General features: G+C 36.1%; 2 protein-coding genes and 1 pseudogene across 4 annotated transcripts; 2 read left to right on the top strand and 1 right to left on the bottom strand.

Moving 5' to 3' along the window:
- The first annotated feature begins 26406 nt into the window (after positions 1 to 26406).
- Positions 26407 to 28681, top strand: LOC110704698. The gene is made up of 2 exons (XM_021882513.1): positions 26407 to 27135; positions 27885 to 28681. Exons 1-2 carry the CDS (start codon positions 26720 to 26722, stop codon positions 27886 to 27888), a joined length of 420 nt encoding a protein of 139 aa, XP_021738205.1. The 5' UTR covers positions 26407 to 26719; the 3' UTR covers positions 27889 to 28681.
- Positions 28682 to 39477: 10796 nt separating this feature from the next.
- On the top strand, positions 39478 to 43738 carry LOC110704753 (probable folate-biopterin transporter 7). 3 transcript variants are annotated; one of them, XR_002508001.1, is made up of 3 exons: positions 39478 to 40310; positions 41527 to 42655; positions 43646 to 43738. XR_002508001.1 is itself a non-coding variant. In XM_021882567.1 (2 exons), the coding sequence occupies exons 1-2, from the start codon at positions 40055 to 40057 to the stop codon at positions 42582 to 42584; spliced, it is 1314 nt and encodes a 437-aa protein (XP_021738259.1). In that variant the 5' UTR covers positions 39478 to 40054; the 3' UTR covers positions 42585 to 42858. The 3 variants fall into 3 exon arrangements, 1 of the variants encoding a protein (XP_021738259.1); XR_002508000.1 differs by having other exon boundaries at positions 43602 to 43693; XM_021882567.1 differs by lacking the exon at positions 43646 to 43738 and having other exon boundaries at positions 41527 to 42858.
- On the bottom strand, positions 43687 to 44496 carry LOC110704754 (annotated as a pseudogene).
- Between the last annotated feature and the right edge of the window lie 27593 nt (positions 44497 to 72089).

Raw genomic sequence — 72089 nt, 5'->3', positions numbered from 1 at the left:
CTTTCAAGTGATCGTCGAATTCGTGGCTCAAATACTCGCCACCTCAATCCGATTGAAGTACTTTGATTTTCTTGCCAAGCTGATTTTCAACTTCACTTTAAAACTCTATGAATTTCTCAAAAGATTCAGATTTGTTCGACATAAGGTAGACATAGCCATATCTACTATAGTTTCTGTGAAGGTAATGAAATATCGACAACCATTCCTTCTAGGTGAACTCATTGGTCCACATACATCCGTATGTATTAGACCTAATAAGTCATTAGCCCTTTCTCCCAACTTGGAGAATGACTGCTTTATCATCTTGCCTAACAGACAACCTTCGCAATTTTCAAACGACTCCAAGTCGAATGAGTTAAGAATACCCTCATGAAGAAGTTTCTTGATACGTTTGATGTTAATGTGGCCAAGACGACAATGCCACAAGTAGGTTTGATTCGACTCAATGGTCTTAGCTCTTTTGGCGGTATCATTAATGTTATAAACTTGTTTTTTCTAGAGAAAGCACATAAAGACTATTTTCTGAATATGCCTTACCATACAAAACATTATCGAAGTAAAACGAACAACTATTGTTCTTAATTCGAAATTCAAATCCCTTGGCGTCTAACGCCTAAATTGGAATAATATTTTTGGTAACTCTTGGAACATCATAACAATTGTCAAGTTCTAAAACAAGCCCAGAGGGCGAAGACAAACTGAGAGTTGCAATGGATACGACAGACATCCTGGCTCCATTGCTGACCCGAAGCTCGACCTTTTTGCCTTCTCTAGCCTTCTATTTATCCTTAGTCCCTGATCATTGGAGCAAAGGTGTGAGCCACATCCATTATCTAATACCCCTGATATAGAAGCAACGGTGTCGTTCTTCTTATCTTCCTTGAAATTGAGGCAATCCCGCTTCCAATGTCCTTTCTTCTTGCAGTAGAAACATTAAGAATCAGATTTAGAAGAGGCTACCTTCTTGTCCTTGCCGCTCTTAGCAGCACTTGACTTAGGTGGAAAATTCTTCTTCCTTTTCCCTTTAAAGCTTCTCTTCTGCCCGAACTCTTAAATGGCTTGCCCTTTCTCACCATGAGCATGTCATGCTTCCCCTCATCCTTGAGGGTTTGCTCGGCCTACTTCAACATACCATGAAGCTCGGTGAGAGTTTTCTCCATTCTGTGCATGTTATAGTTCATCTTGAACTGATCATAGACTTTGTTCAGCGAGTGTAGAATGATGTCAATTTCCATCTCGGTTAAATACTCAGCATCAAGCCTTTCCATGTTCTCAAATAATCCAATTATTTTAAGAACATGCGGGCTGACTAGCTCTCCTTTCTTGAGCTTGCTCTCAAGGATCTGCATGTGGGTTTCGAACCTCTCAGTTCGGGCCTGCTCTTGAAACATATTCTGAAGTTCTGAAATGATCTCAAAAGTCGTCTCCTTTTCAAAGAAAGTCTTTTGAACGTCTGGAGACATAGTGGCCAGCATGATGCACTTGACATCCCGATTGGCACTTTGCCATCGGTTAAGGGCAGCCTGAGTGACCTCCTCATTGGGAGCGTCAGACATCTCCTCATCAAGGACGTATTCCTTTTGCTCTTGCATGAGAACAATAAGCAAGTTCCTTTGTCAATCAAGATCATTTGGCCCACTCAACTTCTCTTTGTCGAGAATTGAGCGTAATGAAAACTGGTTGTTTGAGTTATTTGCAGACATATTTCTACAATTAAAAGAATTTGAAATATAAAACCATTCATAAACTAATAAGTTTGAAATTTAAAGCATACATGCAAATTTTCAATCTTATCGAGCATTTTATCCACACATTAACATTAGTCCCTTTTAGGCGAGAGTAAAATGATTCCAAGATCCCAAAAATCAAAAAGTGATTAAGCATGCTTTGGCTTGTCTTAACACTTAATATTTTAAGGTAAGCAATCCAATTGCTAATAGCTCCAAGCTACTGTTGGTTCGATAAAACGTCGCATCTAATGCTTCCTTGACATTTTATCTCCATTGCCATGAAATCTAAGGACTCCTTACTGATATCGTTGAGCTTAACCAAGACGACTTGTATACCTAGTAGACTTTATGTTCCTAGGGAAGCGGTGACGCCTCGCTTTGGTGTAGCCCATCACCACGCGCATTAGTTCGGTAAGTGTCGTTCTTGGAATGGCAAATTTGGCTCAATATTATAGGGACCTAGGGTTTCTATATTGGTTGATTTAAGTGAACTTAATTAATCATTGCAACATTTGAAATCCTAAACATGCATCTATCATACAATTCAAGCATATAAAAACATAATATATATAAATCATAAGTATAAGATGCATTTGGCAACTAGCATGACCCCTTGAGTCTTCAAATCTTCAAAAGTCTCCGATGCAACTTCTTTGGCTTGTCTTCTTAGAAACGCCATCTTCGAGGCATCTCCGCCAACTGTGCATCTACTAGCTACTACGACTAGGAATAATCTAAATATTAAGGTACAAAAATACACAACAGTACCCAGACCGTATTTAAATTTACAAAAATACATAATAGATCGCAGTCCGTATTTACTATCCTAGTCGGGCCCTACTAGTTGCCATTTTCACAAAACCTGTGAAGAAATATACATTCCATTCATCCATTCACTATTTGTGAATGGCCCATGCATTTTACAACGATAAACAAGTAACAATGTATAACACGCGCAAACTAGTAACTAACTTAGGTGGTTAATCAAATTAACGCGCCTAGTTAAAACTAGTCAAAGTTGTTAAACATTTTATGTGATTAAAACGCAATTAGTTCAAGTGATTAACGAAGCTCCCACTAAATTCCGCATCCAACTTAATTAATCCAATTAATTAAGTCGATTAACCCAAATTTTGTCAAAAATATTTTTGTAAGAGCCGGAAGAACCGAGGCCTAGCCTCGTTAAAATAATTAAAACGGCCCTAATTGCGCAAAACAATAGCCCACAACATGCCCCAAGTGCCTAGCACCAAAGCCACAGGGCTAGGCTAGCTAGGCACTAAGGTCGTGGCTGCTTGCCTTGGGTGTTGGGCTACGCACCATGGCTGCCTTGCAGCCTCTAGGTGTCGTGGCTGTGCTTGTTGGCATGCCTACCTAGTAGAGCACGCCACGCTTGTTGGCACTACACGCATCACAGTAAGCTACGCATGCTTACGTGCATGCTAGTGCTGGCAGCGTGTGCTAGGCTTGCTGTGGCTCGCATGCCATGCCGCCAAGCAGCACTTGCAGGCACTACCTCATAGCACACGTATCTTAGCACCATGCACCACACATCGTACCATCATGCACCACACTTGCACACACTAGCACATTTACGAGGCAAGGCAGCCCATCACGCACCTTGGCAGCCACATGTGGGCTACTTGAGCAGCCTGGCTAGCCTAAGGGCGTGGCTTGGGCTATTTTTCCTTTATTTGCGTGCACTTGCCTCGGGATTTTAATTCCCGATTTATGTGTGATAAAAATTAATTTTAAACTCATTTTAGAACCAATTTACAGCAAAATGAAAATAAAACAAGTCAAACTTAATTAAATTCAATTTTAATAGTGCACAAGCCTAAATTATTCAAGAACCATTCTTTAAATCAATTTAGGTCTATCTTGATGCTACAAAATTGAAGGGCTATACTCATAATTAATTTAAACAAATATAAATTAATAAGATTTGACAAAATTAAAGGGGTTGGAAAATTAAACCCTTTCATCCAATGAAAAAATTTCCAACACTAACTTGTGTATAATTGAAAAATTACATCTTCCAATATGAAGATTAATTAAATTTCAACAACATGTTTTGAACTTTTAGGACTTTAATCAATTCAAAAATGATTAAATCAAAAAATTAGTTCAATATGGAATTTAGCAATCAAATTTCCGACCAAATAATAAATTAAAGATTGGATCTTCAACATATTAGGGACTTCAAAATTACATGTTCACCATAAACATTCACACTTGAAGCAATTTATTTGCAAAAATGTGAAAATTTCAAGTTTATCTAAAAAATGAACTCACCAAATTAAGCACCAATTATAACTTCATAACAAACATGCTTAATAAGGTTTATAATTCTAGTAGATTAGTGATGCAACCATACATTTAATCTACCTTAAACATGCCATAATTAATCAAGGTTTAAAGATTTAAAAAATTTCGTCAAAAACAATAAAAAAAAACCCCTCGAAAAACATGTTTCTGGGTGGATTTTGGCTTCTGGACAGCCCTCAAAGATTTAAAACATCGATTCCACCCAAAAATCAATATTCGTTGGCCAAAATTAATAATATACGAGATTAAAACTAATTAAAATGAGCTTCTAATCTAATTAGAAAACAAAACCAGAATTTAAATCCATTTTAAATCACCTCAATTAATTATTAGTTACAATAATTAAAATGAGTGCGGCTCTGATACCATTGTTGGGCTTCGTAGCGTCCAAATCTAAGCGGAAGAAAAACCCGCCCAGACCCGCTCACTAATTAAAGCAATTAAACATGCAATCACATAATTAACAACATAAGATAGAGAAAGAGAAAAAAAATTCATACCCTTGACGCGTGCTTCGCTCGATTCACGAGCTCTTACTTTAAAGCTCAAGCCTCGCAAGTGCGACGCCCTCCTACTGCTCGCACCCTCGACCCGACCCGAACGGTCTTAATCCTGAAGGTTAGTCGGGACTTGACCAAACAAAATTAGAGTATTACGAACTTAAAGGTTTTCTCACATTTCAAAGAGATGCCTTTTTGAGTTCAACACAAGTGATTTTTCCCAAACTCAAAACTTGGTTATTTATAGGGAATGGAGACTTGATCTCCCCTCTCCCATCAATGTGGGAGATTTACATTTGCCTTTATTTTATTTTATTTAAAAAACAAAATAAAATGCAAGGCAATCGACAAGCTCCAATTGTCACATGGAGGGAGAGAGTAGGTGAGGACCACTAAAGGGGGGACCAACTTACCTTGCTCCCCAAGCCACACACCAACCCATGGTCCCCCCCTATTGACCGGCTGACCATGCCACATGGCTGGCTGGCAGCCTGCCTTGGCTTCCAAGGTTGCCAGCTGGCACCTAGCACTAAGGCTGGGCAGCCTAGCAAGCCAGCACTCATCATACGCACAGCCAGCTAGCACGCACCACATGCGCAGCCAGCCAGCACGCATGTGATGTGATGTGCTGCTACTAGGCACTGCTATGTGCGAGTGTTATGATGCTGTTATGCTATGCCTAGCACGCATAGCCATAGCACAAGCACGCATTGCGTGCTGCTATGTGTGTGTGCTACGCGCTGCATGCTTGCGACACCCAGCAAGCATTTGCGTGCTGCTGGCCTTACGATGCTAACGGGTTGTGCTTTGCCATGCCAAGCATGTTGCGATGGCTAGTGTTGCTATGCTAGCAAGCACGCCCAGCCATACATGCACAACCACAGCACACACATGTACGGCACACATCTTGCGATGCTTATGCCATGCAATGTGCATGTGCTAGGCAATGCTAGGCACGTATGACACGCATGGGTTGGTGACCTCGCCTAGCCTAAAACTCACATGGCTAGGCCAATGCAAGGCTACGGCTTGGCTTGAACTTGTCGCTTGTTGAATCTACGTCTCGTCGAATTCTAAATTCGACTCGACTTGCGACGCTCTGTCTCGACGTTCTAAGCTCAATATCCGACGTCTTTTTTCGTAATACTCTAATGATTCATCTAATCCTTCGAATTGATTCGTCGATTCGAATCGGTTATTCGATTGGGGTGCGACCCAAAGGGTTCAATCAAGGTTAAGCCGTAATATTAATTATACATTAATATTACTGATCGGAAGCGGCCTCCACCTAGGCATTCCAATCACTTGACCTCATTGAAGAATTAGCTTTCTAATAATTCCGAACCCTATATCGGAATAATACATTTGTTGGAAGGACACCATTACTTTCATGTGGTGGTGGGAAGGGGTTGGTAGATCTGGGCTTTGGGGGTGGCGAGGTGGAGATACAGGTTAGGTGGTGGATCTGGGTCGTCGTGGGTTAAGGTGGTGGGGTCTGGTTCGGTTAGGGTTAAGAGGTGGGTCTTTTTCGGTTAGGGTGGCTAGGGTTAAGAGGTGGGTCTGGGTTAGGTTGGTTAAGGGTAAAGGTGGGGATAGTTTAGATATGGGCTAGGTGGGTTTAGGATTTAGGTGGGTCTGGATTAGGGTGTGGTCAGGGTTAGGGTTAGGTGGGTCTGAGTTAGGGTGCGATGGTGGTGGTTGGTGATTCTAAGCTAGGTGGCTAATTGTGGTGGGTCTGGGTTAGGGTTCGGTGGTGGTGTTCTGAGGTGGTGATACGTCGTGCCGATGGTGGCACGACGTGGTTTTTTTTTCATTAAATCAGCTTCCGACGAAATTTTCGTCGAAATTTTCAGACGGATTTGTGTCCGTCGAAAATTTCCGACGAACTTTTCCGGTGCTGGAATTCCTATTCCAACGAAATTTCCATTCGAAAAGGTCGTTTTTCCTACAAAAGGTTTTCCGACAACCAGTTCCGACGGAAATTCCTTCGGAAACGGGTTTTCCGACCAAATTCAGGGTGATGCCGACAGAATTTTTCCGTCGAAAATGGCCTGGTTTTAGTAGTGTTCGAAAAAGTGTGAATGTGAGGCCTGTGTTTATGCTAAAGTTGATGAAGATGGCTTGTGGGTGTTGAAGACCGTGCACTAAGAGCATAATCACAAGATTGATCCGGCAAATTCTAAGCTTGTGAAGGAGTACCGCATGAAGCACATGACCTCAAAAGTGAAGAAGAAGTTGATGGGTTGCTATGAGAAAGGTGTACCAATTTCTCAAATACACGGTTGCATGGCGACCAAACAAAACAGAATGGATAACATCCCTCTCACCGTTAAAGATTTACAACATGAGATGTACAAGGCTAGGCAGTTGAAGTTGGTTGGAGCGGACTCGGTGGCAATGATGGAGTACTTTGAAAAAATGCAATCCGGCAACCAAAATTTTTTCCATGCTCAACGTTTGGATGAAGAAGGGAGGCTTAAGGATGTGTTGTGGGTGGATGCAAGAAGTAGGGTAGCTTATGAGGACTTTGGTGATGCGGTTTGCTTCGACGCAACATACCTAACAAATGAGTACGAGCTCCCATTTGCAAACTTTGTTAGTGTGAGCCACCTTGGGAAATCGTTGTTGTTGGGATGTGCTCTTGTTTCACATGACAACTGCGATACATTTGCGTGGATATTTCGACAGTGGCTAACTTGCATGAACAACCAGCCTCCTACTGCCATTTTGACCGACCAAGCGGCAGCTATGCGGAGGCCCCTAGCTGAATTCATTCCAAACACGATGCATCGTTGATGCATATGGTATATCATGAGCAAGATCCCTGAGAAACTTGGCAAGTGTGCACGATAAGTGTCTTATGCAATTATAACTTCAGTTGTGATATTCCTCCTGCCTTATAAATTTGCTATGTTCCCGCGATATTTGCTGTATATATGATTTTTTTTTTTTTATTAATCATGTAATATGCATCCCTGTCAATTTAAATTTCTAATTGTGTGTTGTTGGTAGTTAGATAATTTTGTAGCAGAATAGTTTCTATGTTGAATACAGATAATAATTGCAATGCTTGAGTGCATCTTATTCTGTTGGAGGTCTTGCCCTACTTGCTATGTTCCTGTCGTGCTTTAATGCTTTTACTTATTCTGTTATCAGACTAATGTGTGTTTTTCAGTGTTAGATAGTTCTTAATGCTACCTGAAGTTACTGATGCCTTATTGATCCAAGTAGAGTAATAATAATTGCTGATTTTGCTAACCTTTTCCTTAACTAGTTATATGTAATTTGTAGATTTTAAACACTAATCTAACCTATTGTTCTGCTGTCATAAACATGCTGCTCAATTTTGTCTAGTTACCAAGAGTTCATCAACCCCCTGAAAGAGGTGGTGTATGAGAGCTTTGATCCCGAGAAGTTCCATACCCGATGGGTAGAGTTTATAGCTAAGTATAAGTAAGAGGACAATGAATGGCTATAGAGCCTACACAAAGAGAGTCATATGTGGGTGCCTCCGTACATGAAGGAGTTTTTTTGCTGGTATGAAGACCACACAAAGGGTGGAGAGCATCAATTGGTTTTTTGATGGCTTTGTTAACCGCAAAACCAAACGACATGAGTTTCCTCAAAAGTATTGCATGGCCTTGGATCAACGCGTTCGAGATGAAGTCAGTGCAGATGAGTGTTTCTCGAAGTACCTTAGGAGGTTGGTTAGTGGCTTCAAAGTTGAAAATATATTCCAAAAGTTATACACGGACAACAAGTTTCAAGAAGTTCAAACGGAGTGTTCGAGAATGATGTATTGCAACGTCCGAGGAGAGAAGGTTTTGTCTGAAAACCTTATCCAGTATTCAATGATCGATCGTGTATGGATAGTACCTCCCGATGCTAGTAAGGATGTCATTACAGATAGGTGAAGAATCTACAATGTTACTTTCTTTCCAATGACAAAGGAGATGCAATGTGATTGTTGGAAGTTTGAGACAAGTGGCATACTTTGCAAGCACTATATTAGGATTCTCGATGAAAACTTGGTTGAAGAGCTGCCAGAAAAGTACATTGTAGCCCGTTGGCGGAAGGACATATCCCGGAAGCACACTAGGGTGAAGGTGGCCTACCATGATCCGGGCGACACGGACAATGTGAAGAGATTCAACAAAATTCGACCCCTTATGTGAAACCGCTGCCATGGTGAACGATCAAACGGTCCATATGGTAATTGAAGCACTATCGAAGCTTTAAATAGTTGTTAATGAGTGTAAGAACAAGAAGAGTCAGGAACATGTTCCTGTAGTTAGTACACCGTCATCAGCCGGTTAAGACAGAACGATTTCCTCAGTTAGGAACCTTGCTCCTACTGCTACTGCAGAGCCTAGAGACCCATGTCAACCTGCCATAAATCCTGTTATCAAAGACCCTATAATTAAGAAAAGGAAAAGGGGTAGGCCTAAGGGTTCAAGGCAAAAATCGTTAGTTAAAATTGGCTACAAAAAAACCAAGAAGAATAAGAAGCCTAGTCATGTTAAGATTTATGCTTTCGTTCAATATTAAAGGCTCTGACTGCTTATCTTTTTATTATTTTATTCACTCTCTTGCTTTTTGGATATCATATAGGATGCACGAAATGGTGTTGAGGAGGATGAACATGCACCTAAGGGGAAGGGACTGGGAAAGTCAGGAATGTTAGAACCAACAGGTAAGGGATAGGGAAACGCAGAACCAGCAGGTAAGGGAAAGGGAAAGGCAGAAATAGGTAAGGGAAAGGGAGAGGCAAGAACAGGTAAGGGAAAGGGAAATGCACAAACAAGTAAGGGAAAGGCCAATACTTCTTTGGGGAATACAAATTAATCTAAGGGGAAGGGCATTCTAATCAAGGGGAAGGCGAATACGTCTTCTCGGAAGCTACCTGTAAGTATGGATACTAAATTTATGTCATTCTACTTCACTGATTATTTATATAACATTTAACACATCGCACCTCACATGTGAATCAGAAACGTCTTGATGAACTAATGGCCGATGCGTGACCATTTAAGTTTGCTACAGCAAAGGTACTATCATTTTACTTGAATATTAGTGTGATTGTTGATTCCATATTGGTTGCGTTAAATTAATATACAGCTTGGTTATAGTTCGGATTTTTCCCAACTCATGTATGCAGACTCTGATTATGATTAAATATGAAGACTCAAAGTAAATGAAGAAACAGATACAGCTTATTCTTACGGGAGCATATGAACACCACGTATTGTTTGAGCCTCTTTTATGATTTTTATAAGAACTTATTTGTTTAGAAACAGATATAGCTTGTTGTTACTGGTGGATGAACATCGCGTATTGTTTGAGCCTCTTTTATGGTTTGTATCAGGACTTTTTTGTTTGGAAATTCAGTGGTTCACCCAGTTGGACTTATGTTTTATGTTATGGTATTTATGTGTTTGTTGCTCCTTTGGATGGATGACCACCACTTGTTTGTGTTTGTTTTTTTTTTTTATTTCCTTTTCTTTTTGTTGCTTTTAGAAGCAGGTGTGGTACCTTAAGTCTTTTTGAGATTGTTTCCTTCAATTGCATGTCTGTTTATAAGCTTTAATTGCAACAAGTTGTTTGGTTATTTTTAATTTTTTTATTATCAGAAATTGCAGTCTATATTGTGATGTTATTTTTGGGTTTTAATTTCCCCTTTTGAGAATCTTTTTGGGTATTTAATACTTGTAATTGCTATCTTATCAAGTCCATCATATCAACTTCTTCTTATACAGCTTTTAAATTCTTGAATTGAAATTCTACAAATTCCCAAACATATGATTTAGAATTGAATTGCAAAATTTCAAATTCTTGATTCTCAATTCCATAATTTGTAATGAAATTTCAAATACGTTCCCAAACACAACCTTAATTCATTTATAATTGGGTTACTTTTATCTACTTAAATTCATTTATGATTGGGTTACTAATATCAACTTTATCTCATTTATAATTGACCAAATTATAAATCTCAAGGTCTTGAGATCACTTTTAAAAAACGAGACTTTGAAATTCAATTCAAAGCTTATAGACAGGCTTTGACTTTTCAACAGATTGTAAAATTGCGAGTTAAATTGAATTAACTAAAAAAAGCTTTATACTAGCGGCTTCTCACAACAAAAACCAACAACCCACCTAGTTACTTATAATTCATTTATAATTGGGTTACTTTTATCTACTTTAATTCATTTATAATTGGGTTACTAATATCAACTTTATAATTGGGTTACTAATATCAACTTTAATTTTTTTATAATTAGTGAAGGATCAATAGGGTAATGGAATAAACAATAAATATACTTTAGAAGGGGGGGTTGAATAGAGTACGACAACTTTTCGCAAATACAAATCTCAAGGTCTTGAGATCAGTTTCAATGCGGAATAAACTGATTTACTTTTTAAAAACGAGACTTTGAAATTCAATTCAAAGCTTATAGACAGGCTTTGACTTTTCAACAGATTGTAAAATTGAGAGTTAAACTGAAAACAAACAATGTGTTATAAGCATAGCATTTGAAACATGTAAAAACAAAAGCATAATTAGAATAATTAACAATGAGATGTTCAAAATAAGTGGCTTTATTGATATATATATATGTATATGTATATATATATATATATATGTATATGTATATATATATATATGTATATGTATATATATATATATATATATATATATATATATATATATATGTATATGTATATATATATATATATATGTATATATATATATATGTATATATATATAGTTATAAAGTTGATCCATTACAAAATGGCTATACAAGCCAATGTCATGGTAGTGACAAAACCTAAAAGATGATCAGATCACTGATTTGTCATACACAAAAAACTAACCTTCCATGACATTGCGATCCTACCATCAACAACTTCAACCTAACATAAACAACTAAAATTCATAATAAACTTTTAAAAAAAAAAGGAAAAATTGCTTTAAATAATACGACCTTTAGCCCGTCCGCTAAAAACAAGTCCACCTTTTAATTATCCCGGAATAATACCACCTTTAGTGCTACTCCGCTTTAATCAAGTAAAAAAACCGGCAACCTAGAACTAATAAGTCAGCAGGTTAACAAAAATACGAAGACCTTTATTTCCCTCCCAAATTGCACAGCTGGAAATTATTTACTTCAACTGCCCAAACATTACTACTCTAACAGCCTTAACTCTTCCACCATTATTGAAGTTCACCTGAGCTTGTACCAATTACACAGTGAAGAAGTCAAGTCGGGAAAGAAATCATAAGACCCAGAATTGCGTCAAACGCCTTGAAGTTGGTTAATTGCGTCGGAATTCGCCTAAAGTTGCTTAATTTAAGGTGCGAACTCACCACTTTTGTTGTTCATTTTTCATTTTTTCGAATTATGCATGTTTGATATTTGGGGGAATTAAACGTGTGAAATTAATTTGTGTTTGATTATGGTTGTTGTATCATAATTTGGTTTTGTCAAAGGTGTTTGATTTCTTGTAATTGGATAGCTGAATTTAGGTTTTATTTGGGGTTTTTGTTGATGCGAATTATTACTGTTCTGGCGGTGATGATATTGTTGGTTAATGTGCTGAATCTTAGGTGATAATGAGAAACAAAACGTTATTTGAGAATGTGAGTTTGAGGTATTGGCATGGAGGCAGTTTCAAAATTGTTGGTAATGGAGAGTTAATGTACATGGGTGGTAAAGGAAGGACATTTCAGGTTTCTCCAGATGAATTATGTTATTGGGAGTTACTTGAATTGGGAACGAAATGTAGGGATTATATCAACATTACTGCGCTATATTATTTAGTTCCTAGGAAGTCTTTAGCAGATGGGTTAAGAAAGATAGCAGGGGATGTAGAAGTCTTAGAAATGGGGGAGATAGTGATGAAGCATAGGAGTATTGATGTGTATGTGTTGCATAGTGTTGAAGAGCCACAATTGACAGCAGAAAATCCAACTCCTTCTGTTAGTTCAGAAGATATCCCACCTCCCAAACCAACTAAGCCTAAAAAATTAACTCCAAAAAAGGGTCCACAGTCACTAAAGTTGGGCATGAAAGGAATGGTGTCCTTCCAACAAGTGTATTGTTCTGATAGATGGTTTAGAATTATTACAAAGCTAATTCTTCAGTAAGGTCAAGTGATCAGAATGCCTAGGTGGAGGCCGCTTCCGATCAGTAATATTAAGGTACAATTAATATTACAGCTTAATCTTAACTGAACCCTTCGGGTCGAACCCAATCGAACAACCGATCCGAGACGACGAATCAATCTGAAGGATTCGATGAGTCGTCGGAGTTTTACAAACACAGACGTCGGATATCGAGCCTAGGGCGTCGAAACCGAGCGTCGTAAAATAACAAGCAACAAGTACGTGCATAGTCGTAGCATCACATTGGCCTAGCCATGTGAGTGCTAGGTTGGGCTAGGCTAGTTCATCGCAAGCTTAGCATGCTAGGTGTGCTAGGTGCTTGCGCATATGCTAGCAAGCCATGCGCCCAAGCATCGCAAGGCTAGGCCTTGCTTGCATGCTAGGTGCTGGCGCTAGGCAAAGCCTAGCATCGCTCGTCGCACCATCACAGCCCTTCGCACAGCACAGCACCATCGCAAGTGCTTGGCACTAGCGTGTGTGCGTGCTTGTGTTCCTTCGCACGGCTCATCGCAGCACATAGCACAGCACTAGGCATGATCGCCATGTGCGTGTGCATCGCTAGCACAACACCAAGCAATAGCGTGCTTGTGCGTGTGGCTGGCGAGGCAATGCCCGGCATGCGTGGCTCGCTAACAGCATGCATGCTGGCTATGCGATGTGTGTGCGAGATGCTAGGCAGCAGCACTACGCACCAGCCAGCAAGGTTGTGCGTGTGTGTGTGCGTTGGCTAGGCAGTAGCACTACGCTAGCAGCGCCCAGCAACCCAGCAGCACGCGGCACACACATGATGGGCATGCTAGGGCCAGTGCGTGCTGGCACCTTGAGCTGGCTGGTGTGCTGGCGTGCTAGCTGGCTGTCAGCCCAGCTGCCTTTGTGAAGAGGCAGTTTAGGAGAGGTGGGGAGCATGGCAATGGTCCCCCCCCATGGGATATGGTCCTCACCTAACCCATTCTCCCCTCTTGCCACTTGTTGTTATGTGATTGCATTTTCTTAATAATTTATTTTAGAATTAAATAACTTAATGCATTTGCACATGATCCCACATTGATCATGAAATGGGATTCAAGTCCCCATTCTCTATAAATACCCCTTGGTTGGGATTTTGACAATGAACAACTTGAGTAGAACTCAAAGGTATCTCCATTGTTGAGAAAGCCTTAAGTTCGTAAAACTCCCTTTTTATTTGATTGGGTCCCGACTAACCTTCGGGACTTAGATCTCTCTGGTCGGGGTTCGTGGGTACGAGCCGTCGGAGACCTTGCGATTGCGGGGTTCAAGTAAGAGCTCTTTCGGTGAGCGAAGCACGCGTCTAGGGTGTAATTCTTTATCCCTTTTTCTCTTAATTATGTATTAATTATGTTTTGCATGCTTTAATTGCTTTAGTTATCGGGGCGGGTATTGGTGGGTTTCTTTCCGCGTAGAGTGGGTCTCTACGAAACCCTACAGGGCCCACCTAGGAGAAGCCCCAGAAAACACAAGGAATCCAAAGGCATAACATCAACTTCTTTGTCTGGCTCAAAAGCATCTACTTTAGCACATGCTGATAACAACACTTTGACTCAACCATCCACTACTACAAACCCTATTTCCAACTTAGAAACTGCACAACAAACCCTCAACCAAGAACCAGCAGCTCCTTCTCATGCATGTGGTGAGAACACATATTCATCCCCAGAGTATGAGTGGGAAGACAATAGGGAAGAAAGTCCACTGACCCTTAGGAAGGCTGTAGAAAAGTCATCTGTGTGGATGCAGGTTTCTTAAAGACCTTCCTTGGTGGGCAAATTCTAAGTGTTGTTGGCAGGGATCCTAATAAACAAATGTACCCAATAGCATGGGCAGCAGCTAAAGGTGAAAACAACTCATCTTGGACATGGTTTATTACCCATTTGCAAATTGATTTGGATCTAGGTGATGGCACTGGGATTGCTATTATATTAGATAAGTACCAGGTAAACACTAAACCATACTATGATTACATTTCTAAACAATACTTAGTTCATTGCTATTAAGAAGGGATTGGTATATGTTGGTGATATGTATGTTTGGTGATCTGTAGTTGAAAAGACTGTTGATTGGTATGTTTAAGCATGCTTTTTTTTCAAAGGCTATTATTCATGTTGTTGTTGATGTGCTACCAAAAGCTGAGCATCGCCACTGTGCTAAGCACATTTTTTCATTATGGCATAAATCATTCAGATGAGATGAAATGAAACTACAATTCTGGAAAATTGCTAAATCCTATAACCTTGCAGATTATAATGAGTATTTAGAGGAGTTGAGAGAGTTAAATCCAGATGCAGCCACAGCTTCACTTCATATAACCCAAAACTCTTTTGTAGAGCTTACTTGAATTCTGACATTAAGACAGATGCAATAACATCTAACATTGCTGAAACTTTCAACTCATACATTATTAATGCCAGAACCAAACATTTGATATATATGTTACAGGGCATCAGAGTGGCTTTGATGCAAAGGTTAGTGACTAAAAGACAAGAAATGCAGAAGTTAACCTCTGTGCTTTGTCCTAGGATCCAAGCAAACTTAGAAAAGGAAAAAAGTAAAGCTGCATTCTATGATGTTTTACCTTCTACAGAGACACTGTTCAATATGAGGCATTTCCTTAACCAACTCACAGTAAATTTGGAGGCAAAGAAGTGCACATGTGATGTGTGGCATTTATACCACCATTTTACCCTTTTTCACTAGAGATTTCCCCCGGATTTGTCACTTGTTTATGCCTCTTTTCACCCCTTTTATCTCGATTTTAGTCACTTTAGCTCCCTCTCGTGTTTTCCCTTCCCTTTTGTCTTTTCTTTTAGTTTTTACCTCCTTTTCGTGTGTTTTGATAGCTTATAGCACTCGTGGGCGAATCATGGGTTACTAGTTCGAGTAGAGATGCTAAGGGAGCTTGCCAGGGAAGTGGAGATGCCAAAATGGAGAGGGCGCGCTGATGAGCATAGCCGCGGGTGCGGGCTTGATAGCCGCGGGCGCGGACAGGAAAGCCCTGTTGCCAACAAAAGAAAGAGGAGATGGCAAGCCGCGGGCGCGGAGCAAAGGGACGCAGGCGCGGCATTGGACCCGCCGGCGCGGCATTTTCCCCCAGGGGCGCGGCAATCTGGGTTTGACGAACTTAATACCCAGCTTGGAGAGGGCGCGGAGCCTATTCGGAGAGCCCTCTCCCTTGCCCTTTTTCTTCTTTTTGGTAGAAGACTATAAATAGTCTTTAGCTTGAGTTTTTGAGGCATTCACTATTCCATTTGTAAAAAAAAAAAAAAAAACATTTGTAGAGAGAGAATATCCATGTCTTCTAGAGAGAGAAAACACTAGTCTTCAAGAATCAATCTTTGTAATCAAATATTCAAGCTTTCTTCTAGATTGTTGCTACTACTTTGATGATTTGGTAATGTTTCATCTTTATAATATCAATCTTTACTTTTGTTTCTCTAGTTTTTGATTTTCTTTGTTTTATTGTTCTTACTTGAGTTTTCTTTCATAAATATCCAAGCTTTATTAGTTTCTTTGATTTCCTTTCAAGTTAGAATCATGTTAGGTTATGTTGATATTGAATATATGCTTATGTTAGTTGTTATGGCTATTCCCTTCCTTCTAGCTTAGGTTTTTAGCTAGGGAAGGGGGTGAAAATCATGAGTATGTGATTATCTATTGATTATTGATTGGGATTTATTCTTGAGTTGATGATTTGAGCTAAAATATTCTTGGAGTTAGTGTGTGCACCTCTAATCCCAAGAGTCTAGCCCTTGATTGAATGCATGAGAATGATTTAATCTAGGTGTGAATGATTTCATCCACTTGCTTGAGTAGTTGCATGAGAATGAACTATCTTAGGTAGGGTTTAAACTCCTAGAATTGGTTCCTTATTGGTTTTCATTGGTATTCCTTGTTCATGATTGAATCCCCCTGTCCCTAGTGCTTTTGTCATTGTTATCTCTCTAATCTTGTCCATTTATTTGCATTTAAGAGTGTTTAATCTATTTCAAGTTTATTCTAGGCTCAAAAGTAGTTGGTTTGTCCCTAGGATTCTTCAAACACAAATCTCAATACCCTTTTTTTGTTACTAGCAATTTATCCTAGATTTCGTATTAATTGTGCTAAACCCCCGTTTCCTTGGGAATCGACCCTACCTTACCGCTATCTAAAGTAAAATTGATAGAGTTAGGATAGGAGATATAAATTGTAATTTTGATCTAGGATAGTAAACTAACGACCTATTGTCCACCAATCAACATGTAGGAAATGGGACATGTTAGGGGTCCCATGTTGTCATGCCATAGCATGTATCTTCTTTAAGAAGAAGGATGTTGAATCTTTTGTTGATGATTGTTATAAAAAGGATGTATACCTCAGGGTTTATGGTGGGTCTATCCCTCCATGTGAAGGAGAGAGGCATTGGCCTAAAGTATCCTGCAGCTTAGACCCCCCTGCCATCAAAATTGGTCCTGGCAGACCTAGAAAAAATAGGATCAAAGATCCTTATGAGAACCCAAAGAAGCCAAGCTCTTTGTCAAGAACAGGACTGGAAATGACATGTAGTCTCTGCAAGGTTAGAGGCCACAATAAGAGGAGATGTCCTGACAAAGACAACTATGTTCACTTAGAGCTAGCAGCAAAGAGAAGAAGAGGAAGACCTAGGAAAGATGGGTCTACAGCAACATCTTCTGAGCAGCAAGTAATTGACCCCACAGCACAGCCAACTCAATTAGGCAGGGGTGGAAGGGTAATTTATAGTGGTAGGGGTGCTAGAGGTAGTGTTAAAGGTGGTGTTGTCACTCAGCAAGTCCTTTAGTTAGGGGAACCAGAGGAGGAAGGGGGAGAGGCAGAGGAGGGGTTGGTGTGCTCTTCAGTGCTGATGGTACCCCAGTGCTACAAGTAAGCTCTTTTCATGTGTTTTGTGCTTAATTTGTTCTTTGATAACTGTTAACTTCATTTTTAAAATTTCTGTTTCAGGCCCCCTTCACAAGGAGTAGAGTAAGGCATCAAGAGCAACACATATCCACACAGTCAAGCCAAACCTCTACAGTGCATCAACAACATCCATAAAAATTTGGGTTCATATTCTGTAATTTTGAGACACTATGATTAGCACTAAGTATTTTGAACAATGATTTAGTATATTGCTTTGTCTTTTGAATAATTTATCATGTGTAAGCTAAGTCTTTTGAACAATCCTTCTGTATGTCAACCCATATGCAATTACTACTGTATCATTATCAGCTTTCACATTTATATAGACAAGGCTTATGTTATCAAATTAGTTCTATTGCATTTCATTATTCAAGTACTATTGCAACTGCATAAAAACTACAAATACAATACCAAAAGATGACAAAGACTACAAAACAAGACTACAACAAAGAAAATCCAAGACTACAACTCTTAAATTACACTACAAATCTTAAATTGCAACCCACCTACGATTTGAGATAACACAAGACTACAACAAAGAAAATCCAAGAAAAAACCAAAGTCATGGATAAATTCTACTCATTCCTCGAACACTTCATCATCTCTACCCGCATCGCATACACTTCGTTCTTTATTTCTTGAACATCCTCTTTTAGGTTATCTTTCTTCAACTGTAATCTCTTGATTTTATCATCCCTGCACTGTTGCTCATACTCTAACTCGCAAATTCTTGTTTCCTTCTCCAAAACATGATATTGAAGATCTTCCATGGGGTTGCTCTGATTAATCCACCTGAACATCTCACATTGAGTGTCCTACAACAATACAATATCCAATTACAAACCTATCACACTCAAATTAATCAACATTGATAAAATTCATAGCAATTTATAATTGATAACAAATCGGCCATAAGGGACAGCCGTAAAACTTCATCCCAATGTTAGGACCCTGTTTTACAGATCTCACCACCGCATAATTTCCACAACTGCAACAAATTTTCTGGTTTTCCTCCCTTGCAAAGCTTGACGAAGAACCACTAGATGATTGCCTCTTGCCAACCATTTAATAGAGGTTTTAGTGGACCTTTCAAAAAAAAAAGTGTATGGAGTGGAGAAAAATACGAAGAACAAGGAAGCCTGGAAGGTGTTAATGGCGAAATGCGAAGAACAGATTAAAAGGGATAAATAAAAGAAGCAAAAAGGGGAAGAGGAAGACACGTCACCAGTCCACAACCTGCTATAACCGGTTACAATTTTTTTTTACCTGATTAAAGCAGAGTAGCACTAAAGGTGGTATTATTCAGGGATAATCAAAAGGTGGACTTGTTTTTAGTGGAAGGGACAAAGGTCGTATTGTTTAAAGAAATTTTTCCAAAAAAAAAGCTTTACATTAGCAGCTTCTCACGACAAAAACCAACAAGCTGCACCTAGTTATCCCTTCCCCCCCCAGAGGACAACCTACTGCTCCTCCTTGAAGAGTAATGGAAACTCATCAAAGTAAGCAGTCATATCCTTGTTGAGCCAAGCATGAAGATCTCGGTCGTCATTGTACATGAGATCATTAAGAACCCACTCATTAACGGAGGCCCTAGGCCCATGAAAGGGTTGGAGGTTGGCCAAGTGATGAGTGCGCCACCACAGCCTTCACTTCTTGCAGACCTGCTTAACATTCGCCCGACTCAGCCAGTTGACCTTCGAGACAATGTGGATGCAAAGGAGGTTGAGGTTGCTGAAGATGGGGTGAGCATTTGATAAAGCGTCCATACCTAGGCCAAGTAATGGAGTTAGTCAAGGTTAATTTCATTTTCAAAAACCCCCCTATTTCACCAAAACCCCTAGACAATTCTCCCAATTTAATTTCACAACAAAAATTCAAACATAATATAGCACATGAAGAAAAAATAAGCAAAACCAAAAAAAAAAAAAAAAAAATCGCAAGAAAAAAAAACCCCATATTTCAGTACCCTCAAACCCATTAATGGCGAATTGAGGAAGAACAAGACAAAAAATAGGAATATACCTTCAGCAAAATTCAGTTTTTGTACTTTGTCGTGCTTAGATTCTCTACCACAATCCCACATTAATGGCGAAGGCGATTCTTGAAGAGGAAGGAAGAGGTTGTTTTCTTTTTGAAAGAACTCTGTTTTTTTCTGAAAAGTGAAATGGCGGGGAAGGGGGAAGGAAAATAAAAAGCCATTAACCTTTCCAATTCTCGCGCCAATGTCAGAAGGAAATGATGGCATTTTGATTTTCGATGCACGGCTCAGCTTTTCTTTTTTTTCTCTTTTTTTTAAAGAAAAGCTTGAAAATGAGGTAACCTTTCCAATTCTTGGATAATACTTGTATGAGATGAACTTAAGTTTAATGGATTTGTACCTATATTCCTTTCAGTTTGGAATGTGTAATAAGGGTTCTGGAATAATAGATTTTCTTATCTAAATTAACAGGATTTGGATATTTTTATTTTCAGTTTGTTGAATACTTAATTTTCAGTTTGTTGAATACTCAATTATAATTGTATACTTTATACGTTAAGTGTACTTGTAAGTTAAGTATACTTTATAGTAATTATAATTTTAGGTATGGGATAATTGCATAATGTGCTAATTCAAACAACTTAACTTAATTTCATTATAATACATCTTGTTCAAAAGCTTCAAGTTCAAAAGCCCCATACTAAGGGGACTTTCTATTACAAAGGTCATATCCTTGGGGCTTCCTACAAAAGGCGATTACATTCACTATCTACCCTAGACCCTTAATACTTGATTTTGTTCACACACATTAGCGTTCCTCATGGCCTATTTGTCAATGAAGCAAAAAATCATCCCAATTCCTCATGGCCACACCCCGAACTTTGTGAATTGGAGTAACCTTTTTGTTCTCATGAATCATGAGGATTTTGCTTATCCTGACATTAACCTCCTCACTCCAAGCTCGAAATAGCCCGTCCAGATAATCATCCAGCATGACTAACACCTTCAATTCTTCTTCACTTCACGTGTTCGCGGCTCTCGGAGATAGACTAGCTTCTTACGAACATCCATGTTGCACTCAAGTTCCTACAAATTTAATCAAAGTAGAAATACATTTTAACTACATTTAAACAAAATTAACAACTCCATTTTAACTAAATTTTAACAAAATTAACAACTATACTTTAAGGAATTTAACAACTTAATTTTAACAGAATATTACGAAATTAAGAACTAAAATTTAACGAAATTAAGAACTAAAATTTAGCGAAATTAACAACTAAAATTTGTCGAGATTAACAACTTAATTTTAACAAATTTAACAACTTAATTTTAACGAATTTAACAACTTAATTTTAACAGAATATTACGAAATTAAGAACTAAAATTTAGCATAATTAACAACTAAAATTTAACAAAATTATCGACTAAAAAATTTAACGAAATTAACATTAAATGACATAAAATTTTAACTTAATTTAACGAGATTAACAACTTAATTTTAACGAATTTAACAACTTAATTTTAACAGAATATTATGAAAATTAAGAACTAAAATTAACGAAATTAAGAACTAAAATTTAGCGTAATTAACAACTAAAATTTAACGAAATTAACAACTACATTTTAACTAAATTAATATAAAATGACGTGAAATTTTAACTTAATTTAACGGAAGCAAAAAAAAGTCGAACATGGCCACGAACAAACAAGATAGCCCTATTCACAATCCCAGCCAAATATGGGATTGTTAGTACAATCAACGATGCCGCGAGCATTCCTGATAGTAATATCATCCGGGTGACAGTCTACCCTCCTAGCATAGTCATAGTAAATTTTCAGGAATGTTTCATTAATCTTAAGCTCATACTCGAGCCCGGGATCGTCGTCGTTTAAGCTGCAAACCCTGAACGAGATCTTTGGAAAGAATCCTCCAGGTTTTAGACGAGTAAACCTTGCTTGCTTAGCAATAGGCCCTCGCTTAGTAACAGGCCCTGGCTTAGTAGTAGGAGGTGCCATGACAACCACAACATCAAGTTCATCATCTTCTATTTGAATGGGGTCGTCTCCTGGAATGTCAATCACTTGCTGAATAGAAACACCTTCAGAAGTAACGTCCTTATTTTCTTCAACAGCAACGACGTCCTTGTTTTCTTCAGCAGCAACAACGTTCTTGTTTTCTTCAGCTGCAACATCCTTTTCCTCAGGATCAACTTTCTGGGTCTCCTCACAAATAGCATCCTTCTCGGCCGAAGGTAAATTAACCTTGGGTACATGAGCAACAACTCCTCTTGGTTTCGTTAGGTCAAGTACAAGATCTTCAATGACCGAAGGAACATATCGATGAGACTACACTCCAGGGCGGCTTTTCTTCCGCCGACACTCAAGCCAACTGCATACTAATTGGCTGTGACGGCCAATAGCCTTCCTTTTCCTACGTGGTGTTGGAAGGGATCGGACCACCATCGGGGTTAAGATTTTAAGGGGTGGAGGAACTCATTTGGATTGAATATCTCTGTGTGGATGATATTGGTGAATAAGTTATTTGTCAAGTCTGTTTATAATATCAGACCTTTGCATAGGAATACAGTCTTTATGGGTGTGATATTAGTTATGATTTTAATTTCTCTTTTTTTCCCAAATAAAATAATATTTCCATATCATGCAAGGAAAACTATTTCCAAATAAAATAACATTTGTCATAGAAAAGGGAAAACTATTTCCACATAAAATAACATTTATCATAGAAAAGGGAAAACTTGTATGTTTCCTTTCCGTTTGCAATGATATTAGAACAATACCAACTGTATAAAAATAAAGGGTAACATTTTATAATTAATTTTTTATATACTTATTTGTTTTTTAGTAATTTTATATATTTATGTGTACAACTATGTAAAACATTTTAAATTATTCCAGTATTTTTAATATTTTTTTTTATTTTTTTGTAAAAGTACTCCAATATTTTCAATTTGTGTATATATAAGCAGTCAAATTTTATCTATACGCAATAATTATAATTGTAATTATACTTTTTTAAAAGATATTTTTTTTATTTGAAATAGTTTTATAGAAGATAATTACAAATTATCGGATTTTAGATTTAGATTTAACTAATAAAGGAAAATTATTGCAAAAATTAAAAATAAAAATAATATTATTTTTTTGTACTAAAGGACGTCAGCATAAAACTTCAGCAGCAAATTATATATTTAGTTGTTGGTGTTAGATCAATCAACTAGCTATTACCCATAAGCTATTACCCATAGGACAAAAGTAACTTCTAAGCAAACAAAAGTTTATTAGAAAAGGGAAACAAGATTCTAAAAAATGTTCACCCGTTACAACAAAAAAAAAGAAAAAAAAGGTAAGGGGGGTTCCAAGGGTGCGGTAAAAGGGGGAGCAACACTAGAAGATTCAATCCCATTGAATTGAATATAGTGTTGTAGTAAAAGACAAATTGAAAATCAAACCCTCGAAACCCTAAACCCTTCAAACCCTAATCTCTCCAAAACCCCAAACCCTTAAATATGATCACACTCATTTGGATTATTAAATTCTTATTCAACTCTAATAATGTAACAATTTTTTGCAATTATAATCCGCATTATATTCTAAATTTTACATTTTAATAATTGACATTATTTCTTATAAATCATAATTTGCTAGTTGATTGAATTCTTCTATGTAGTTGATTGAAGTAACGATGTTCATGTATTGTTCCTCTTTCTAGTTAATCATCGAAGTTCAATTATTCCATCTACTGTTCTTCTCTAGTTGATTGTATTGTTCATCTCCTACTTGATCGAAGCACGTTCCTTTGTTAGATTTATTGTTCTTCTACATAATTAATCGATGTAACATTGTTGCATTTATTGTTCTTCTACCTAGTTGATCGAAGTAACGTTGTTCCATTTCGTGTTCTTCTAGTTGATCATGTTGTTCATCCTACTTCATCGAAGTAACGTTGTTAGATTTATTGTTCTTCTATATCTCGCTTTGATCAAAGTAACCTCAAACCATTTATTGTTCTTATAGTTGATCGAAGTAACGATGTTCCACAAATTGCTCTTCTAGTTGATTCTATTGTCCAAGTTGATCGAAGTAACGATGTTAGACAATTGTTGAATCCCTCCGAGTTGATCGAAGCAACGTTGTTAGATTACTTTCCCTCGTAGTTGATCGAAGTAACGTTGTTAGATTTATCTAATCTAGTAGATCGAAATAAACTTTTAATTTTTTCAAAATAAACTTTGATATCTATTCTTAATTAATTTGTTAATTTTTTTTAAAGAAGTTAATTTCTTAATTAATGGAATGATATTCAGGATTCATATTTTTTTTCCTCAATTCTTGAAAAAAGGTTACGCAATATTTTATTTATTACTTTTTAATAAATATTTCTTGTCCAATTAATAAAATTATTAATAAAATATTATGTGGTAATTTTTCACAAAAAAGCCACCTCCTTACAACCAAAATACTCTATACGTTCATGCCGAAAACAATCACACAATGGCATCAAAAAGTTGCAAAAACAAATCAATTTATCTTCAGCTTCGTAACCGGCAGCTACAAACATCAAACCAGCGAATTTGTTACCACCCACGATACCTAATTATATACTTTTCTCAAGTGAAATCTGAAGTTGTCTCAGAGATGGAGTTCAACCACACTCAATACTTTTACAGCCACCAATATTTAAGAGAGTTCAACCAACTCCCTGTGGACGAGTTACACTCAGAACTGTGCTCCAATCCGGAAAATGGGTCTACCTACGGCAACCCTTTCCAAGTGATGTGTAATTTAACTACCCGAGAAGTAAAACCGACATACATGCCCTTGATTGATGATGCTGCTGCCTATTTTCCTAGGGGTGCCATAGTGTTCATGAAATGGTTTTACAGACGTGCTTGCCCTTCAACACATCACTACATTCCCAAGGAATTGATTCCTATATTTGATCTGAAAGCATTCGTCGATCTAGACCAAACACCGACATTCGCACTCCCCAATACTACTCGTGAAATTGTACTTGGAGAAAATAAGGTTAGGGTCCATGTGATGCCGTGATGGAGGCTCACACTCCATTCTCAGCACTTTCAATCACGGTGCACTCCGATGTAACTTGTATCAGTGGTACGAGGTACTTCACGGTGGGTATTAAGGCCAACACAAATGACATCTTTAATAATAATTTGAAATTTAACAAAGGGAGGTTAGTGGTTGTTTGGAACGCACGGAGTATCCACTGGTCGTCCTTTAACGAATACTTTAAGGAGCTCCACGATAGGTACTCACCGATGCTAGTGATAATCACAAAGGCCAGGGTCAGCAGGCCACTGTTGAATTTCGTACAAAGAAAAATGGTTGGTAATTATCGGATTGAAGCAATTGGGCCTAGCTCCGGTCTCGGATGGGTGCTACTAGTTTGGGGCTTGAAGGTCGAACCATACATCACAAGCCGGCAAGATACCATATACGGTTATCTTACTACAGTCACTTGTATTGTAAGTTATCCTTAATGACATTAGTAAATTTATATAATTAAACCTAATATTAGTATTATTTTTTTATCCTTTATTATTATTACTAAAGTTAATTTGCTTAATGTATTGGCAAACAAAATTCACATTGGATATGGTTCCTGAAATTGTTCCGGAAAGTAAGTACGTGTTCGAACCCTTAGAGAGTGAGGAAGACGAAGACGAAGCCGAAAACGAATCTTACAGACAAAACGCTTAATCAAATTAAATTATAGTGTTACGATTAATATCAATTACTATTGTGTCTAATTTATGTTAATGAATTTCTTTCATATCGTATTAGTAAAATTATATCAAGTTAGTAAATTTATATCATGTCAAAATTGTGTTAATAAATTGACTTAAGAAGTGACTACTTCATTATTGTACTATGCCATTGTTGCTTTCTTTCATTACCCTTGCCTTGTAGGTAGAGGTCTTTCATTAGTAGGGGTCTGATCAGTGTTGTACTATGTAGTACTACCTTTTATCTTTGTATCAAAACTATCTTCAACTATTAAGCATTGTAATTTTGTCCTATTCCATTCAATTGCTCCAATAATATTATTTTAAATCTTGAGTATTTTCTTTTTTAAATGTTCATGAATGAAGTTTGGAATAATTAAATAGATTAGATCATCGAATGTCTCAGATAGATTAAACTAAAAATTAAAACAAATTTTATAATCAATATTTCATCAAGTTCGTACATTTTCATTAAGTGATTCTATCAAATAATTCTAAAATCTTACCATTGAATAGAATTAAATCAAATTCGTACATTTTTCTTTAAGTAATTCTATCAAATAATTGGAAAAATCAAGTAATTCTATCAAATAATTCTATCAAGTACTTAGCTTGAGTTGGCTTCGATTTTGGTTCACTTTTGTTTTTTACAAAAAAATAATCAACCATTTTGTAGGGTATATGTTTAAGTTCCATTAATTATAGCCGTTGATTGATCAAAATTATAGCCATTGATTTACCAATGTGACAATTGCATTACCAACACTACAGATACGATTTTCAAATGGGCGGGTGAGATATTTGAAAGTATGAGTGTAGTAAAAGGACACCATGGTAATTCATGAGTGTGGTAAAAGTACAGATACGCCAATGCACTTTAATTCACTTTATACTTCATAAGCCACACTTCCTCAAATGCAAATATTTTTGACAATGACAATACATTGCCAAAGTTCATGGAAAATAATCATAATATTTGGACTGATGTAATATTTGGCAGTAGAATGGTAATAAAATATTGGAGGACATACTATTTGCCGTGTTGAACACAACTCAACTTATCAACTTGTGGTACTATTTGGACTGATGTAGTCAATTAGTAATTTGACAATGAGCAGTAAACCATCAGAAAGTTGGCTTACTAGCTTCTTTTGTCGTGATATGTTTCGCCCCTATGAACTTACCCTCTTTTCTCTTTTCTTCCCCAGAGTACTATCTTCATTCCCACCATAGAACCTAACCAAGAAGTGTCTTACCCTCCTGGGTTCTTCGCGGCTACGGCGACTGAGAACGCAAAACACTATATCAAGTACAACATGAACCCTGAACAAGAAATGAACTTCAACGACTTTGTCTATTTTCATAGCCAAAATGGAAAATTGGCCTTGCATGTCGTTGAATATAATATTCTGATGAAAATTGTCGCCAACCCTAAAGAAGAGCAACACCGCATGGACAAATTAATGATGGTCAATGAGGCTAGTGAGATTTATCCAGCTTACTTACCCAATATTGTTGATGTCGTTGGTAAGCCGGAGGTGCAAGCTGCCATTCGTGAGCTGGAAATGGATGATTATGTCGAGTACGAGGGTACAACCAAAATCATTCCGAAATTGATGGTGGAGAAGATAGACTTGAAGCCAATAATACCAACAAGTGGCCATATATACTCCCTTGGAGTGGCTGGCTTCAGCACGGAATTCGGCAGCTACACGGATCATATTCTGTTCTTGTAAGTAAAATACGTACCCTCGTATAATTATTATAGCGTAATTTTGCTGATAATTGTTGGCTTGTCATGTTAGCTGCAATTTGAGCTAATTTAATCTTTTCTTGTTGAGAGACCTAAATTTAAGTTATGTTAATTGATGAAAATTTTTGTTCTATTATCGATTATTGGAATTTTTGAACTAAATATAACAATTTGTCTTTGAATTAGAAGTAATTGAGTATCACATATAGTAATTATGTCTGATATTATGTTCGGATGGTAGTTTAACCTTGGAAGTTGACTAATTTAGCCAATTGTAGTGGGGTTGCTTGATTAATTCCATTGTTGGTTGAGTAATTTTTCAATGAAATAGAGTGCATACAAGTGATGATTAAATAAATTAATTTCTGAAAACAGGATTGCTTAATTATGAAAAATCAATCACGATGATTTTTAATTGTGATAACTCATGATAATTTATAAGTTAAGTTAAATGTTAAGTTAATGATGATAATTTTTAAGTGAAGTTAATCATGATAATTGTTAAGTTAATCATAATAATTTTAAAGTTTTAAAGTTAAGTTAATCATGGTAATTTTAAAGTTATCATGACTCGTGATTGTGATAAATCATGATAAGTGGCCCAATTATCCGATAATTTTTGATAAAATAACTTTAGACCTTGATCACATGATTTTCTATGTTTAACAAAATTGCCAGTTAAGGGACCACAACATAATTTGCTCATAGTTTGCTAAACATCTGTTTAGGTGAGGTCTCCTATCACGGAGATCAATTATTCCGTGTTTAGGGACCAGTTCATCGAAGACGACCTGACAAGCCATTACCAAGCTGTCAAACTTCATCCGGAGCTAGAGCTAACAAGAAAAAACTGGACATTGGAGCTACTGTTGTGCTTTGGAATGGCCGTAGGATCACCTGACCTTATTTTGTCGACCACTTAGAAGAAATTGTTGCAACCCATAACCTAATTCTGATGATAGTGACAGAGGTGGGGACAACATCCACGAATTGCGAAAGGATTCTAGCAAAACTAGGCACAACTATGTCCTGGCGATTTGACGCGGGTGGAGGTTTGCTTGGAGGGATCGTGGTTTTCTGGGATCCTCATAGGGTGGATTTGACGATGCTCACAGTTAATGCATTTGAGGTTGAACTCCCTCAATGATGTTTAAAAAATAAAATTATTAGGTTACTTAATTAACTCACTAATCCTTTAATTTGAATGTTCAAAAGAAGTTTCTAGTTACTGTGAAGACTGGTACCAAGTGCATAAAGTACTGCTTGTTAATGGTGAAGGATGTTGTGTCCAGTTAGAATATCTGTATTGCTACTCGTATTAATATATGTAAAATAACGTGTAATAGGAGACTCATGGGATTGTAGGACTATGGTTTGTGTTGTTTAAACTTGATCGGTTTGTGTTGTATAAACTTGATCGTATCTTGAATTTGAAGCGTACTATGTTATGTATTAATGTGTTATGTATTAGGACCTAATTGAAGACTCCACCTTGATGTAATGATATTTTTAATTTTATGATGGAAGTCAAACCAAATGTCTAACACAGGTACCATTTTTATTTGGGCTGCAAGAAGTTCAATATGACGCAATTTAAAGAAGCAGGTGCTTGTTGCTTTCAAATCCTGTGGATATCTTAACAACTTCGAGACCTTGGTTTGCACTTTACAGGCATACCTATTAGGTGTGCATCACTCTCGCACTAAAAATATTGATGTTCGACATCATTTTATTCGAGATCATGTAGAGAATGGTGACGTATCTATTTCTTTTATTTCTACTAATTATAAACTTGCTAATATTTTTACTAAGCCTTTAAGAGAAGATAGATTTAATTTTATTCGGCTTGAATTGGGAATCTTGAACAAGGAAGCATCTTTGTAGGGGGAGCTAAGGTAAGTGTTTTATAGCTTTAATATTTGCTATATGTGAAACTGCAACTTATTTCAAGACCTTAACCTGCATGTCAAAGCCTTGAAATAAAACTGTCGTATATTAAATATTTTGGAACTTAAATATTTTGTGGTTATCCTTGTGGATAAACATTAAATATTTGTTATCACTAGCGTTGGAGCGCGCGCGATGCGCGCTCCCCCTCGACGGCTTTTTCGGCTCCTGTTCGAATTCAACGTGGTCCTAGAGGGCCAGCGTGGAATGTGGAATTGCTCGGTGCTAATATTAGTGAGACTCATGGTCTATTCATGTATTCTGGTTGGGAGAACTTTGAAGCTGACAATCATGTTGAGCATGGTGATATTCTGAGTGTGCGTTATGTTGGTCAGGAAGTTTTCCATATTCAAGTGTTAACTGTTGTTGATGATGATGATGATGCTGATAACTAAGAAATCAATTGTTTCACATATGATGTGGTTAAAGTCAAGGTTACTTGTTTCTAAATATTATCAGAATCATTATAATAAAACATAAGTGCTTGATGCTTTCTCTTTGTTTACTGCCTAACTACTTTAATTTAAACTTCAAGTGATAATAATGGACTTCAATGATGTGCTTGAAGTCAAGGTTTCTTGTTTCTAGACATTATCAGAATCATTGTAATAAAACATAAGTGCTTGATGCTTTCTCTTTGTTTACTGCCTAACTGCTTTAATTTAAATTTCAAGTGATAATAATGGACTTGGTTTGGTCATAAGTTAGTGAGTTCGAGATGTGAATCACTCTCGTAATAAGCATATTAGTGTTCGACATCATTTTATTCGAGATCATGTAGAAAATGATGACGTATCTATTTCTTTTATTTCTACTATTTTCAACTTGCTGATATTTTTACTAAGCCTTTAAGTGAAGATAGATTTAATTTTATTCGGCTTGAGTTGGGAATGTTGAACAAGGAAGCATCTTCGTAGGGGGAGCTAAGGTAAGTGTTTTATAGCTTTAATATTTGCTGTATGTGAAACTGCAACTTATTTCAAGACCTTGACCTGCATGTCAAAGCCTTGAGATAAAACTGTTGTATATTAATTCTTTTGGAACATAAATATTTGGTGGTTATCCGTGTGGATAAACATTAAATATTTTTTATATTCTTGTAATACTCTTTCACAACTGTTATTTATTTATGTTTTTTTTTAAAAAAAAGTTATCTTTTTCAAAATGCCTTGATTTTATCTACCTTCCCTCATTTAATGACTGGCACGCAACCGTCATACCCCCTCCTTGAAACCTGCATCACGTTACTTCACCTCTACCCTTTTCACCTTCCCACATCTTTTCACTTTCTCTCTCTCCTCTTTCTCTCTCTTACTCTCATCTGTCACTTTTTCTTCATCTCTCCTCCAAAATTTCTGAATTTTTCTCTCTCTAAACTCATCTTTCTCACTTTCTTGGAAATTTATTTCCTTCCTTCAACAACGGCACCTAAAAGAAAATCGATTGCTTCAAAGCCTTCATCCTCCAAACAAGCTCGAACTCGTGCTTCATCCAAACAAAAGGTACCTCAAGTTTCTTATTCTAGCCTTCGGATTCTCTCGTCCCGGAACCCCCTGTTCCTGAGCCTAATCCTAAAGTCGAGGTACATTCATCTATTCCCTCCTCTTGGTTTAGAAATAATCAAACTCATGGAAAATGGAAGGATGCTTTCCATTCCCGTAAACTTTGTTTTTTTTAGAAGATGGATATCGATTTGATCAATTCTGCTTCCCTAAATTGCTTTACGCTTTTCCTCAATCTTCCATATTTAAAATGTCATCTCTTTCGGATATAGCTTATCCCCGTATTACTCGTTTGTTTTATATCAATATGGTTGTCAAGAAAAATCGAGGGGAGATTACCCTTGAAACATCAGTCAAAGGGAAAGAAATTTCTCTCACTGTCTCTACTTTGGCTCACATTCTAAATACATCTCCTGATTTTTCTAGGGATTCTTATCCTTCTCGCCTAGATTGCATTTCTAAGGCCCGGGAACAATTTTTGTTCGATGACCTTCCAAAATCCAAGCAATTGACCCATTCCTCTTTGAAGCTTGAACCAAAAATAATTTTTACTTATCTTGTTCGTTGCATCGTTCCCCATACAAATTCCAGGGAACTTCTCACTGATTAGACTCTTGAATTAATTTTTCTGCTTCTAAATGGCTATGACATTAATCTTCCTTATATCATTTTGAACTACATGGTTCATTGTGTTTCTTCCTCCAGGCCAATTCCTCTTCCATACGTCAATCTTCTGCCAAAAATTTTTGAGTACTTTGATATTTCTCTGGAAAATGAGGAAATTGAAAGAAACATGACTCCAAAGATTGGTATAGAGTCTTTTAATAAACTTGGGATCTTTTGTCTTCCTGACGGAGCTTGGAAGCTTCGTTCTGAATTATCTTCAGACGATCTTTCTGCTCTGCCATCCTCTGTGGCCAAAGGAAAAGGCCCTGCTGACCCCTCTACTTCCTCTTCCCGCCTTAGATCTTGTAATTTAGGTTTATTGTAGATCTAGTTAATTTTGTATGGAATTGTAATTTTAGTTTATAAAATTTATCATAAAATTGTGTACTTATATATATCTTATATATTTCTTTTATTTTCGTTAGTTAATTATCGTTTTTTTTTAAAAAAAATTTATGAAATTCTGATTAATATGTAAATCTATTGGTTTTGATTTTTTTTGTGTGGTATTTTTTGATTATGTTGTGTTAATTTCGTATTTTTGGGGCTAATTTTCAGTTTTTTGGGGTTGATTTTCCTATTTTTTTGGGTTAATTTTGGTTTTGACAGAATTTTTGGAATGGTGGTGGTGTGTGGTGGTGTCGGTGGTGGTGGGGTAGGGTAGGGGCTGGTGTGAGTTTGGTGCAGGGTGGTTTCAGTTTGGTGTGGGTGGGGTTTTGGTAGGGTAGTTTTGGTTTGGTGTGGGTGGGGTTTTGGTAGGGGTGGCTTTAGGTGGTGGTAGCTCCTGTTTTGGGTGGCTGTTGTTGGGGTGGTGCAGGGTGGTAGCCCCTGTTTTCGGTTTGGTGTAGGTGGGGGTTAGGTACGGTGATGGTGGATCTGTTTGGTTGGGGCTGTTAGAGGTGGTGCAGGGTTTTTTTTTTTTTTTTTTTTTTGCAACTTCCGACGGAATTTCCGTCGGAAATTTCCGGCGGACTTGTATTCCGTCGGAAATTTCCGACGGATTTTCCGGTGGCCGGAAAACCTCTTCCAATGGAACAATTCCGACGGAATTTCTGACGGATATGGCTGTTTTTCCTACAAAGGGTTTTCCGAGAACACGTTCCGACGGAAATTCCGTCGGAATAGTGTTTTCCGACGGAATTTAGGGTGTTTCCGACGAAATTTTTCCGTCGAAAATGGCCTGTTTTCTTGTATTGCTTGATGCTTTGGAATTCAGTCTTGATGAACTCCGTCGTGATACCATGACTCAGTTCCAAGACCTTGAAACCAAACTTGATGAAACACATGAACTTCTGGCAATTGTTAATGCCAAAATTAATCAGATGTTCTATCTCAATTCCCTTACCTTCACAGCAACTGGTAGCATCATGCCTTTACATGAGGATGCTGCTGAACATGCTCGTGAAAAGTCTGCCAATGTTCTTTTCAATTGTGAGAGAAATGTAAGGAACCGGCCTATTCTTCGACCTTTGAGAACCGAGCCATCTATCCTTACTATTGAAGAGTTTGGGGTTGTGAAGAAGTATAGGCATGCGGAAGAGCAGAGGAGGCTTGATGAGATGAGGAAGGACAAGATCCTGAGAGAGACTCATGGATGATGGGCAGAGAAAGCTAGGGATGATGTTCGCTACAAGCGATCTAATGTTTGATGTCAAGGCCTTGAAGTTATTTTCAAACTGTTTTAGTCTACTCTTTGAACTATTTTTTTTTTCTGTTGGTCTGTATTAAAACTTATTTTTAATCTTTGTTCCAAACATTTTTTTTCTTCCCTTGTTAAAAAGGGGGAGAAAAAGACTAGTATATTTTAATGCTGGATGTTTGGTTATTTTGCTGCATATTTATTCATTCTTTAATTGTGGTTTTGACTTCCATCAAAGGGGAGATTGAAGACTCCACCTTGATGATTATGATATTTTTATTTAACTTTATGATGGAAGTCAAACCAAATGTGACACAGGTATCATGTTAAATTAGGCTGCACGAATTGGTATATTTAATTAAGCCCACCATGCGTATGTCAAAGTGCAGATTTAATATTTGAAGTCCATTATTATTTTGGCAGGATTATTTAAGCCCACTTTGATTGCTTGTTTATCTAATATATAATGTTATAATTTTCTAAAGTTGCAATGTTTATCTGAATATATTGGATTTGTGAAGTTAATGTTTATCTTAAAGTTTAAACATTTATCTTTCACTAACAAAATCTGTTTTGCAGATTACTAATGATAAGGGATAATGATGATTTGAATATCTGAATTTAACAAGTTTGTTGCATGTTTATCTTATCCTAATAGCTTTATCTTCAGATTCAAATTTGTTTTTCAGTTCTCTTAAAATAAGGCTGGAATCTTTGCTGCCTTTGAACATTAGTTTTGAAGCCTAACAACTAGTGAACGTTGAAGAATTCAAACAACCCTCGAAAGTAGCTCATACCTGTCTAAACAGATTCTTCTGCTTATGAAAAGAACGTTCGATTTCAGGATCGAATGGAATGTAACCTGATCTAGAACACCTGGGCATAAACACAGAACTAAACAAAAAAATATGAGAAACTGTCTCAAAGAACTTGCGTTCTCTGAGACGAAAGGGAATAATCTAGACTACAAAAACAATTAGAAATAAAAATAAAATTGTTTCCCCGGCAACGGCGCCAAATTTTGACAGGCTAAAGTCGTATCACCTAACCAAAAGAATTACCTAAGTCCTGTAGCTAAAGTAGATAGGGAAGTAGGGTCGAATCCACAGGGAAACAAGTCTTTCTATTTCTAATTAATTAAAATAATCTAAATTATCAAGTAACCGAATTGTTTTTAACGAGAATTAAACTAATAATTAAACTAAATCAAGTTGAATAAGGGAGGAAAACAATATAAAAGGCATAGGGTATAGGTTCACCAATAAATAATATTCTAGGGTAAAAACATAACAATCAATTATCAATGCATAAATTAATCAGATATTAAAGGGCTTTCGCTAGGTATTACAATCGCAGAATTAGTCTACCGATATTAAATCGCATCTCTCAAATCTTGACTTAACCATTTATAAATTAACCTTCCTAGTAAAACTAAGCTTAAACATCAATTCTCATCTCTCGAATCTTGAATTAATATTGCATAACTCATACAATTAAACCAACGCTAACCTAATTACATAGCACTAAACCAATCAATAGGAAATTAATCTGAAACATTAACAATCAACAATAATATATTACCCCTTCATATTATTTATGGATCCCCATAAACCCTAGTATAAAACTACTCATACATAATTAAATCTAAACTAATCAAAGCAATTAAACAAAGAATATTAAATCAAAGCAATTAAATTACTGAAAATAAAGGGGGAAGAAATCGTTACCAAAGTAAACGGAAAATAATGAATTGCATAAGTCAAAGGTGTAGAGAAAATAAGAGTATTAACCAAAGCTTAAAATTAGAAATCTTGAAATAACTCACTAAAAAAGAAGAAGTAATCATATCTAGCTTAAAAACGTATTTATACTTAAGCACAAAATCCTATTAAAAATAAAACAAATTAAATCGTCAAAACTTCTTCTTAGAAACACGCGCCCGGTCGGGCCCGCCTTTTTGCTGGTGGCTTCTTCACTCGCACCTGGTCGGGCGCGAGACAGGGCGATGGGCGCCTTTCTTCTTTATGCCTCGCCCGACCATGCGCGCCTCAAGGCGAGGGCCTACCCGGTCGGGCGAGCTCTTCTGGCAACCATGTACATCTCAATTGGGCTATTTTCTTGGCCCAATCCGAATTTCCTCTTGGGTCTTGAAACACGGTCCATTGCCTCGAACTCTTCTTCTTCACCAAGCCCTTAATCACCGATTTGATTAATCCAACGCGGTCTTGGGCTACGGAATATGGTCATAATTCTCCAATGCTCGTAATGGCTTATCATAAGTCCGGGAAAATGCTCCAAATCTGCAATTTCCTATAAAACGGTATCAAAACTACGAAAACACTAGAAAACGCATATTAGTAATAAAAGTGGCTCCAAAGAGCCAATAATACTCCTAAATATGACCAAGAGACGGGGATAAATCTCTATATAAAATGAACATATCATATATACATGTAAAACATGTTAAATAACTTTAAAAACATATATATTTACTTTATAAGCATTTTTATTTACTTAATTTAACTTATCATTTACTTTTATGACCATCATGTAGTAGTATCCATCATAATATTTATATTGATATCATAGACTTATAAAGGCAAATGGTTTACTTTATATCTGTTTCTATTTACTTTATAAAATGAATCTTTTACTTCAAGATAATATACCTTTAATTGGAGATTGCTTTGAATTTGCAGGTTTCTTTGGAGTTATCTTCTATGCTGCAGGAGCTTTCTTAGCAGCAGGAGCATCTTTTTTCCCTGCAGGAGCTTTCTTTTCTGCAAGAGGTTCATTTTGAGATTTTTTTGCAACATTTTTCTTTGTAGTTTTCATCATTTTAATCTGCATGCAATTCAAAACAAAAATGAATCATGCTTTCTTGATTTATACTTGATGGTTTTACACTGCCTGATATATATACTTTCAAATCAACTCTTGTTATTATAATAACAGCAACAAATGATTTCTATACATGCAACATTTCGAAAAAAAAAACCAATCCTCATTTCAACCACATCAATTTCTTGATTTTTACACAAGCCATAATAGCTATAGATCGTACAATAATTCATTAACTTTTAATCAATTTAAAGTTACTTTTAGCCAATTTCTATCTACTTGTAAAAATAAACCACTTAAAATTACTCAAAGGAAAGTACTCTAAATTAGCTATAGATCGTACAATAATTCATTAACTTTTATTTTGTTGACTTTTAATTATTTTTATATCAACTTTTATTTGATTTCTTTTAACTATTAGCAACAATTACTCAAAAATTAACTAAAATTACTCGAAATTAGTAGAAATAGAACCAAATTTACTCAAATTTTTACCTATATTCTGTAAAAATATGATATATATTTATACCGAAATTCATAAAAAAAAAAAAAAAAAAACAGATCTAATTTTATGGAAAAATTCGTAAAAATAAATAAATAAATAAATAAAGAAACCTTTGATTCAACTTCTAATTATCTTCTAATCAATTTTAAAATAAATTACAACAAATTTAATCAGAAATTTAAAGTAAATCAAACGAAATTTGAACAAAAACAAACAAAATTCTGAAAATACCTGATATCGAACTTCGAAACACCAAAATTGAACTTCGAACTACTCCGATTCAACTTCTGCTTCTTCAAATTTAACAAATTCAAGCAAAAAACACACAAATAAGTAAGAAATTGCAACAAAATTAGACAAAAGAGTATGAACTTTAAAGTTTCGAAATAATACCTAATTTTCGCCAACTTTTGCTAATTTTCGTGATTTTTGTTTCGAAACTGAAGAAATGTAGATTATACAACTTGAATTGTGCTTATATAGAGTAATTAAGCAGTTGAAAATTGCAGTTATGGTGGTTTTTCAAAGATTTTGAGTAGTTGAAAATAACGGAGGAGAGAGAGAGAGAAGAGAGAGAAAATGGCGCTTGAAATTTTCATGCCTCATTCAATTTGTTTGAATTAATTAGGGCCGTTAGATCGTGCGCCTCTTCTCTTAGATCTGACGGTCCAGATTAGTTCCTAATTCCTATTATAGGATTGATTCTCATTATAACTAGGTCACACACACACACACACACACACGCACACCCACACACACGCGCGCGCGCGCGGCGCACACACACACACATATTTTACATGGAAGATAATTAAGATTGTAATGAATAAATGTAACTAAAGGGCAACATATAACATTATATACTTCCTCCGTTTCATAATGTTTTGTGCAAAGTGATTTTTTGACACTATTAACATGTAAAGAGAATCATTGATATTTTTATCCATAGATAAGAATAAATATAGTCATGTGAGGTCTTGTTTGATTCGTCTTAATGAGTACATTATTAATTTTCATTCGCTATAATTTTTACAAACATGCAATTCTAGATATTAATGATAGAAAATGTGCATTGGGTTGCGTAATGAACAGTAAATGCACAGAACGTTATAAAACGGAGACAATATATGTCCTAAATCAGTACTCCGTAATAATAATTTTGGAATACATGCTAATTGTATGTTGATCTGGGTAATTATTGTTCGATTAAGCTTAATATTTTCACTTGTGTATTCAGTCATTTGATATGGGGCAATAAGGACTATGTATATCATTTCCGTTATTACATTAACTTAATTGGAAACAAAAATGGAAACTTAATTATTACCAAACTATGTGATTGGTATTATTAATTAATGTTTAATTAGAATTTTTCTACTATATCTTTTATGTGTGTAAAAACATTCAGTGTTTTCTTATATATATACTCATATGGGGCCCACCTTATTTTCCTCTTTGGGCGTGTTCTGATTTACTGAACTGAGCTGAATTATTTATGAGAGAAGGAAATTAGGAATTGAATTGAACTGAACTGAAATTAAGCTGAAGATAACAGACCCTTTATCTCTTTCCTCCCAAAAAATTGTCTAGAAATCCGCAAAATTTAAAGCGTAACACTAAATAGAAAACGGAGGAAGTATATATATTGTGGGCAATTGGACATCGCATCTGTATAATAATATTATAATTCAAAATTATTTTTTGAAAAATCCATGCATCGCACAGGATTTGTGCTAGTATATGACATAAAATGAAAGGTGTACACACAATACATTAAAAAAAATATAAATAAATAAACAAATAAAAATAACAATAAAAATAAAAATAAAAAATGCCACTAAAAGCCATAACTTACACTTGCATGAACTTTAAGTGGCCGGCTAAAATTCTTGGTCGAGATACGGAACAATCCTCCTGATGTTTTAAAAGTTAGAACCCATTAATAACATTGATCACAATATATTACTCCCTCCGCCCCTTTTTTCTTTGCTCCATCTTCCTTATTTGTCTGTCTTTATTTCTTTGCCCCATTTTCTTTTATGGTAACTATTTTCTCTCTATTTTTTATGGGGCCCACACATACACTCTCCTACCTTTTTTCCTTTCCTTGTCCCGCATACACAACTCAAAAGGGGCAAAAAATAGATGACGGAGAGAGTACTAATTAAGACAACGCTTCCAACAACTAATATTCCGCAAATTCTTACATGGACTGATGGACCCCAGTCCATGTTAATCACCAATTCACCATGAACCGCCCTGCGCCTTTTTTTTTTTCTTTTTCTTTTCCTTTTTCATTTTCCTCCTTCATTATTTCACTTATTTTTATTTTGTCTATTTTTTTTACGGTACTCTGTTTTTTCCTTCCTTATTCCTCCTCTTTCCTTGCTTTCTCTTTCTTCCTTTTTTTTTTCCAGATTCCTTGTTATTTTTTCCCTATATTTTGAATTTTAGCATTGAATATTTAAATATTCTACAACATTGCATTCTCTATAGTTATTTTGATTAGATCTATATCTTTTTTCCATGGCATCTATTTTTTATTCTAATGTTTCTTCATATCTTCAACGTTTTTGAAAGTGAATATGATGAATTGTTGCTAAATTTTGCTAGTTTTATATTAAATTTGTCTTCAATAACAATTTATGAGTGATTTATTGCATTTTTTTAGAATACACCAAACTTTTAACATTAGATGATACCAATTAAATGAACTATTTAATTAAACCCATACCAATGTACATGTTAATCTGTTTATTGGTATTATTAACAGAGAAGATATACCAACAATAAGTAAACTCATACCAATTGAATGAACTGTTTAAGTAAACCCATACCGACGTACATGTTAATTTTTTTTATTGTTATTCTTAATAGAGATAGATATACCAACAGTATGTAAACTCATACCAACGTAAATATTAATAAGTACAGTCGTATTATTAATAGAGATAGTTATACTAACATATATAATTGTAAAACAGTAAGTAATACCAACAAGTGAACCTAAATTGTATGAATGATAGTTGATGTAATACCTAGGTAACAACAAGAATAAGCTGGATTTTAGGTCCTTAATATCTCATTAATTTACAAAATTCTTAACAAGAATTAGAAGGAATTCAATGGAAAATCAAATTATTTTGCTGATTTTTATTGTTTGCCAAAAAAAATTTGAGAATTAAAAATTTTGTGAATTGGGGGAAGAATTATCAATTAATTTTGACGAGAATAACAATACATTTGGAACAAATTATAAAACACATGACCCACAATTTTATCCTCCTTTTTGTTTTTAACATTCCCTTTTTCTAAAAAACTTTTTAATTGTTGACTGCTACACACAAGTGAGGCCCACAATTCTCTAGAGTCCTTGGGAACTAAAATTCCTAGACCCGGAGAAATTCTCCCTATATAATGGTTCGCTCTTTGACCGAAAAACAAAGCCACTTCAGACCGAAGAAAACTAGTCTGGTCTCTAATTTATGAGAAATTTAAATTTTCGATTCTCAATCAGATTCGATCTAGTCAAAAAATTAATTAAATCAAAAGGACCTTAATTACCATTAATCATTGTTCATTGGTCTTATTTTAGTAGTTCACCTGTCACCACGTACATTCTCTTCTTTTCTTTTCTTTCCTCTTAAGTCACCCCTTCACATCTGCCTCTCTCCTGAACCTTCCCCCTCTTTCCTAAAAAACCGCTTCAAATCACCAATCATCATCAACCAAAACTGAAAATTTTCCAAATTTCAGCTGAATTTAAGCAAATTACATAATTCCATTATTTGGGTGATAAAAATGGGGGAAAAGGGAAAGGGAATGGGAATGATGAAGTGTTTACTTGGAATGGGATACTGGGTACAAGGATTCCGCTGTTTTCCATGGTTAGCCATCATTTTCTTCCTTAAAGATGGTCTTCAAATTGACCCTTCTACCCTTCAGATTCTTCTCAATTCTGCTAATCTTCCTATGGTTGGTAAACCCCTTTACGGTGTCGTTTCTGATTCTGTCTATTTCTATGGCCAACATCGTCTTCCTTACATTTCCCTGGGCGGTAATTCCTCTTTGTTTTTATCATTTTTATTTTTTTTATTATAAATTGGTGATGTAGTCGGAATTTGATCGTAGGTGATTTAAACCCCGAAAATTTTACCAACTAAACTAGCTAGCTACTATATGCACTTTTCAGTTTTTATATGGAATATTGGTTTGTGCTACAGTGCAAGTAAAGTTATGTTGAACACTTTGTCACTTTACTCACTTGTCAATTTATCGTGGTTGACTTTTATTTTATGGGTTTTCTAATGTGTTATTTGTATGGCCTTGGCTTTTTTTTTCTTTCAAATTATTAGTACTTGCACTTGATTACTTAAGGTTGTGATTTGTGAATATCGAATTTGGAATAATTTAGCTAGAAAATGATAGGGGTGGAAGATTTGTATATGTCACTAAAAAAGTCAAATTGTGAAAGTTCAGTTGAAATAGAAAGACTACAATTTGATGTGATTAAATGCCATGTATACTTGGGTACAGTACGGCAGTATGTCCCTCTTTTCGCTAGAAGGAGTCGTACTTATTTGTGCTTATTTAAACTTATGTGTAAAATTCATCCTTAGCTTATTGAACCTGAAAAAGCTGACTTGTATATATTATACAGTAGATCTTATTTGAACTTTATGAGCTTTTTTGAAGTTAGGAAAGTGTTTACCTCTGTTTTCGAAAGTTCTTTAACACTTCCAAATTGAAGCAATTGAAGAAGAGAGTGTGCTGATTAGCGAGTGAAGGTAAAGAAAGGGCGGATATAGATAGGTAAATGTATGAAAAATGTGGATAAGATATGAGAGTGTAAGTGAAAAGGAGTAAATATTACGGTGTAAGGTAGTATAAGGGGTTTGTGAAAGATAGAATAAGGTGAAATTATAAGAAGAAAAGGTGGTATTTTAATTGTGAATCAGACTTGGGTAGTCCTTATACGAATTATGATTTTTTTTGCAACTCATCAAAACATATTGGAATTAAAAACATACTGAAGCTTGTTTGAATTACTTCAACTAGTTTTTTCTAAACTTATTTTTAAGTTTCAATTTGTAGGTGTAGCTAATTTTGATGCTCTGCGGTTGAACTGAAAATGAGCTTAGGCTCCTTGGAAAATGGCTCTAACTCTCGTTTAAGTATTGGAGTGTGGCTTTTATTATCTTTTGCTAGTTTTTCTCATATTGCTGGTACAATAGAATGATAAATTTCTTATTTATTCATGTTTATGGATGCAGCTATTCTGCAAGCTGTTTCATGGGTAGCAATAGCAATGTTTTCTTCATCAAGCATCTCAATCTCCACCATTACTTTCTATCTCCTCCTGAGCAACTTAGGTGCCTCTATTGCTGAGGTTGCTAATGATGCTATGGTAGCTGAGATTAGCAAACAGCCCAATTCAGCAAAGAAAGGGCAATCATCTTCTTCAGGGGAGCTTCAATCATTTGTTTGGATGGCTTCTTCTGTCGGGGGAGTTCTTGGGAATTTAGTAGGAGGGATTGCCATTGAAAAGTTTAGCTCACGATTTATGCTCCTAACTTATGGTGCAATCCTTATCATCCAGTTCTTGATAACTATATTGGTTAATGAGAGATCTCTTAACCTTCCCAAACATCATTCTGCTGGTGGGATAAAAGACAAGCTTGCTGAGCTTGCAAGTGCACTGCACAAGCCTGAAATTGCTTACTCCATTGGTTGGCTTGTGGCCTCTTATGCCATGACCCCTGCCCTTGTTGGAACAATGTTCTACTATCAAACTCAGGCTTTAGGTATTGATTCATCAGTATTGGGGATTTCCAAGGTGTTTGGCCAAGTAGGAATGCTTTTGTGGAGTTTTTTTTATAACAAGAGCCTGAAATCAGCTTCCCCGAGGAAAGTAATGTGTGCTATTCAAGCAACAGTTGCTGTTTTCATGGTTTCTGATGTGCTGTTTGTTACCAAATTTTACCAGAACATGGGGCTTCCAGATTCCGTGTATGTTGTAATTTTTTCTGGTCTACAGGAGGTTCTTTTTTTCTTCAAGATACTACCCTTTAGTGTTTTGATTGCACAGCTCTGTCCACCTGGGTGTGAGGGTTCTCTGATGGCATTTGTGATGTCTGCCGTTGCTCTTGCAATGATTGTTGGTGGGTATCTTGGTGTTGCACTTGCATCTTATGTTGGTATTACTGGAACCAATTTCTCTGGGTTACCTCTTGGACTTTTGATACAAGCAGCATGCACAATAATACCCCTCTTTTTGTCGTCCTGGATACCTGATCATGTAAAGGCCGACGTTGCAAAGAAGAAAGAATAATTCAGTATGTACATCATTATGCTGTAGAGCTGTGAAATAGGTTGTTCAACAATCTCAGATTCTCAGTAAAGGTAGATGCATTTCCTTTTATATTTTTATCAAATTGATTGATTTTCGTGATGAATATGTCTTTGTCTTTCGTAGAGTGATAGAGTTATACATCATCTATATTTTGCCGTTACTAAGCTCTCAAATAGGAAAACCACTGCAGTAGCTTGAAATCCTGGGCTGAACTCAATATATTAGTGCATGGGTAATTTTACCTTTGGTTGACTAGGGGGCAACTGGTATGGATTTGGAAATGAAGTGGAAAGGAAACAAATAAGAGGGAGGAAAGGGATCATTTAACTCTTACCTTTTCATTTATTTGGTGTAACCATGAAAATAAATCATTTAAACCTAACTCTTTTTTTGGTTTGAGGAGGGTAAGGGTAATTGTTACCTTAGGTTTTAGAGAGGTAACAAATAGGTGGAAACCATTACCCCTAGGATGGATGGTAATTGTTACGCAAACCTTCTAACCAAACAGTTCGTAGCGGTAATGGTTTAATTGAATCCATTCCCAACCCAAAAAAACACTCTTACCAAACATGCTTGAAATGTTAAATATCTGTTGTTTCTGTGTCATCAAGATAATCTGTGATTTTTATTTTTTTATTTTGTTGACGGGATCTGTGATTTATCCTAGCATCAATGTCCCATTTTCTCTATTTGATAAAAAAAGGTTTAGATCAAGTCATTTCGTCTTAGGGTCAAAGAAGTATGTTTTATAAACCCAAAAGTTTGTAGTTGGTTCCAGCCTTCCGAGGACAGACCTGCCAGCCAGCTTTTAAGCCAGTTTAGGTTGTGCATATTGTAATTGGTTGATTTGAATTCAAGGTAGTAGTATTTCAAGTTTGAATCAAATTTTCAATAGCTCTACAATTGGCAATAAACAGATTGTGAACATCTTTATTTGGCAATTGTTCATGATTCAATAGTGTGAGTACTATGATAAAACAGAGTATTATTTGTAAGGATCCTCAAGCAGGAAACCTCATCATCTACACAAAACATGTCAGATCAAGAAGGCATCCCATGCTCTGTATTATACAAATCCACCATTGGCTCAAATGATCTGGCCGTTGACCCACTCACCACCGTCACCAGCCAAGAATCCTACAAGCGGTGCAACATCCTTTGGCTCACCAATACGTTCCATCGGTGAAGCATTAATTGCTGCCTGGATTTTCTCCTCTGTGGCACCAGCAAAGAATAACTCAGTAGCAATGGGACCTGGAGCAACGCAGTTAGCTGTAATACTGGTTCCCTTGAGCTCCTTCGCCAAAATCTTGGTCATTGCCTCAACTGCCGCCTTGGATGCCGTGTATGCTCCATACCCTGGCCTGTAAACTGCTGTCAGAGAAGATGAGAATGTAATTATCCGCCCTCCACCTCCGCGCTTCACCCTCTTGGATGCCTCCTTACAGCACAAAAATGTTCCCTTGGTATTTACACCAAAGGCTTTGTCGAAGTCTTCTATAGTGGTTTCAGCAATGGAAGGGTACTTTGGGTCAAGGATGCCTGCTGTGGTCACAACAATATGGGGTTGTGCCAGAAAGGCTTCTTCTGCTGCATTGAACAAGGCCTCGACTTGATCCGGATCAGACACATCTGCTTAGACCGCGACAGACCTGGTTTCAGACCCATGAGAGTTAATCTGGGATACCACAGCTTGTGCTAGTGTTGGATTTGAAGTGTAGTTGACTACAACTTTAGCCCCAAGGGATGCGAGGTGGAGAGCGATCTCTTTACCAATGCCGCGGGAGGCTCCTGTGACGATAGCTACTCTGTCTTGTAGAGAAAGGGTGCTGGAAGATGATGCATTTGAGTCTGCTGCCATTTTAACAGCTTTTGGAGGTTGGGTGTGCGTGTGTTTTGGTGGGTGAATTGTTGTAGTGATTTGTTTGAGATTGGAGAGCTTGTGTTGTGTTTGCCATATATAAGAGATTATGAAGTAATTTTATGAACTAGTATTGATTATTTTATATTTGGAGTAACGGCAACAAATATAAATTATGCTTCTTATAGCTATTGATGTCAGTGCTAACGTCTGTCGATCATATGAGGTATATTAATAGCTGATCCTCTCTATGTGGAAGCTGGGTTGACTTATGACTTATTTTGTTTGAGAACTCGTGCGTCAAAACAAAAACACAGCAATTAAAAAAAGACGCGGGTTTGAAGCTCGGCTGTATCGGGCTTCACGGGCTCGATTAAAAAAGGTGCAGGTTTGAGGCCCGGTTGTATCAGGCTTCGCAGACCGATATAATCCATCGATTGGATGATATCCTTTAAACAATAATTACTACTTGATATCCTTAAAAGACTAGATTTTATCATCCAACATGTTACTAATAATATTCAAAGATAGGACGATATCCTTCAATGACCGAATGATATCCTCTAAAGACTAAATGCTCGTTGATATCCTCCTAATGAAGATGATATCCCTTAAAGACTATATTTTATCATCCAACCTATACTAATATTATCTACAGACTGGACGAAATCCTTAAAAGACTACATGATATCCTCTAAAGATTAGAAGTTATCATCCAACCTGTTACTAATATAATCCAAAGACAGGACGATATCCTCCAACGACTGGATAATATCCTCCGAAGACTAAATACTAGTTGATATCCTCCTAAGTGAAGATCATTTCCTTAAATGACTAGATTATATCGGCTAACCTGTTACTAATATAAACTTTAAAAGACAGGACTATACCCTCCCGCGACTGTATGATATCCTCTAAAGACTAAATACTAGTTGATGTCCTCTTAAGTGAAGATGATATCCTTAAAAGACTAGTTTTATCATCCAACCCCAGATATTAATATAATCCAAAGAGTGCACGATATCCTTAAAAAACTAGATATATAATACAAAGACTTGATGATATCCTCTAAAGAGTAAATGATATCATACAAACACTAAATACTAATTAATATCTTACTAAGTGAAGATGATATCCTTAAAAGTCTGGATTTTATCACCAAACCTGTGACTAATATAATCCAAATATTATACGATATCCTCTAAATAGTAAATGATATCATCCAAAGACTAAATGATATCCTCCACAAACTAGTTGATATTCTCCTAAGATATGATGTATCATCCAAAGGCTTGATGATATCTTCCAAGAATTAAAAAATTTGAATCTTATTTTTTGTGTAATGTATTATTCAACACTTTAATCATTTAAGTTGTATGTATTTAATTTGTCATCTTATTCAAAAAATCTTAAATAGTAAAAGTAAATTTTTCTTTTGGCAGTGTTTAGTCTTTCACAGCATTATTTTTTGTTTTTTTGGAAATCATAAACATATTATATTAGTCAAATCTTAATATTTCCTATGTGTAATTTTTGAATTAGTCAAATAAAATTTTATCTTTTCAAACGTTAAAGCTAAAACTCATGTTTATATCATCTTTTTGTCAAACTAATATATATTGATGATTTATTTAATCAAAATTAAATTATATTATATTATATTATACAACAAAAAGAAGATATCCTCTAAAGAACGGATTATATCATGTAAAATACTGGAAGATATCCTCAAAGGAATTAATGAAATCAGACAAAGACTAAATGATAACCTTCAAAGATTAGATTATATCATCAAACGTATAGATCATATAAGACCAAATTATCATATACAGCTATCACCATTGACAAAGAACACTTTAATCATATAGGTTGTATATATTTGGTTTGTCATTTTGTTAAAAGAATAATAAATAGTAGAAATACATTTTTTTTAGCAGATTTTAGATTTTTGGAGTGTTATTTTTTGGAAATCATATATGAATAATTCAAATTGCATTATCTTAACATTTCATTGTTTCACACGTAAATAGCTACTTAAAACATTTACCTTTAAAAAAACCTTTGCCTATGTATAGCTTGAGTCTATATACTGGTTGTATCTATCTATATAAACCTTTAAGTCTATCAAAATTATACATACTCTTCTTCTTATTCTTCAAAAAAAAAAAAAAAAAAACCTTCATCTTTAAAATGGAGACTAAAAATTTTCACAAAAACATGGAACACTGCATTGTGAAATAGAGACCATCTTGCAGAACTTCGCTTGTAAGATTATATTCTTATATCTAATAGAATAGTTTTAATATCTTACTAGTAATTAATTTTGTGTTAGTTTTGTTTTCAGCCTCTTCCTGCCAAATGGAGGAAATTGCTGCTTTCATTTAAGGATACAACAAGAGTGTATCGAGGGAAGAATGGACGCACTTCGAATGTCAATGTGTTGAGTGTAGAAGACGATACAGGCAATAGTGGAGGATTTTTCATTGATCAAGAGTGGCAGGACTTTGTGGATAGAAATAACTTAGCTGTTGGTGAATTTCTGCATGTGTATTATAAGAATAGAGCTTTTTATATTAGAGTTTCTGATAATGTTGGTAATGAAAGGCTTCCTATTGAAGCCAAAAATGGTATTTAAGATGTAGTACTATTATTTTATTTCAGTCTATAAATGTTATATATATTATGTATTATTCTTTATTATTATAATAAAATAAATAAATGGTGTTGTATTATATATCTTATAACTTGCTTTATCTGAAAATTAATATCCTCAAATATACATATCATATCCGCAAGTTAATATATGATATCCTCAATTGTGAAAAAAAAATTACTCCTAAGCTAAGATGATATCATTTAGGCTAAATATATTATATCCTCAAACAAATATATCATATTCTCAAAGATACATATGATATCCTCAAATAAATATATCATATTCTAAAACATACATATGATATCTTCAAACAAATATATCATCTCCTCAAATAGACATTTCATATCCTCAAACACTCATATCATAGCCGCAAATTAATATATCATATCCTCAAACAAATATATCATATCCTCAAAGATACATGTGATATCCTCAAATAAATATATCATATCCTAAACACACACATATCATATCCTCAAACAAATATATCACACTCTTAATTGCGAAAAAATATTACTACTAAGTTAAGATGATATCATTAAAAGCCAAAATATATCATATCCTCAAACAAATACATCATATCCTCAAATAAATATATCATATCCTCAAAGATACATATGATATCCTCAAACAAATATATCATATCCTCAAACACACTTATGATATCCTCAAATATATATAACATATCCTCAAATAGACAAATGATATCCTCAAAACTACATCATATCCTCAATGAAGAAATACAAATCCTCAAAACACCCATACCATATCCTTAAACACACACATGATATCCTGAAAGAAATGTATTATGTCCTCAATAAAGGAAAACAAATCCTGAAAAACATTTATAATATCTTAAATTGAGAAAAATAAAAACATCAAACAAACATATAATATCCTGAAATACACATAACGTATCCTCTAAAAAACATGTTATATCCTCAATCAAGAAAAAGAAATCCTCTAAAGCTTCTATATCTTGAAACAATAACTATATTTCCTCTATAGCTTTACCTATATCAACTATCCTAGAAATGATATCATCAACCAAACATAAGATAAACAAATTATAGATCAAAGAAAATTAATCTATAACAATTTAACAAGCACGTGATAGCATTATAAAAATGAAATAAAACTAATTTAAACCAAAAAAATAATATCAGCCATGAAAACGATAGTATAAGCCAACAAAACAGATAATCATAAAAAAAAAAATAATGTTTTTTTTTATTTGCCTATAAAACCATATGATTTCTTACACATTTCGCATGTTTTACATATTCTCTCTCCTAAAATAAACCTTTTTCTTTTACTCTCAAAAATGGAAAACAATTCTCAGTTTTCTACTTCATCAAATGATCCAGAAGAAAATATTATGGATAACTGGTAAAAAAGATTAAATGATCTATTCCAAAGAAGAGATAGAGTGAAAGACGAACAGATGAAACTCTATGAGAAAGTGCAAAAGAATGAAATCGAAGAACTGAGGAAGAGAAAAAGAGAACGGGACAAATTCTAGAAAGCACAAAACAAGAGAAAGAAAGAAGAACAACAAAAGAAGAAAGAGGAAGAAGAAGAAGGAGATTAGAAGAAAAAAGAAGTTTAAAATCTCAAAAACAAAGAAGAAGATTAAGATTCTAGGGGTTTTTTTTCCCCTTTTAAGTTCTAGGTTTAATGTTATAATTTCGTAATCTATGAAAATTCCTTAGAATATATAAAAATTATCTTATATAGTAATTAAAATTTTCGAATATATGACATTCAAAAATGAATTTTAATGAAAACTTGTTATTTTTATACATATATTATACAATATATAATATTATAGATTAGCTGATTTTGACTTATATGTATTATACAATAGATAATATTATAGATTAGCTATTTATCCTCAAACAAATATATCATACCCGCAAATTAATATATGATATCCTCAATTGAGAAAAAAAATAACTACTAAGTTAAGATGATATCATTAAAAGCCTAAATATATCATATCCTGAAATAAATATATCATTCTGTCCTCAAATAAATATATCATATACTCAAATGTACATATGATATCCTCAAACAAATATATCATATCCTCAAATACACATATGATATCCTTATATAAATATATCATATCCTCAAATAGACATATGATATCCTCAAAAAACTACATCATATCCTCAATGAAGAAATACAAATCCTCAAAACACACATATCATATCCTTAAACACACATATGATATCCCCAAAGAAATGTATTATATCCTTAATAAAGGAAAACAAATCCTGAAAAACATTTATTATCTTGAATTGAGAAAAATAAAAATATCAAACAGACATATAATATCCTGAAATACACATAACATATCCTCAAAAGAACATATTATATCCTTAATCAAGAAAAAGAAATCCTCTAAAACTTCTATATCCTGAAACAGTAACTATATATCCTAAAACAATAACTATATTTCCTCTATAGCTTTACCTATATCAGCTATCCTAAAATGATATCATCAACCAAACATAACATAAAAAAATTATAGATAATTATAGATTGTAGAAAATCAATCAATAATAGTTACCCAATAATAAGATCTTAAGAATTAAATGCACTTACCATAATCGAGGATAATTACATGCGAAATGACGGCTTTGAGTGACATGTCTTTTTCCTCTTCCAAGACATTGCACCATTTTGCGCGCTGGAACCCCCTCCTCTTCTTCTCTAAATCCTATGTATTCAAGCAAAGAGAAGAACAGACAGTATTCAAAAAACCAAAAAAATAAAATAAATTTCTTTCCTTAGTATTCAAATTCTTTTTGCAAGAATTTTCACGATCATAACTACTACTACTGCAAAAGGTATATTGTTTGGTTGTTCAATGATCATATACTTGGTAGTTTATTTTAGATTATTTTCTGTAATGTTTTACGTGTTTTTTTTTGTTATCTTGTTAGGCTAGATGGCTAACCAACAACCACACCTTGTTGATGCTTTAGAAGATGCTCATCCAGCACTGTCCATAAAAGAGATACTGTGCATGCACATATTCCCTAGGTGCACCTACAAGGCCCAGGGTATGATTAATTGTACCTGTAAATTATTGGAATTAACTATGGTACTTTAAATTTTGGATTCCAGAAGTAGTAAAAAAAAATCAAAATTCGAATAGATGGTGGGTTGCCTATGACATTATGAGGCACAAAGGATATGGTTTCCACAATGGCATGGTGCATTAGCAAAAGAGGAAGCCATTTACAGCAAGAAGAGAAAGAGAGAAGAGGCAAGCCACCTAGGCAAGGAGCCAAAAAGGATGAAACTAGAGTAGGATGAGATTAGTTGCATCTTTTAGATGTCCTGTAAGAATTTTTTGGAGGCAGTACAGGACATGCTTTTGTAGTTAATTCTATATTTTTGTGATTGTCAAAGATTATTTGTGACAATGAGCTTTTGCAAATGTATTTCATTGTCACAACTTTGACAATTTTGAACTATATTGATATTTATTCTAAAATATATGAATGCTAGATTACCTGTTTCAATTATCAAATATATGATTTACACATACAAGGATGTGACACACATCAATGAGGATACAAATTACACATAGAGAATATCATTCAAAACACAAAGGATATGATTCACACATAACAGGACATGATTCTCACAATAGAGGATATCATTCAAAAGTGTTTCAATTAATAAAAAAATATCACTATAATGTTTTGAAAATAATATGTTAGTAAAAAAAAGGATGTAATAATGTGAAACGAGGATTTAAGAATGTAAATGATGATACCAATTACACATATAGAATATCATTCAAAGGTTTGAGGATACGATTAACACATAAGAGGATATGATTCTCACAATAGAGGATATTCGTATGTTTAATGAATTTTAAAGTGTTTCAATTAATAAAATTGTATCCTTATTGTCATTAGATAGGATATCTTTTATATATTAGAGGATATGATTTTCGCAAAATAGGATATCACTTATTAATAAGAGGATATATTATCTCACAATAAATGATATAATTTATTCATAAGAGGATATGAATTATTAATAAGAGAATATATTATCTCACAATAAAGGATATAATTTATTCATAAGAGGATATGACTTATTCATAAGAGGATATGTTTTCTCACTATAGAGGATATAATTTGTATCCTTATTGGCATCAGATTTTCACAATAGAGGATATCTTTTGTATATTAGAGGATATAATTCTCGCAATATAAGATAACACTTATTCACTAGAAAATATGTTATCTCACAATAAAGGAAATTTATACATTAGAGGATATGACTTATTCATAAGAGGATAAGTTTTCTCACAATACAATATATAAGTATGTAACTAAGGATATAAGTATGTGAACTAAGGATATAAGTATGTGAAATAAGAATATAAGTACATCAATTAAGGATATATGTATACAGAGTACATCTCTATCATCTATTATACAAATTATTAAAAATATCTTAAATAAAATCTTATTATTGTTAAAAATATCTTAAATAAAATATGAATATCATTCAAAGTATCTTATCCTAAACCAAACGACACATTGTTTCAAAAAAATAAAAAAAAATTAAATAAAAAAAAAACCCTAAACCTAAAACTTGACGCCCCCCTATATATAGTACACTTTTTTTCCCTATTCTTTCATCTCTTCAAATCTATCTCTTTATCTCTTCAAATCAACACTATTCTTTCATCTCTTCAAATCTATCCTTCAGTATCAACAACCCTAAACCTCATTTTTCTGCAAACATGGAAAACAAAAATTCATCACGAAATAAAAAAAAAAAGTAGGATTCCATTGATACCGAAGGAATTGATATAAAATCATTGGAGATCCAATTGGGCTTTCTCAAGGGTAAGTTACAGGGAGCAATTGATCGATGCAATGCTAGGAAAAGATTTGTATTGATTTAACAAAGGAAGTGAACAAGATTGAAAATCTTGTAAAAGAGAAGAAGAAGAAGAAGGCGTGGGAAGATGATATTGCCACTGCTGTAGAGGCCTCTGAAGAAAATTGGGAGGAGATGCAAAAGGATAAGAGGGTGGTTGGACAATCCTCAAATTAGTCACCATAATTGTATCTCTTCTTGTCATCTGATTTTGAGAACTCACTAGGGAAGGGTGACTGCATTTCTTTTAATATTTCAACCTCAAACACACCATCTTATAACTTTGAGCCTGTAGGACAATACCTATAAACAACACTCTCTCACCTCCCAAGTTCTCTAAGACATCCCAATATTAAAAGTTGGGGTGTTTTAGAGAACTTGGGAAGTGAGAGGGTGTGTTTGTAGGTATTGTTTGCAGCCTCAAAGTTAAAGGATGTTTTGTTTGGAGTAGAAAAAGTAGGAAAAATACAGTTACACTATAGTAGTTAGTTATTGAAATCTGATGAGAATAAGAACATGATTAAAAATTAATGCTTTTTGATGTATTTTCATATTATGAAAGATGTTAGAAAAATGTAATATATATATATATATATATATATATATATATATATATATATACTTGCAAATAAAATTTTGTTTCGTATTAAAGCTTGTTTTCTGCCTCAATAAAAAACAAATCCTTAAACGCATATATCATATCCTCAATCGAGATTAACAAATCCTCAAACAGCATATATCATATCCTCTTATAAATAAATTATACACTTTGATTATTGCATATCCTCAAACTAATATATTATATCCTCAATAGATTTAAACAAATCCTCAGTGATTTATATCAAATTCTCTGATAAACTTAAACAAATCAACAAAAATTCTGGAACACTTATTACATATACTCAACTAAGAAAACCTAATCCTCACACATACAAATTATATCCTATTATGAATTAGTTGTATCGTTCAAAACAATAAAAAACAAATTTGCCTCAACTTAAAAAAAAAAGCATATATCATATACTCAATAGAGAAAAACAAATCCTCAAACCGTATATATCATATTTTCTTATAAATTAATCATATCCTCTGATTAGTTGAAAAAATCTAACAAACCTTCTTAAAATTAAAAAACCAAATCCTCAAAAACATATATGATATCCTAAATTGAGAAAAACTAAACCTCAGACCCTTATATCATATCCTCTGAGAAAATTAAACAAAGCTACCTCAATTTAAAATCAATAAAAACAAAACCTGAAAGGCATATATCATATCCTCAAACCGCATAAATCATATCCTCTCATAGATAAATTATATACTTTGATTATTGAATATCCACAAACAAATATATTATATCCTCAATAGAGTTAAACAAATCCTCAGAGGTGTATATTATATCATGTGATAACAAATCTACCTCAACTTAAAATCATTGAAAGAAAATCCAAAAACACATATTAGATATCCTCAATCAATAAAATCAAATCCTCACACATATGTATTATATCCTGTTATGAATAAACTATATCATCTAAATCACTTTTACAAACCTACCTCAATTTAGAAAGAAAAAAAAAGCAAGGGTTTTAAGCCCAACCAAAAAAAAAGCTCGGGGGGCTTATATATATATATATATACATATTAAAAAAAAACCTAGGTTTTCACGTCGATACTCATTTTTGTTCAAAATACATCAACAGAAAAGTGCAATATCGATGGAAGAAAACTGAACAAATTATCGACAAAATGAATAAATGATGAACAAAATGCAAAAAAAAAAAAAAAAAAAATCAACAGAATGAATCAATTTCACTGAATTTTTCTGCATCAATGTCAAAAAATGGTGAAGCTCGATTGAAGAAAATGAAGCAAATGCTCTAGAAATTCAATCAAATGCTCAACGAGCACAGAATGATCCTGAAAAGTATCAATTTCTCCTAATGAATCTACTGTAACATCTGAAAAAATAGGTATTCATATCTAAATTTTTTGCTCCAATTTGAAAATAGTATATTTTAACATTCATATGCATTTGAATATATATAAGAACAAAAAATTTGGGTAAAAAAAAGAACATTATAGATCATATAATTTGTGACAAAACAGATGATATCATCTTAAATATATATGATATATGTTTGATATAATCTTTCGTACAGGCCATATCATGTAATACATTGAATAGAAAATATCTTCCGTAAGACAAATATAACTTTAATACTACTTTTGATATCCTCCATACAATACATGATAACCTAAATAATAATAATGTTATCATAAAACCCTAATCACTATGTAATAAAATAAAATAAAGGATGCCATCCATAGATATAGAGATTAAAATGCATACAACAGAGGATATAATGCATAGAATAGAGGATATCATAGATAGAATAGAAAATGTCATTCACATAAATTGAGGATATGATGCGTAGAATAGAGGATACATCAATTGCATAGAGGATATCATTAATATTAATTATTCTCTATAACTTATTAAATATTTTTTCAAATTGCAGATTTGGAATATTTCAAATATGATAATGATGAAAACATCAAGTTATCTTCGATGGGAAGAATTGTTGATGATCGTGAGGATGCGTTGCGTTTGTGCAAAGCTCATTCAAGAGCAATTAGATTCAGTGTAAGAAAAAATACTCTTAGGAGAGATAAAACAGATGGAAATACAGTATCTGAATTTTTTTTTTGCTGCTCAAAATAGGGTCATACAGTAGAGAAAGAAAAAAGAAGAGGAGATAGCAAATTCAGAATTCATAACTGAGAAAAAAGAGCCATCAAAGAAGAGAAAAGTAAGGTGTGTTAATAAGACTAGAACTGGTTGTAGAGCTAATATAAGATTCAAGAGGAAAGAATCTGGAGAGTAGTGTGTTATTCAACACAATATAAAACACAATCATGATTTGGTTAATCCTTCAGAAAGACATCACTTGAAATCTGAAAGAAATGTAAAAGAAGAGATGGGATGGGTGATTTAAAAGATGGTAGAAAGTGGAATTAAACCAATGGATTTCTATGAGTATCTTAAAATAGAAGTAGGATCAGAGGAAGCTTTAGGACACACAAAAAGAGATTTACTAAACTATGTAACTAGGTATAAATCTAAGATAATTGAACGAGGTGATATGCAAAGTGTACTGGACACACTACAAGAAAGGGCATAATCATATTCTTCTTTCTTTTACAGATTAAAGTTTGGTGAAACAAATCATATAGTAAGTTATTTTTAGCATGATTCAATGATGTTGGAAGATTTTAAAGCATCTGGAGATGTATTAATATTTGATACCACATATAGAACCAACAAATATGGTTTAATATGTGCACCATTTGTGGAGTAAACAATCATTGGAGAACAACAATGTTTGGGTATGCTTTTATTACAAATGAAACTACATAAACTTTCGAATGGGATTTGAAACTTTCAAAAAGTCTATGGCTGGAGTAGAACCAAAGACAATTTTCACTGATCAAGATCAAGCGATGAGCAATGCAATAGCAAAGGTCAGTAATACTTTTTAGTTAAATTATAGTATTTTAATTTCAATGATTAATATTAGAAAACAAAAAGAATGGAAATATCATCCAACAGAAAAATGATATCCTCAAAAAACTACAGGATATCCTACAAAAACTGGATGATATCCTCTAAATATTAGATGATATCCTCCAAATATTGGATGATATCCTACAAAGACTGGATGATATCCTCTTAAGGCTGTATGATATCTTCTAAAGTAAAGATTATATCCTCACACATTCATACCATATAATTTATTATTATAATTTCATATTTTTTAAATAAAATTTTTAGGTTTTACCAAAGTCAAGACATAGGTTGTGTTTGTGGCATCTCCAAAAAAACTTTGTTTCAAGATTTGGCCAGCTAAAAAGCAATGAAGATTTCAAGAACATGTTTGACAAATGCTTATATGGCTGTGATGATGAGAAATAATTTGATGAATATAGGAATGTTATGATTCAAAAGTATGGATTAGAAGAGAAAGAGTGGTTTGATAGACTGTATGAACTAAGAGATTAATGGTGTCCTGTGTATAGCAAAAACATATTTTCTGCTGGAATTTTGTCGTCCTAAAGGTCTGAAATTATAAATAGAGCAGTATCATTCAAACCCAACAAAAAAAATTCATTATATGAATTATTTTATATATTTGAAGCTACTGTACAAAGGTGGAGAAGCACTAAAAAGGCAAATAACTTCAAATGTAGAACAGAAAAGCCAAAGCAAAATGCAAACTCTTGAAACAGGCTTCTGAAATTTACGAGGAATATGACACAAGTATGAGATCGTATATTCGAGATGTGCCAAATGAAATGACAGTTGTCCTAAAGATGTTTGAAGTGTCTTTGGTAGAAAAGTTTAAACACAACCATAGTGTGTTTTACAGTGATATTATGAGGGAATTTGCTTGTTCTTGCCTATGTTTCAATGAAACGGGTATAATTTGTTGTCCTATACTCAAGGTAATGCATATGCATAATGTGTTCATCATTCCTCCAAGTTACATTATGAAAAGATGGAAAAAAGCTGCAAAATCTTCAACTTGGGAAGACAGAGAAGGTATGGATAATACAGTATAAGTTTAAAGTTAGTAAAAAATATTTAATATGGTTACTCAAATGATACATATTGTATTTGAAATTTTTTAGGAAGTGTGCAAGAAGTTGCAAAAGAAAATACAATGCTAGACACTCCATGGAGACACACTATTGCAAGAAATTTTTACAGTTTAGTATACATTTGTCAAACAAACACTTATGCTAATAAGGTGTGTGATGAGTCTCTTGACAAGATGTATCAGGCAGTGAAGAAATCAATTCAATCTGATGAGGAAAAGATTAAGGAAATCAATGAAGAAGAGGAATGAAGAAAAACAATACCTAATCCTTTACGACTAAAAACCAAAGGAAGGCCACCTGGAAGAAACAAGAGAATCAGAGGTCACTTCGAGAAGAGAAAGACAGCTACTAGACATGCTAATGAATTTGGAACTAAAACTCCAAATCCACAACTAATTTAGATATGTTTTGCATAATATTTCTATTACATTTTGTAGACTATATGACTTAACAATTATATTATCATCTGTCCTCTATCACATTATTAATATCATATATACTAAAAATATATCAGCGGTGATTAATTACATATCCTCTATTATATTTTTGATATCATAAGTCTATAAGAAGCATATCTTGTATCGTATTAATGATATCATAACGCCAGATGATACATATCCTCTTAAATCCCTCACACATCCTCAAACGTATAATTGAATCCCTAAGGGATATATGATATCCTCTTAAATCCCTTACACATCCTCAAACGTATAATTGATATCCTCTAAGGGATATATGATATCCTCATTTAATAAAACATATCCTATATTGCTTTACTAATATCCTATTAAAATCACTCTTATAAGATTTTTATTACAAAAATCAACGAAATCTAACCAGAAAAACCACAACACCACGAATAAAGATATGAATTTGTCCCACCACCGCTGACCATAAATGACAATAAAAGAAAAAGAGAAAGAGAAAGAGGGCAAGAGAAAAAGGGCGAGGAAAGAGAAAGAGAAGACTAGGGGAAAGAAAGAGAGAGAGAGAGGAGATGGTGACAAAAGAAAGAAAGAGAATATATCAGGGGGGATGGGGCGGCTGGGGTTTAATTTCTAGGCCAGGGACCAGGGTTGTTCCCCTTTTTTTTAATCTTTGTATAATATCTACCGATGGTTTTATCCATCGGTAAAATACCGATAGTGTAAACATTTATAATATTTTATAATACGTATTTGGAGATATTTCGAGGGGAGTTTCCTTCCCAAGACTCTATATATACTTGTAATAGGTGATTCTAAAATACAATAATAATTATATAAAGGTGATACTATAACTACATGCTGAAACGAATCTAACAAATTTCACATTTATAAATTACCGATGACTTTAAAACATATTTCCAAAAAAAAAAAAAAAAACTTAACGGATGGACAAAAGCCATTGGAAGTTTTACTTCCGATAGCCTAACCATCATTGATATTTGCAAAATTTCCGACGACTTTATAAAACCATCGGCAAATTATATTTTAACCGTTTGATCGGTATTAACCATCGGTGAATGCGCATATTCTTGTTGTGACTTTATTTTTTCATTTGTTTTGTAATAATAGCAACACTTCCTTATTTAGTATGGACCGTTACTTCTATTTTATTAGTCCCTCTATTTTTTTTAGTTGCAATACTTTGATTGGCACATAGTCTCTTGAGTTAAATTTGTTAAAATATTATGAAAGTGAGGTTTATTGTGGAAATAAAAATGATGAGAAATTGTTGGTGAGTCAATAGTTTATGTAAAAGTAATGAATGTGAGAGAAGTAAAATATTTAAAAAAAAAAGAAAGTGTAAGTAGATTGGAATGAGGACTATGAAAAGCAACATATATAGTTCCTTTGTTTGTTAATAATTACAATACTTGTATAAGAGTAATGGTAGCCCAATACTAGTTTTGGTCCATACCACTAATATAATATTTTATTTGTGATTTTAAAAAGGAGAATGAAATTTAGATAGGAAAAAGAGAGTTAGTGGGGTAATAATTAAACTAAATATATAAACTAGGTAAAAAACCATAAACCCGTTACTAAGCTCTTAATCTATGAAACCATTACTAAGCTCGAAATCCATGAAACCCATGAGCTAACCGTCGGAAAACCGCTGAAGAAATACCACTACTAAGCTATCGAGCAAAATGTCCCACGCAAAGTTTCACTGAAGATCTCGAGGAGAAGATGGGATCCCATGTGCAGCCAGTAGCGGACCCACGTGTAGTCATATTGGGTTCGCGGACAACCTATTATTTTCTATAAAAAAAAAAAAACTAAGTATCAAGAGTTTTAGCTTGTAATCTAGTGGTTTTTTCCCCATCCTACCACATATGAGATACGGGTTCGAATCCCATTACTCTCAAACTTTTTTTTTTTGGCTTTACAACCTCATTTTCACAATTTCACGATTTTAGAAAAGTCAGAAGGCAGAAATATCCCCAAATCCCCAATTCCCCCAAATTGAAACCCTAAGTCTCAAAGTCACCCAATTACCCAAGCCCCGTCGCCGTTCACCGTATCGCCGGCAGCCCGGCAGCCTTTTCGTGCTTCTCCGTCAGGCGTGAGTGAGGCGTCCGTCAAATTGTCAATCCGTCTGTGAGTTTGTTAGCGTCGTGCTCGTGCAGTGGCTTCCCAAATTCGATTTTTTTGAGGTTAGTTTTTTACAGCGTAGTAGCTAAATGAATTACAGACTAAGTTTTTTGCGTGAAAGTATATTTTTGCCATAGGTATAGCCCTTAGCTTCGTGGGCTAGCTATCACGGCTCCTATAAATTGGAAATGTCACAATACTTGCGACCCATTATTATGGAAAGTTTTTTAGTGAAAGTTAAACTATTACCCCTTAGCTTTGACGTAGTGGGCTAGCTATCACGGCTCCTTCTAAAAATTGGAAATGTCACAATTCTTGCAACCCATTATAATGGAAAGTATTTTTCTAGTGAAAGTTGAACGATTACCCCTATTTAAAACTCATAACCCACTTAATTATACTCCTAACAACCTTTCAACACCATTTTAAATTTGTTAATCATGTGAGACCCAATTTTCTTAAATATTGTGAAAAGTGTGTATTGCAAGTATTTAAAATTTAAAAATAGAGGAAGTAACAAAATAGTGTGAGAATTTCCATTTAAGGAAGTGTTGCACTTAAAAAAGGGTTGATTATAAGAAATGTTATAATTAAAAAAAAACAAAGGGAATATTTTTCTTTCTTACCAGAGTTACCACCCCACTTATACCAGTTTTTTTTTTTTTTTATCCTACTAAGGCCTTGTTCACTTCACCTTTTTTTTTTTTACTGAACTGTCATAATTTTTGCTAAATTTATATTACTTTTACTGAATTGAAATTACTTTTATTAAACTGAAATTATTTTGTATAAATAAGATTATCTCACTAACTTGATATTATTTTTACAAATTCCCTATTATAAATTTTTTTAAAAAGAAACCGATATCTACATAATTGAAATTATTTTTACTAAACTGATTTTTTTTTTATGGAATGTTATGTTGTAAGGTATGGTGAACATAGCCTAACAATTAGGAATGTCAATGAGGCGGGGCGAAATGGATGTTGGTCTTCCCATCTCCATCCCCACCTAAAATTTACATCCTCATCCCCATCCCCATCCCCGTGGCAGGTTCAAAATTCATCCTCAACCCTGCCCGGCGGATACAATATCAAAACCATCCCTGCCCCCATCCCCAACTTGGATATCCACCCCCACCTGATCCTCACCCAATACTCGCCTCCCTAACACCAATCCTACATAATTAATATAGAGTACAAAAAAGAAAATATTATTGTTAATATTTAACACTTTTTTGTTAATAATATAAGTGTATTACAAAGTATTATATTTACTATTTTATTTTACATAATTTTTTTTTATAAAATAGTATAAAATAATATAGTTTTGTCTTTTAAAATATATGGATGTGGGTATGGGTTGGGGATGGGACGGGTACGAAGTAAGGCGGGCGGGGATGGGACGGGTATAACCTAAAATCCACCCCCGCCCCATCACCCATGATGGGTATGGTTTTTATCCCTATCCCCGCCCCATCACCCGCCAAACCAAGATCTATCCCCCCTCTCCACTGGGGCAGTGATGGGGCGGGTTTCCTACTTGACCCGCCCCACTAACATCCATACTGACTATTATATACATCCCACTTACTACCCTTTATGTTATTTCGCATAAAATATTCTATTTGCTCTCCACATTATAATTTTCCTCAAATTTATGTCCTTTTTAGTGTTGTAATTATTACAAAATAGAAGGAATATAACAATTAAAAAAAAAATGGAAACTGTCGTGTATTGAACTGACCCTTATATTTTCTAAATAATTTAATATACATCCTAGTGTGTACCAAGGGTATTTTATGCCCATTTAATATACTTTTTTTCATCATTTAAAAATTTTAGAGTCAGGAAAAAAAAAACTTAAATGAGAGAGAAAAAAACAAACCACCCTTAAATAATAAATACGTCTACCTCTATCGGCTTTATATATGTACACCCGAGTGTACATAAAGTGAACTGCTATTCGTCGTTCGCAAATTACAGGGTGACGCTCCCATTTTTAGGTGAATTGACATTTTTGCCCTTGTGTGTATTTTTCTATATAAGGGTCCACCATGAGTCACTTTACATACCGACAAGTTAAATAATATTTCCGAGCCCACCACTTGTCCTAAAAAAATCCCGATCCCACCATTGTACGGTAATCCCGAGGAATTTAAAAATCCCGAGGCACAAACGGAAAGTGTATCGAGCGGTGTTTGACGATGAACGACGACAACGTTCATACGCCGGAGGATTCGTCGGAAGAATGTGCGAGTTTTTCAAAAAAAATTTTTTTTTTTTGGAAATGAGACATCCGCCCAAAATTTTCGGATGTATAAGTAGGGATCCGCCCAAAATTTCCGGATCACCCACTTGAGATCCGGAAATTTCAAGCGGATGTCTACATCCGCCTAAAATTTCCGGATCTTAAGTGGGTGATCCGGAAATTTTGGGCGGATCCCCACTTATACATCCGAAAATTTTGGGCGGATGTCCCATTTTAATATATTTTTTTTTACGTAATTGACTTTTTATAATTTTTATTATGATAATAGTTATATTAGTTTATATTATGTATTATTTGTGAATATTATGTACTTATTATTATTATTATTAATTTTGTTAATATTACTAAATTTTGTTATGATTATGATTATTATTATTATTATTATTATTATTATTATTATTATTATTATTATTGTTGTTGTTGTTGTTGTTGTTGTTGTTGTTGTTGTTGTTGTTGTTGTTAGTATGATTATTGTTGTTGTTGGATGTTTATAATTTTTATTGTTTTGGTGCGCATAAATTGGGTTGCGTAAATTATGTTGTTTGTAATTGTTTTTTGTATTGTATTATTGTTATTGTTACTTGTTTATGTTAGTATTACTTTATGTGAACGTTAGTTTATATTAGTTATTATTTGTTAATGTTATGTAGTTATTGTTGTTATTATTATTATTATTATTATTATTATTATTATTATTATTATTATTATTATTATTGTTATTATTATTATTATTATTATTATTATTACTATTACTATTATTATTATTATTACTATTATTATTATTATTGTTATTACTATTATTATTGTTATTACTATTATTATTATTGTTGTTATTATTATTATTATTAAATTTAAAATACTAATCCTTCCGTGTTTTATGTGTTTCTGTTGGAATTTTATAGGATTCGGAGGTTGAAGAAGGCGGTGACGTTGTGAATTACAGTGCACATTTTGTGACAGACATGGTTTTTTTAACGTTTGAGGATGCAGTTACATGGGCGGATGTTGTTGCCATAAATCTGACTTATTCTGGTGAAATAGTCTTTCAACAAAACCAGATATGGTCGACCATATCGGTATTTGAGATGTGATCGGGGACGCAGGAGTAAGCCGAGAGATCTTGAGAACACAATTCGGAAAGACACAAAAACCAAGGCCAATGGTTGTCCTTTCTACATCAAGATATACCACGAGTTCATCACCAACAGTTGGATTATCCGGGTGAAAAATGATGAAACTGGGACTTACAACCATCCAATGATTGCGTATCTAGAGGGGCATCGTAAAATTAGTGGGTTGAGCCCGAATGCGAAGCAGGTTGTGCGAGACATGACGAAGTCTAAGGTTGCACCGCGTAACATCATGGCGACTATTGCGGAGCAATTTCCTCATGATCATCCAAACATCAGACACATCTACAACTGCCGGAATGACTTGAGAGCGGAGATGTCTGATGGTAGAGGAGTTGTTCAGCAATTCCAACATTTGGCGATACAGAGTCAGTATCTTTACTGGGTCATGTCTGATGATCTAGGCGTTTTACAGCACGCCTTTATGGCGCATCCAGTCATGGTAGACATCCTACGGACGTAACCATATGTGATCGGTATGGATTCCACCTACAAAACTAACTAATACGGGATACCGTTCTTTGAGATAGTTGGTGTGACACCGACAAATCAGAATTTTCTCATCGGTTACGTGTTCATGCGCAACGAGTGCACGGAAAGCTATCGATGGGTTTTGCAGAGGTTGAGAGACTTGATTGGGTATGATAAGGAACCGTCGGTTTTCTTGATAGACCGTGAGCTTGGGCTATGTGCGGCATTGAGGGAAGTGTTTCCAGGGACCTCGCACTTACTTTGTCGATGGCACATTAACAAAGATGTGGAGGCTCGGGTCACTGCTATGTTCAAAAACAAAAAGATCAGTGCGACTTTCAAAAACGGAAAATGGAAACGTATCATGGACGCTGCAACCAAGGAGGATTATGATGCTGCTGTAAATATAATGGAAGATAGGTGGGCAAGTTATCCAGCAGTGATAGAATATGTACAGAAAACATGGCTTTGCCAGAAAACGAAGTTTGTGACATTTTGGACAAACCAAGTTCTACATTATGGCAACACCAGCACTTGCAGAGTTGAGAGCCAACATTTGGCCGTGAAGATATGGTTTGAATCCTCGACAGGTTTGTTGTTTGCTTGTTGTAGTTCATGTATGTACTTTGTTGTAGTTATTTGAGTTATAAATCATAACGGTTTTTCTTTGTAATGTGCAGGTTCTTTGGATACCGTATGGGCCCGAGTTCACTGCCACATTGGTAATCAGATCATCGCAATTCGTAATGGTTTGGAGGCTTCTAGGTCGAAGATAAGACAAAAGTACCGACAATTGCCACTGTCACGTATAAACGGCAAGGTGTCTCAGCATTGTTTGAAGGTTCTCGATGAGGAGACAAGGAGGATTAGGGACTTGAGTTATCAGGTGCATGAACGATGTGAATGTGCAATGCGTGTGACCCACGGTTTGCCTTGTGCTTGCCAGATACATGATTCTCTAGCTGCAGGGTACATCAGGCAAATTCACCCGTTCTGGAAGACCTCGGTTATTGGTGATGGTGGTGATGTACCGGCGACTGACAATGACTCGACCGAGGATGCCGCACATTTTCGTTCTCTGGTGGATGAGGTATTCAGTAGTGATCCTGCTGTTCTTCGAAATGTGTCTCGCATCATTGAAGAGGAGCTGCATCCGGATCATTCTGACCTCAGAGAACCTGTTGTAAACCACCGGGTTCGTGGTCGACAAAGGAACAATGATACAAGACGTGATCATTCTTATTTTGAACATGTGAACCGCCAATACACTGAACGTGGTGCACGGCAAACAGGTACGATTAACTGTTGTGTTTTTCACATAACTCATCATTTACTATACTAATAACTGAAGCCCACATTTGTGCAGGAGATCCAGGCGACATTAGCCAAAGCCATTATCGACACATGCTTCCGGGACCGATGTTGCCATACATCACAGGATGGAAGGATGTCATTGGCGATGGTAACTATGGATTTCGTTGTGTGGCCGAGTTCTTCTTCGGTGATCAAGGGTGATGGTATGACGCTTGAGAAACAATAGCGAACGAGGTCCTCGGTTATCGAGCTTTATACGAGAGGATTTACGGGCTTGGAAGACTTGAGATCAATGTGGAGCGTATTCGATGGAACGGTGGGGCGGTTGATTCCCGTCATTGGATGGCAGCAATTCAAGATTTATTTCCTATTGTTACTTGGTTCAACGCAATGGTTCTTGGTGTAGGCCAAACACCAACCTGCTACTACCCATGCCTCACGATCTTGCCGTTGCGGGCAAGGAGGGGGGTCACGACACCTGAGCGAGAGCTTGTCATCGCTACAGTTGGAGGCTCACATTTTATTTGTATTGAACTTGCACCAGATTCGCCACTTCCCCCGATTGCAGGTTGGTGGACCGAGAACCACGACCTAAGTGTTGACGGTTGGGATCAGCATTATGCAGCTAGAAGGAACATGTGGGATGCGTTAATTAGATAATGAACTTATTTTTGTACTTTCATTTATGGTGAACAGTTGTAGATATGTAATTTGTAAATAAAAGAACTGAATTAAACAAAGTTTCAACAAAACCACAAAAACAGTTGTCCAATCCTTACAGTACATGACGAATAAAGAGTATTTAAACGAAATGCGTACAACTCAAATAAAACTTAAAAACAACAAGTTCACAACCCCATCATCGCCCTCCAATCAGCTCTTAGCACCTTAGCCAATGCTCTTGTGTCACGCGACACGGTGGGATACTCCTCCAGTGTCCTGTTGATCACCTCCATGGATCGACCCATCCACTGCAATTAAAAAAACAACATATTCAACAAATTACAATTATTTGTAGTAATAATAAAATCACAAAAAAACACAACTACTTACGTAATCCGTGTTAGTCCTCTCTGGTAGTGTGCCACTTCCATGTGAAGACGCAACTGGAGAAACACGAGGATGAGAAAATCGGTACAACCATTGCATGTAACCAGGACCAACCGTAGGACCACCACCGCCAAGTCTGGTGAGGGGACCTAACACCACACTGAAAGACGAACCAGGGACAAACCGAGTCCACATCACAAAGGTCATCTCTATAGGAAACTCTACCCAATACATCTTCAAGTTCGTCGGTCTCTTCGCCTTCTCAGGCCTGATGATGGCTTGTGGAATGCCCTGGACGTATCCAAGTTGTCGAACCACTCGATCAAGCATATATGGCTCAATGATGCAGCCAATGAATAGAGTAGCAGGCACGTGCCGTGCTGGATCAACTCCGTACGGTAGCCAGTTCACCTCATTGTTAGTCAGATGATCCAACCTAGCACGAAAAGCGAGGAGGCGCTCCGTGCTCTTGTTGGGGCACCCCGATCCGACATCCCAGGCAGACGCACGAGGAACAGTAAGCTCTCTGGTCAAGGTCCCCTGCTGAGGCCGAAAACAGGGAAAGTACTCGTAGATTCACGCCTACAGAAGCGTAAGACAACCAGCGATTGAATCAGCATCTTTTCGTGATGTTGTACCCAACTGCCGATACATATATGCTAGCACAGCAGAACCTCAAGAGTACTCAGTAATCTGAATATCCTCAACAAACAGCTCGTTGAGGAAGGAAGGACGAGTACGGTTGCCACTCTTGTCCAAAAACAGACATTCGCCAAGTACTAACCACAAGTACGCCTGGTAATGGACACTGAAAGGCCTCTGCGACTCCAAGGTCGACTCCATTATCCTCTCAGTGAGCACCCCACTACCCTGTCGTACGGTTTTAGTACCACACTTCTCATTCAGCTCTTCCGCAGTCATATCCATGGTAATCGAGCACGCGTTCCGTAAAACGTCCGTGCTAGGAGTAATGGAAACCATGGAACCGTCGACACGGAGCCCTAAAATATGATACACATCATGCAGCATGATCGTGATCTCCCCAAATGGCATGTGAAACGTGTTCGTGTCTGGCTGCCATCTTTCAACAAAAGCAGAAATCAGGGTCAGTCAAATCGCCGGAACATGATCCCAGGTAAGTGAGATAGACCACTCTCATCAATCAGTTCCAGGTGCTTTTGCGGAAGACGAGCGCGCCAGTTACCCAATTCAGTACACAACTGTGTCCTGCTCAAACACCGCAGAACATTTCGCTCCTGCCCAGCCCATAAATATGCAGCCACGTGACCCCCAAAGCTAGGAATAACAGTACCATCCTCAGGCCTACCTGACATCGGCTCCTGTACTACCCACGTCTCTGAGGAGCTGGTAGAAGGTTGACCTGGCTCACTACTGCCAACAAATCCCCCATGCTAAGCCCTACACACGGTATGATAATCCTGAGGGTCGTACTCTGAATCTCGACTAGCTCGACTAGCTCGCTCGTCGTCCTCATCGTCAAATGAAGGCACTCTACCCGACGAGTACATGGGGGCGCTCCCATCTGACTGATGCTGCCCCGACCAAGTACCACCAGACCCGTACTGCTGCTCATGATGAAATGGTGCCTCCGAAGGTCTTACACCACCTAAACTCCCTCCTAACTGATGCATTCAAACGTCTTGATCTTGCATGTCGAGCGCCCGAACCCTCAATCTGCATTACATAAGTACAAAAACAGATTTCATTAATACTTACCCACACAACTATGATATCAAACTTGAATCACTAATATTCAAATTCAAAAATATCATTTCAAAACTATAATAAACCAAATCAAATAAAAAATAATAATAACATTACCAAGGATCAATAATTACTAATTATAATTTGACATCAATAACAATAAACCAAATCAAAACAATAATAAACCACAAAATCGGCAACATTACAACACAACAACAACAACAATAATAATAACAACAATGGTAATAACTGTTCCGGGGTTTTCTATATCCCTTGGGAGAGTTACAACTTCGAGGCTGGAACCACGCGCCTGTACCTGCAAAGATAACGGAGACTCCTGGGGTAGGGAGCTCCGCCTCCAACGATCAAGTTAGTAGATGAAGGAGTTGTAAAGCAGAATGTAAATGGGTGCCGGATGCTAGGACGAGTCTAGCAGGCGGTACCGAGTAGTGTGTTCTTGTCTTGGGATTTGTGTAAATCCGAGTGTTTCTTGTGAACAGTCTCTCTTGTCATAAATGAGCATTTATGACCATATTTATAGCATTGGGAAGCGTGCCAGGTTCTAGGGTTTTGGCCAACCCTAGGACTGACTAGGCTTCCTTGGGAATTGGGCCCAATCTCTTACCTTTTTAGGCAAGGTTGAGAGGGCTACATGGCATACCATAGGAGGTCCATGGTGGACCAATGGAAGCGCGCCACGTGTTAGGTCCTGATAAGCCCAACTGGGTGACACTTGTCAGGCCCTGATTGGTCCACATGGCGAGAGGTGGATTAAGGGAAAATCCCCCTAATCATTTGCCCCTCACAGGTGGCACGTGACCTGGCACGTGTGACCTGTGGAAGGCGTCGTCCAATGGGGAAAAGACAGGTGTCGACGGATAGCTTGGCCGAGAATTTTCCCGCCCAAGTTTTTGAATTTGAATGCCCTGCTGCTCATTCTTCCCCTATAAATAGGGTTGGTCAACAAGTCTTTTGTTCACATTTGTTCACTTTGTTTTCAGTAAAAGATCCCTCGAACCCCTGAACTTGAGCTCTGACCCTTCGCCACTACTGAGTTGCTAGGACGACTGTTGTACGGGACGCCTGCTTTGATCAAGCTGCTTCAGAACTTAAGTTTCAGGTAACCGTCTTCTCTTTGATTTTTTGCTTTCACACCCTTTTCTTTTTCGAAAATGAGGCCTCAAAAGCATCCGACACGACCTAGGTTAGCAATCAGCCGGTCACTAGGGACGGCTGAGTCTAGGACTAGGGGTGCCGACTGCCCTGCGGTACTTCGAACTTTGAGCAAGTCCCGGAATCCAACTGTCTTTGTATCTATGCAGGACAGTATGGCGAGAACAAAAAAGACCAAAAGAATAGAAAACTCTGATGGTTCCTCTTTCCGGGTTCCGATTAGTGACATATCGGACCAACCGCCTAATACCGCGGGGACCCAAGGCGGTCCTTTAGCCGAAAGCTCTGAGGAGGGACCTAAGGTGTTCCCTACTCATTACACTGTTGACTTGGCTAGTCGACAGTTGACCCTCGAAGAAGAGGAAGGGTCAAACTCTTCTGACGACGAGTCTGGCTCAAGCTAACCGAGCCGCCCTTCCACTAGCTCGGAAGAGGGACAAAGTCATGAGGAGAGAGATCCTCATGCGGTTGAAGAGAGAGAAATTCAATCGGAACCATCCGCCTCTCATAGGGAGTTGAACACTCCTTATTTCTGCCATGTACCCAAGGGCCGAATCAAGGCCATGCGAGAGCGCCTTGACACCTTTCTTTCGGACCATAAAATGGGTTCAAATTATCGAGTATTCGTGCCGGATGGCGAGGACACAGTCGTCGGGTCAGAGAACGCCAGTTACGGGGAATCCTGTTTTGGCTGTTACGAGGCGGCCATCAAGGCAGGATTGCGGTTCCCATTCCATCCGGCCGTCTAGCAAATCCTCGATGGGTACGAGGTGGGGCTTTGGCAGTTAGCCCCCAACTCTTGGTTCAACATTCTTGGCTATGTAGCCGGATGTGAGATGCATGGGGTGGAGCCAAATTTCGAGGTGTTCACCCATATGAACTACCTCAGCCGAACCCCAAAAGTAAGCGGCACCGGATGGTACCAAATAACAAGTCATAAGGGCTATCTTATGACAATAGGCAAAGAGAATAAATGGAAGGATTGGAGAAACACCTTCCTCATCATTTCCAGCCTCGACCGCCTGTTGAAAAAACGTTACAATAGGTGGAACAAAGATTCACTTCTTCTAGCAGGCGGTCGCAGCATGCCGCTTGTTCCCCTCAAGGCCAGGGAAGAGATCCTGGACCGAGGGCTGTTCAAGGTAGAGATTAGGGTAAACTCTACCACTGGGGTATGAGAACAAGTACGCTTAAAATGCATCCCAGAGTTTCAATGGCTCTGCGACGAGTTTTTCCTGGCCGCCTGTGGCCTTAGCAGTCGGTCCTCCAAAGGTAGCAGGCCATTTGAAAATATGTACCTTAACTTGATTGGTTTGAATATTTTCTAACTTTTGTGGTTCTCACTTGTAGGCGAGGCTATGGACCAGATTACTGCTTCAAAGAAGGCGGCTGCCATGTTGCGAGCCTCCATAATGCACCAGCAGCGCACCGCTTCTGGCTCTCCTGCTAAGGGGACGCCCACAGTGAGTGTCGATCCTTAAAACTTATCCTTGAAAGACTGTTTGATGAATGCTGACTACTCGTCTCCTTTGCAGGCGGGCACTTCCAAACCATCATCCTCCCACCAGCCGGACTCGAAAGTTCGAAAGCTAACTGGTGAGTGTACGCCTGGATCTACCAGGAAGCAATCGGCTGACAAACAGCCGGCCACCCCACAAAGTGTGGGGAACCAACCGCCTGTTGTGACACAGCCGCCGAGAGGTATAACCTGCTCTACTAGAGTTGCTTATTTTCTTTTACTCTCTTCATGTTTCTAATGTTTCTCTTTTTGATACAAGCGGTTCTACAGAGCCAGACTTGGTCCAAATGGCCAAGTCTATGATTAAGGCCGTCCCTCAAGAGGAGAGGGACGCGGTCAAGGGAGTCGGCACCCTTGACTTGGATGGCATCATGGGTCTCCTCTCTGAGGTAGACTTAGAATGTTTTTAAACTTTATTACTTGTCATACCGCATGCCTTTCTCGGATCTGACACCTGTTCTCCCTATTTTCAGACCATGTTGAGAGTACACGGCCTTCGTAGGCCGATCCACGCCAAAAACAAAGAGGTAAGGGCTGCTAACACTATGACCGATTCTGACGCTGATACGGCAATATTTCAAGTTGCCCAAAATGAATTTTTGACAATTGACATTCTTTATTACCAGGCGCAGGCTACTGCCAATATCCGCGCTGAGTTGGAGGCGGCCAAAAAGAAGAATAACGAATTGGAGGCGGCAGTCAAGGGCCTAAAGGAAGAGCCGAAACCGCTTAAACAGAAGATGACTCAGTTCGAGACCTTGGAGAAATCCTTGGCTTTGACCAAAGAGCGCCTGGTCCAGCAAGAGAAAAGCATTACTGACGAGCTCTCGACCAAGGCCGAAAAAGAGAAAATGGAGCTAGCCCGGGCCATGATGGACGACTCTGCTCAAATCATGAGGATGACCTGGATGGCTCTCTTTCCAAAAGCTCACTACGCCGCCTGGGAGAAGAAATTCGCGGCTTGTACTGAAGAGTACAACCAGCAAATCATGCAGCAGGCGGCTGAGGAGGACCAGGCAGCCGAGTCCAGCTCAGAAGAGGAGGAAACGGTGGTGGCCCTGCAGCCGATTGAGGGGGAGACATCTAAAGAAGCTGCCCCTGATGCCGAGACAAGTAAGAAGGATGCCTCTCAGAACCAGGCGTCCCTTACTGATCAGGCGGCAGTCAATACTGAGACTCTACCCCAATCTTAAGGCTTTTTATATACATTCTTGATCCGGCCTGCGTGCCGTGTATTTATGTATCTTCACCCGGCCAGGGGGCCGGGCTTCTGAATATCTGCCAGCTTGTCTGGCTTTAACTTTAACTTTTCCAGCTTGTCTGGCTTTAATTTTATGTGAACTGGCGATTGTAGAGTCGTCTTTTGCTGTTACATAAGCTGTTTTTTGGTTTTTTGATTTTCCGTTTTTGCTGAATTTGCCGAACATGTTAAACTTCGCAACTTAATAGCCGCTTGAATGGCGCATCTATGTTAAACTTTTAAGCTAAGATGTTTCACCTTGGTGTCGAATGCCCTTGCCCCTGGACGACTAGGTTACTTCTTGAAAAGAGAGTAATTAGTCGGCCATAGACAGTCGGATCCTAGTAGCAAACATAACCAGCCTTGATTGAAATGCACTTAGTCACAGTGGTAAGGTACCGACTGAATTAACCAACTTATAGAGCATTTCAAGACACAGGGGTTCGCCTAGTTCTTAGAGAACAGTCGGCTAGTCACTGTTTTATCGATTGTCATAAGTCCCTTAGTATGTTACGAGAGACATAGTAGGTGTTATCGCATCTAGTCGGACACCGAGAGGTCCTTCTAAATTGCTCGGATTCATTTAGTATTTCTTAGTAGGAATGTTTGTTTGAGTGCCTTTTCTGCCAAAGACCAGGCGGCTGCTCAAACTTATTATGATTCCAGACCAAGTATGGGAGAACAACTATGGTTTAACTATGGCGTCAACCAATTGTGGTTTCTCCTAATCCTGAGTAGTAGAGGTATCAGTCGTTAATGGCCGACTAATCCCCTTGATTCGTCAATTTTGGTTGACTATTAACTCAGTAGGCGCCTCCTGTATCTATCCCAAGTAATACAGGCGGCTATCCGACGCAGATGTCAACTGCTAACATTCATGAAAGTGTCGAGTTCTCCTTGTCTCAAAACGGATACG

Source organism: Chenopodium quinoa, unplaced genomic scaffold, assembly GCF_001683475.1.
Source record: "Chenopodium quinoa cultivar QQ74 unplaced genomic scaffold, ASM168347v1, whole genome shotgun sequence".
Taxonomy (NCBI): domain Eukaryota; kingdom Viridiplantae; phylum Streptophyta; class Magnoliopsida; order Caryophyllales; family Amaranthaceae; genus Chenopodium; species Chenopodium quinoa.
The sequence above is the reverse complement of the archived record's forward strand: the minus strand, read 5'-3'. Positions and strand labels throughout refer to the sequence as shown.

Excerpts from the sequence above, each read along its gene's own strand:
- LOC110704753 (XM_021882567.1), top strand. The coding sequence starts at position 40,055 with ATGGGGGAAAAGGGAAAGGGAATGGGAATGATGAAGTGTTTACTTGGA. Across the intron at positions 40,311-41,526 it reads TCCTTACATTTCCCTGGGCG|CTATTCTGCAAGCTGTTTCA; the intron begins GTAATTCCTCTT and ends TTATGGATGCAG.
- LOC110704698 (XM_021882513.1), top strand. The coding sequence starts at position 26,720 with ATGAACCCTGAACAAGAAATGAACTTCAACGACTTTGTCTATTTTCAT.